General features: G+C 45.1%; 2 protein-coding genes across 2 annotated transcripts in view; one reads left to right on the top strand and one right to left on the bottom strand.

The window, feature by feature from the left end:
* Nucleotides 1–18207: 18207 nt before the first annotated feature.
* Nucleotides 18208–62077, top strand: LOC120038849 (zinc finger protein 513-like). The gene is made up of 5 exons (XM_038984437.1): nt 18208–18325; nt 19021–19158; nt 21274–21411; nt 56436–57197; nt 60370–62077. Exons 2-5 carry the CDS (start codon nt 19119–19121, stop codon nt 61302–61304), a joined length of 1875 nt encoding a protein of 624 aa, XP_038840365.1. The 5' UTR covers nt 18208–18325; nt 19021–19118; the 3' UTR covers nt 61305–62077.
* Nucleotides 62078–68915: 6838 nt separating this feature from the next.
* LOC120038847 (sorting nexin-17) overlaps nt 68916–72089 on the bottom strand; it is a 68144-nt gene continuing 64970 nt past the window's right edge. The window contains exons 14-15 of the mRNA XM_038984435.1: nt 71581–71622; nt 68916–71068 (exon numbers count right to left, since the gene is read on the bottom strand). Coding sequence (XP_038840363.1) covers nt 70949–71068; nt 71581–71622 — 162 coding nt within the window. The 3' untranslated portion in view covers nt 68916–70948. The remainder of the gene's footprint in view (nt 71069–71580; nt 71623–72089) is intronic.

The following is a 72089-nucleotide window of genomic DNA, read 5'->3' as shown; positions in this document are numbered from 1 at the left end:
TGACCCGCCCGGGGATAGGATTTGTGCGGCGTTCACATCCTAGTCGGAACTAGGAAACTCAGATAACTCAGAATTGCTGAATCGTTGAACGCAGCACGTGTATAACTACAAACATTTAGCATGTCAGAAATGTCCGTGTTTCCTAGTTCCGACCAACTCCGGTTGTCTGAAACAAGGCTCTAGTGAAACCATTTAACCCGTTGCTTTTCGGTAGGCTACTGCTGAACAGCGGAACATAGGGGGCGGTCACGAATTAAATGTGTGCCACACCCATTTCTGGAGGGATCCTACCCTTATCTTATGCGGGCGGGGTAAACCAATGCGCAAAATACATCGTGTACATCATCTAGCTCAGTGATGGGTAAATGCACGGCGCGTTTTGAAGGCCCTCGGATCATATCAAATCAGCCAGGTCTCAAACTCCTGCTAGAATAGAATAGTATAATACACAAGGTACAATTTCAAAATGTAGTTGTGCTTCAGCAGTTTCTCTTATTAGGTCAGCAGTGGTGTAAAGTACGTAAGTAAAAAATACTTTAAAGTACTACTTAAGTAGTTTTTGGGGGTATCTGTACTTTACTATTACATGTTTTTACTACTTTTACTTCACTGCATTCATAAAGAAAATAATGTACTTTTTATTCCATACATTTTCCCTGACACCCAAAAGTACAAGTTACAATTTAAAGGCTTAGCAGGACAGGAAAATAGTCAAATTCACGCACTTATCAAGAGAACATCCCTACTACCTCTGATCTGGCGGACTCACACACAGGCTTTAATTGTAAATTATGTCTGAGTGTTGGAGCGTGCCCCTGGCTATCGCTAAATAATAAAATAAAAAAACATTTTCTATTAAGGTATCTTGACTTTTACTCAAGTATGAAAGTGGAGTACTTTTTCCACCACTGTGTGTCCGTCACTGATAGTCAGTTAGGGTTAGTTACTGTTTGTTACTGTATGTCCATCACTGATACTCAGTTAGGGTTAGTTACTGTATGTCCATCACTGATAGTCAATCAATGAGCCCATGACAGCTAATACTCAATGAGCCCATGTTAGCTAATACTCAATTAGCCCATGTCAGGTAATACTCAATTAGCCCATGTCAGCTAATACACAATTAGCCCATGTCAGCTAATACTCAATTAGCCCATGTCAGCTAATACACAATTAGCCCATGTCAGCTAATACTCAATTAGCCCATGTTAGCTAATACTCAATGAGCCCATGTCAGCTAATACCCAATGAGCCCATGTCAGCTAATACTCAATTAGCCCATGTCAGCTAATACTCAATGAGCCCATGTCAGCTAATACTCAATGAGCCCATGTCAGCTAATACTCAATGAGCCCATGTCAGCTAATACTCAATGAGCCCATGTCAGCTAATACTCAATGAGCCCATGTCAGCTAATACTCAATGAGCCCATGTCAGCTAATACTCAATGAGCCCATGTCAGCTAATACTCAATTAGCCCATGTCAGCTAAAACACAATGAGCCCATGTTAGCTAATACTCAATGAGCCCATGTTAGCTAATACTCAATTAGCCCATGTCAGCTAATACTCAATGAGCCCATGTTAGCTAATACTCAATTAGCCCATGTTTGCTATTACTCAATTAGCCCATGTTAGCTAATACTCAATGAGCCCATGTTAGCTAATACTCAATGAGCCCATGTCAGCTAATACTCAATGAGCCCATGTTAGCTAATACACAATTAGCCCATGTTAGCTAATACTCAATTAGCCCATGTCAGCTAATACTCAATGAGCCCATGTTAGCTAATACTCAATTAGCCCATGTTAGCTATTACTCAATTAGCCCATGTTAGCTAATACTCAATGAGCCCATGTTAGTGCTTCTGCTCCCCTCATGAGGAGTTCAGATGTTGTGTGGCCCCATGCCCATTAGCGTTACCCAATACCTGATCTAGCTAGTTTGTTTTTAAAATAGTTTGAATTATGGCCATGTTGATGGACATAGCTTATATATGGAATTCCATTTCTAAATGGACAATGACAAACTATTGTGGATGAATAAAAGCATGGCTGCACAGGTAGGCTAAAAACAATCTTGTATGTTCTTGAACAGACTTTAAGGTACGTTTGCTCCGTTTTGGTGGGGTGTGCCGGGGAGTGGCTTGAAGCAATGAGTGACGTTTTTAAAAGGGCAGCGGTACATTTTGAATAGAACAAGAGTAGATAGCCTATAGCTAAAACTAAAACTTTAAATCTGATTAAAAATATATTGATATTATAAAAACTTGTGCATAGCCGGACTATGTAGCTTGGATTACTTAAAACATTAAGAAAATATAAACTGGAGGGTCTAAAATCTTCTTAAAATCTAAATCAAAGTCACAAACAGCAAAACAAACATTTGAAACAATCATCTCTTGACCAGAAATAATGTCAATCAAGTGACCAACTTGAAACAACATAACAGTTTGTGTAACAGTATAACGAACCAGGGACCCTCTGCACACATCAACAACATAACAGTTTGTGTAACAGTATAACGAACCAGGGACCCTCTGCACACATCAACAACAGTCACCCACGAAGCATCGTTACCCATCGCTCCACAAAGGCCGCGGCTCTTGCAGAGCAAAGGGAACCACTACTTCTAGGTTTCAGAGCAAGTGACGTAACCGACTGAAAGGCTGCTAGCTCGCACCACCGCTAACTAGCTAGCCATTTCACATCCGTTACATTTGCATGCAAAAGTCTGAGTAGGGGAACCTACCCTGTAACCGTTTCCCTTAAAAAGTTTTCATCTATCACTTGTCTGTGTTACCCATACAAGCACTGCCACCTCTTGAAATTATTACTAGGCTACATAACCTACTGAACCCAAACATAATTATTGATTTAACCTAGTAGGCCTATTGACTAAACAATTAACCCAATCTATATAATAGGATACTAATAGCATGGTCTCTATGATTAAAACTATACCCTGAATCAAATTATATTTAATGAAAAATAAGACTTCAAACTTGTGAAAACAGCCCGTTTAGAATAATGTGTATTAAATAATTGTTCGATCCAAATCAAGTTCTGTCCTTGGATGTAGATAATACAATTTGCCAAAGTCTACCGCTACTCTGAAGTGACTGGATCAGTATCAGTGCTCCAGCGCCCTCTGTTGAATATGAGCAGTCATTACACAAAGATCCCTGTACCCTCAACCTGACTCCTGTTCCCGTCCCTAATTCACTTTGTTCAGACTCCTGTTCCCGTCTCTAATTCACTTTGTTCAGACTCCTGTTCCCGTCCCTAATTCACTTTGTTCAGACTCCTGTTCCCGTCTCTAATTCACTTTGTTCAGACTCCTGTTCCCGTCTCTAATTCACTTTGTTCAGACTCCTGTTCCCGTCCCTAATTCACTTTGTTCAGACTCCTGTTCCCGTCTCTAATTCACTTTGTTCAGACTCCTGTTCGCGTCTCTAATTCACTTTGTTCAGACTCCTGTTCCCGTCTCTAATTCACTTTGTTCAGACTCCTGTTCCCGTCTCTAATTCACTTTGTTCAGACTCCTGTTCCCGTCTCTAATTCACTTTGTTCAGACTCCTGTTCCCGTCTCTAATTCACTTTGTTCAGACTCCTGTTCCCGTCCCTAATTCACTTTGTTCAGACTCCTGTTCCCGTCCCTAATTCACTTTGTTCAGACTCCTGTTGCCGTCCCTAATTCACTTTGTTCAGACTCCTGTTCCCGTCTCTAATTCACTTTGTTCAGACTCCTGTTCCCGTCTCTAATTCACTTTGTTCAGACTCCTGTTCCCGTCTCTAATTCACTTTGTTCAGACTCCTGTTCCCGTCCCTAATTCACTTTGTTCAGACTCCTGTTCCCGTCTCTAATTCACTTTGTTCAGACTCCTGTTCCCGTCCCTAATTCACTTTGTTCAGACTCCTGTTCCCGTCCCTAATTCACTTTGTTCAGACTCCTGTTCCCGTCCCTAATTCACTTTGTTCAGACTCCTGTTCCCGTCTCTAATTCACTTTGTTCAGACTCCTGTTCCCGTCCCTAATTCACTTTGTTCAGACTCCTGTTCCCGTCCCTAATTCACTTTGTTCAGACTCCTGTTCCCGTCCCTAATTCACTTTGTTCAGACTCCTGTTCCCGTCTCTAATTCACTTTGTTCAGACTCCTGTTCCCGTCCCTAATTCACTTTGTTCAGACTCCTGTTCCCGTCTCTAATTCACTTTGTTCAGACTCCTGTTCCCGTCCCTAATTCACTTTGTTCAGACTCCTGTTCCCGTCTCTAATTCACTTTGTTCAGACCAGTGGGAAATAACGTTGGTCACAACGTAACTAAATAACGATGTTCTAGTCTTTAGGTAAACAAATATGTTTCAATACATATGTTATTGAAGTCAAATGTTTCATGCTATATTTATAGTACAGGGCAGGGATACTCGACTCCACCTTACCAGGTCAGGAGCCTGTTGGCTTTCTGTTCTACCTGATAATTAATTGCACACACTTGGTGACCCAGGTCTAAATCAGTCCCTGATTAGAGAGGAACAATGATGAAATGCAGTGGAACTGGCTTGGAGGTCCAGACTGGAGCTGGAAGGGTATACGGCTATGTCCCAAATGGTACCCTATTCTCTAATAGTGCACTACGTTAGACCAGGACCCATAGGGCAACTTGGGACACAGTCTAGGACTAGCCTGAATGAGATTAGGTGACTGATAAAATACAAATAGTCACGACATTCAGTTTTGTCCTTCATGGTGAAACCTTTATTCATGTTTTTTTCCTCTTCAAATTCACAATGTATTAACACGTTATGCCACGGCTGTGTTAAGGCCCTTATAACACGTTATACCACGGCTGTGTTAAGGCCCTTATAACACGTTATACCACGGCTGTGTTAAGGCCCTTATAACACGTTATACCACGGCTGTGTTAACTTCTTGCCGCACAGATCCCTTTAGGATCCCTTTACAACCGCTGAATTGCAGAGCGCCAAATTCAAAAATAATACTAAAAATATAAAGGTGGTCCATGCTTCCTCTGTCTCTTCCTCCCTCTTCTTCTCCCTCTCCTTCAGGTTCAGAGGCACACAGGTATTCCTGGGAGTGGGCGGAGTCCAGGTGTTCCCTGGAGTGGGAGTGGCCAAGGTGATCTTGCGAGTGTGCATGGCCTATTGAGTGGGTGCGGTCCAGGGACTCGGCTGATAGGCTACGGATGGACAGGACACTACTCAGGCTGGACTGGCGGGCACCTCGCGGTTGGGCCTCGATCTCCACACGCACCTCAACGTTTGTTCCTTCCCTAAAACAGTGACATGAATAACATTAAGAATGGGTCTGCTACATTTCAGACATGTATTTATAAAACGGGGCAGATTGCATCAAATGAATAACTGAGAGAAGGATATTGAAATGATATCTACAGTGCATTCAGAAAGTATTCAGACCCCTTGATTTTTCCACATTTTGTTACGTTACAGCCTTATTCTAAAATTGCTGAAATTGTCCCCCCCCCCATCAATCTACACACAATACCCCATAATGATGAAGCAAAAACAGGTTTTTAGAAATGTTTGCATATTTATTAAAAATAAAAATAAACTTAAGATATCACATTTACATAAGTATTCAGACGCTTTACTCAGTACTTTGTTGAAGCATCTTTGGCAGCGATTACAGCCTCGATAGCTGCAAGAACTGGTCATAAGCAGGGTTGTAAAACTGCCAACTGGAAAATGATTGGTCATGGAGGGGCTCGAAGATGAGGAGGGAAAGCATACGGAACCACCTACTTCGACCTGGGTGACTCAGCTCTTTCACCCCAAACGGCCTGGTCACCGTGTTTTAGCGGATGAGGTCATGAGGTCTCCGCCTATCGGATCGTCACTTCTACCAGGATGCAGTAAGTCAGTCTTGATAAATGCGATTTTGATTGGTCATTCTGACAGTATGCAGTCTTTAGTGAACCCCATAAATGATACGTCGAAACAAGTATTTGAATTAGAAAATGGATTATAGTTAAGCAGTAAGGCCCGAGGAGGTGTGGTATAGGGCCAATATACCACGGCTAAGGGCTGTTCTTATGCAAGACGCAACACAGAGTGCCTGGACACAGCCTTTAGCCGTGGTATATTGGCTATATACCACAAACCCCCAAGCGGCCTTATTGCTATTATAAACTGGTTACCAACGTAATTAGAGCAGTAAAAATAAATGGTTTTGTCATACCCATGGCATACGGTCTGATATACCACAGCTGTCAGCCAATCAGCATTCAGGGCTTGAACCACCTAGTTTATAATTAGTAATAATATACAGTATATACCCTACATGACCAAAAGTATGTGGACACCTGCTCGCCGAACATCTCATTCCAAAATCATGGACATTAACATGGAGTTGGTTCCCCCTTTGCTGCTATAAAAGCCTCCACTCTTCTGCGAAGGCTTTCCACTAGATGTTGGGACATTGCTGCGGGGACTTGCTTCCATTCAGCCACAAGAGCATTAGTGAGGTCAGGCACTGATGTTGGGCGATTAGGCTCCGGACTAACAGTTATTGTGCTGACATTGCATCCAGAGGCAGTTCGGAGGTCGGTAGTGAGTTTTGCAACAGAGGACTTTTATGCGCTAAGCTCTTCAGCACTCAGCACTCCCGTTCTGTGAGCTTGTGTGGCCTACCACTTCGCGGCTGAGCCGTTGTTGCTCCTAGACATTTCCACTTCACAATAACAGCACTTACAGTTGACCGGGGCAGCAGGGACAGAAATTTGACAAACTGACTTGTTGGAAAGGTGGCATCCTATGACGGTGCCACGTTGAAAGTCACTGAGCTCTTCAGTAAGGCCATTCTACTGCCAATGTTTGTCTATGGAGATTGCATGGCTGTGTACTCGATTTTATACACCGGTCAGCAATGGGTGTGGCTGAAATAGCCGAATCCACTAATTTGAAGGGGTGTCCACATACTTTTGTATATACCGTATAGTGACCTATACAATATAGTAAGAACCCTTACAGCTGGCCTTCCAGGTGTATCTTGTGTGTTTCCGGAGGCTCATTACGCGGTCGGCACCATCCGTTCCGACAGAGCGACATGGGGACGGCACCGTAAACATACGTCAACATCAACGGGACGCCAACCCCTACAGGACACAGGAAGTAAGAGACAGATGATTGTGACATTCCTGATATTAAACATGTATGTATGTATGTATGTATGTATGTATGTGTGTGTGTGTGTATGTATGTATGTATGTGTGTGTATGTATGTGTGTGTGTGTGTGTGTGTATGTGATTGTTAGGCCATAATATGAAGAATTAACATTTAAAATCCCCTGTGTGGGATTTGTACCCTCTACCCCAGTACATCAAACTCTTCCTCACCTGCTATGAACCTAACCTGATGTACAAAGATCTCAGGGTAGAGAGCTGCATCACACAACATCAACCCAAGGTGTTGGTATCAGAAGCAAAAGGCCATCTCGTTAACACAACACTGGACATTTAGAACACACATCAATGACCCACAGACAGGGTGAAACCAGTGCATGGGGGCGGATGAGAGAGAGAGAGACCGTCGCCCTAGAGCACACACAAAAAAAACTATACATACCTCGGCCTAAACATCAGCGCCACAGGTAACTTCCACAAAGCTGTGGGCGATCTGAGAGACAAGACAAGAAGGGCCTTCTATGCCATCAAAAGGAACATAAAATTCGACATACCAATTAGGATCTGGCAAAAAATACTTGAATCATTTATAGAACCCATTGCCCTTTATGTTTGTGAGGTCTGGGGTCCGCTCACCAACGAAGAATTCACAGAATGGGACAAACACCAAATTGAAACTCTGCATGCAGAATTCTGCAAAAAATATCCTCTGTGTACAACTTAAAACACCAAATAATGCATGCAGAGCAGAATTAGGCCGATACCCGTTAGTTATCAAAATCCAGAAAAGAGATGTTAATTTCTACAATCACCTACAGAGAGATGAACCTGGAGAAGAGTCCCCTAAGCAAGCTGGTCCGGGAGCTCTGTTCACAAACACAAACAGACCCCACAGAGCCCCAGGACAGCAACACAATTAGACCCAACCAAATCATGAGGAAACTAAAAGATAATTACTTGACACATTGGAAAGAATTAACAAAAAAACAGAGCAAACTAGAATGCTATTTGGCCCTAAACAGAGAGTACACAGTGGCAGAATACCTGACCACTGTTACTGACCCAAACTTAAGGAAAGCTTTGACTATGTACAGACACAGTAAGCATAGCCTTGCTATTGAGAAAGGCCGCAGAAGGCAGACCTGGCTCTCAAGAGTAGACAGGCTATGTGCACACTGCCCACAAAATGAGGTGGAAACTGAGCTGCACTTCCTAACCTCCTGCCAAATGTATGACCATATTAGAGACACATATTTCCCTCAGATTACACAGACCCAAAGAATTAAAACAGATCAAATTTTGATAAACTCCAATATATATTGGGTGAAATACCAGTGTGCCATCACAGCAGCAAGATTTGTGACCTGTTGCCTCAAGAAAAGGGCAACCAGTGAAGAACCATTGTAAATACAAACTATATTTCTGTTTATTCATTTTCCCCTTTGTACATTAACCATTTGCACATCGTTAAAACACTGTATATATACACATAGTATGACATTTGTAATGTCTTTATTATTTTGGAACTTCTGTGAGTGTAATGTTTACTGTTCATTTTTATTGTTTATTTCACACAAACATATGTTTCCCATGCCAATAAAGCCCCTTGAATTGAATTTAGAGAGAGAGAGACAGAGACAGAGACAGAGAGACAGAGAGACAGAGAGACAGAGAGACAGAGAGACAGAGAGACAGATAGATAGATAGATAGATAGATAGATAGATAGATAGATAGATAGATAGATAGATAGATAGATAGATAGATAGATAGATAGATAGATAGATAGATAGATCCTTTCATGGGGAGAGAGAGAGGGATGTGTGGAGGAGGAGGAAAAAGGGGGAAGAGCAGAGAGGACTACAGAGCAGCTAATGTGCTAGCTGCACTGTAGTCCTCTGGTCCCCTTATCAACCCCCTTCCTCCTCCTCCTCCTCCTCTCTTCCTCCTCTTCCCCTCATCCTCTTCCTGCTCCTCTCATCCTCCTCCCCTCTCCCTCTCCACTGAAGGCTGGAATACTGGGTTCTTGTTCATGTCAGCTTTTCCTCAGATTGTGAGTGGAGCCATAAGAGGAGATAGCCAGCTGGCCAATGGAGTGTGAACAGTCAGCACAGCAGTGTGTGTGTGTGTGTGTGTGTGTGTGTGTGTGTGTGTGTGTGTGTGTGTGTGTGTGTGTGTGTGTGTGTGTGTGTGTGTGTGTGTGTGTGTGTGTGTGTGTGTGTGTGTGTGTGTGTGTGTTATTCCCAGATTCTGTGTGGTTTTTGAGCTGTTAGTTTTAACAGGACGTGCAACCTCATCTCCCTTCTGTCACACAAATGATTTCAACATGATATCGATGAGTGATGACAAATAAGTTGTTGTGTTTCGTTGTTTCGCGACCCCTACATTTAAAATCACAATAAAATCAATCATTCCTACCAAGCACAGGTTGGCTCATCGTGTGTGTACCAGGCCTCTCTCTCTCTTGCGGAGTCATCACTTTAGACCAGAAACATCCATCTCCCAGTAAGATGACCGAGTCACAAATAACACCTTATTCCCTACGTTGTGCACTACTTTTGATCAGGGCCCATAGGGTAGTAGTGCACTACTTTTGATCAGGGCCCATAGGGCCATTTGGGATGCAGCCAAGCTCTAAGGCCTGAATATCTCCACTATATTGAGTTCCATTACTATTTGTGACCTTTGGATTTTTTGGCAGAAATGCCTTCTGGAACTTGTGAATTTTAATTAATAATAAACTTGTATGCCATCTGTAAATACGAATACGATTGTTAAATTACGAGCCTAGTTGGTTTAGACACAGAAAAATACAGCAACCTTCCCGCTAGCCATGATTGGCTAAGATAATGAGCGGGCTGGACATGCAGAGAGATGTGTTCGGATTGGCCATGTAGCACACTTCTGTCTATATGAGCTGGTCAGTATGTGTAGGTAATCCTGTCTAACGCAGGGAGAAGCGTCCATTACCATATACGGGTAAGATAGTCTAGCTAGCTACATTTTCAGATATTACACATTTCTAATTTTGACAGAAAGTTCTTTGCGTTTCAAGTTAAAGTGTACTGTTAGCTAGTTAGATAACGATAGCTGGCTGGCTCACTAGCTAACATTACGTATATGATCTTATTATTCGTATCTCAGAGCCATTTGCTTGACTAGTTATAGCCTAATGTTAGCAAGCTAACATTGAACCTGGTTGGTTAGCTACCTGCAGATTCATGCACGGTAGTAACGTTATGAGTTGGGATTATTGTTCATTGTTTAGCTAGCTAGCTACGTCTTAACAAAAGACTCCACTATGAAAAAACCCTTTTAATAGAATGTCACTGTGACAACTGTTGATAGACGTAGCTGGTAAATTCGCTCTGGCTATCTACTCCGATTTCAGAGCACTCCCGTCTGAAAGTGACAGAGCGCAGAATAACTGACAAATTTACGAACGCTCAACACCCATTGAAGTGTCAGGAAACGTTGGCAAAAAAAAAGCATAAATTGTTGCCTGCAGCACAGTAGCAGTCACCAACGCTCTGGATAACATGAAAACAGCCCAGCCAGCTCTGCTAGGGGGAGTAAAATGGTCAGTTATTTTCTCTCTCATTTGTGTCTGGATGTAGCTAGCAAGCTAACCAACGTTAGCAAGTTAGCTTGGGTGCTTGACTGTTGTTGTTGTTGTTAGGACAGAACGCTCAGATCAACCCTTAAAGAGATGGGTGGGGCTAAAGCTCAAGAGGGTGTGAACAATGCTGAATGGGTGTAGACAAAGAAGAGCTCTCCAGTAGGTACCAAAAATTTCAAAGGTCATTTTCTCAAAAGTGAGGTTTACAAGTTTATCAACTTTCAAAGCAGAATTACTTTCCCATTGTCCCACTAATACAGTGTATTGTAATACCATTTTGTAGCTCTGTTTCTCTGCTTTTATCCTATGTAAAAAAAATAAAAAATAAAAATATTTTTTGCTACATAAGACCGAATGAAGGCGGTCTGTCATATTTTATTATTGTTCCACAGACTGTCCAGGTAGCAGTTTCCCCCCAGAAGACCGCAGGTAACATTTTATGGAAACAGTGTGGTAGCCAGTAGCAACACTATTCAACTGACAATAGACTCTGAACACAGTGTGGTAGTCAGTAGCAACACTATTCAACTGACAATAGACTCTGAACACAGTCTGGTAGTCAGTAGCAACACTATTCAACTGACAATAGACTCTGAACACAGTGTGGTAGTCAGTAGCAACACTATTCAACTGACAATAGACTCTGAACACAGTGTGGTAGTCAGTAGCAACACTATTCAACCGACAATAGACTCTGAACACAGTGTGGTAGCCAGTAGCAACACTATTCAACTGACAATAGACTCTGAACACAGTGTGGTAGTCAGTAGCAACACTATTCAACTGACAATAGACTCTGAACACAGTGTGGTAGTCAGTAGCAACACTATTCAACTGACAATAGACTCTGAACACAGTGTGGTAGCCAGTAGCAACACTATTCAACTGACAATAGACTCTGAACACAGTGTGGTAGTCAGTAGCAACACTATTCAACTGACAATAGACTCTGAACACAGTATGGTAGCCCAAACACAACTAAAAGGTGTAATTATAATGATACATACAAATAAAAATAAAAACTATAAAATCACCATTGTTGGTAAAAGGTGAAGACCAAGAAGGCAGAATCACTTTCTTTAAATGGATCCATAATGGAAAGAAAAGGTTTTATATTCATGTGTACGCTCCATATTCATATGATACTACAGTTTTTAAAAAATATTTTATGAACAGCATATTGTTAGCACATAATCCTGAAGTAAACGGGTAGACTTTCTACTCAAAACACGCATAAAACAATCCCCCCCGACTCAATTTCTATATTATTATCAACACCTCTATTTTCAAAAATGATTCAACATATGAGCTTTTCCGATCACTACTACTGCCACTTACACGTTTTAGAATATCCTAAAAAATAGAACCACAAGATGGCGTTTAAACTTTTCAACTGTGGAATTGTTGAAGATACTCTTTCAGATGCTTTCAGATGATGGGAAGGGATTCTGCTGTCCTAGCTTCAGGGGGAAGCTGGTTCCACCATTGGGGTGCCAGGACAAAGAGCTTGGACTGGGCTGAGCGGGAGCTGGCTACCCCAGTGGTGGGAGGGCCAAGTAACCTGAGCTGGCAGAACAGAGTGCCCCGGGTTGGTGTGTAGGGTTTGAGCATAGCCAGAAGGTAGGGGAGGCAGCAGGGAGCCCTGCCATCAGTGAGTTTCAGTAGACCAGAAAGGAGAAGACAAGTGCCAGGATTAGGACCTGTGCGAGGTAGGGTCGTACCCGAAGGATGTTGTAGAGCAGGGCTGCCCAACCCTCTTCCTGGAGATCTACCGTCCTGTGGATTTTCACTCCAACCCTCTTCCTGGAGATCTACCGTCCTGTGGGTTTTCACTCCAACCCTCTTCCTGGAGATCTACCGTCCTGTGGGTTTTCACTCCAACCCTCTTCCTGGAGATCTACCGTCCTGTGGGTTTTCACTCCAACCCTCTTCCTGGAGATCTACCGTCCTGTGGGTTTTCACTCCAACCCTCTTCCTGGAGATCTACCGTCCTGTGGGTTTTCACTCCAACCCTCTTCCTGGAGATCTACCGTCCTGTGGGTTTTCACTCCAACCCTCTTCCTGGAGATCTACCGTCCTGTGGGTTTTCACTCCAACCCTCTTCCTGGAGATCTACCGTCCTGTGGGTTTTCACTCCAACCCTCTTCCTGGAGATCTACCGTCCTGTGGGTTTTCAGTCCAACCCTCTTCCTGGAGATCTACTGTCCTGTAGGTTTTCAGTCCAACCCTCTTCCTGGAGATCTACCGTCCTGTGGGTTTTCACTCCAACCCTCTTCCTGGAGATCTACCGTCCTGTGGGTTTTCACTCCAACCCTCTTCCTGGAGATCTACCGTCCTGTGGGTTTTCACTCCAACCCTCTTCCTGGAGATCTACCGTCCTGTGGGTTTTCACTCCAACCCTCTTCCTGGAGATCTACCGTCCTGTGGGTTTTCACTCCAACCCTCTTCCTGGAGATCTACCGTCCTGTGGGTTTTCACTCCAACCCTCTTCCTGGAGATCTACCGTCCTGTGGGTTTTCACTCCAACCCTCTTCCTGGAGATCTACCGTCCTGTGGGTTTTCAGTCCAACCCTCTTCCTGGAGATCTACCGTCCTGTAGGTTTTCACTCCAACCCTCTTCCTGGAGATCTACTGTCCTGTAGGTTTTCAGTCCAACCCTCTTCCTGGAGATATACTGTCCTGTAGGTTTTCAGTCCAACCCTCTTCCTGGAGATCTACTGTCCTGTAGGTTTTCAGTCCAACCCTCTTCCTGGAGATCTACTGTCCTGTAGGTTATCAGCCCAACCCTCTTCCTGGAGATCTACCGTCCTGTAGGTTTTCAGTCCAACCCTCTTCCTGGAGATCTACTGTCCTGTAGGTTTTCAGTCCAACCCTCTTCCTGGAGATCTACTGTCCTCTAGCTTTACAGTCCAACCCTCTTCCTGGAGATCTACCGTCCTGTGGGTTCACTCCAACCCTCTTCCTGGAGATCTACCGTCATGTGGGTTTTCAGTCCGAGTGTGAGCACTCACGTCGGTAGCCATGAAATGCTTTGAAAGGCTGGTCGTGGTTCACATCAACAGCATCCTCCCGGATACCCTAGACCCACTCCAATTCGCATACCGCCCCAACAGATCCACAGATGACGCAATCTCAATCGTACTCCCCTTTCCCACCTGGACAAAAAGAACACTTATGTGAGAATGCTGTTCATTGATTACAGCTCAGCGTTCAACATCATAGTACCCACGAAGCTCATCACTAAGCTAAGGACCCTGGGACTAAACACATCCCTCTGCAAATGGATCCTGGACTTCCTCTCGGGCCGCCCCCAGGTGGTAAGGGTAGGCAACAACACGTCTGCCACGCTGATCCTCAACACTGGGGCCCCTCAGGGGTGTGTACTTAGTCCCCTTCTGTACTCCCTGTTCACCCACGACTGCGTGGCCAAACACGACTCCAACACCATCATTGAGTTTGCTAACGACACAACAGTGGTAGGCCTGATCACTAACAACGATGAGAAAGCCTATAGGGAGGAGGTCAGAGAACTAGCAGTGTGGTGCCAGGACAACAACCTCTCCCTCAATGTGAGCAAGACCAAGGAGCTGATCGTGGACTACAGGAAAAGGCGGGCCGATCAGGCCCCCATTAACATCAACGGGGCTGTAGTGGAGAGGGTCGATAGTTTCAAGTTCCTTGGTGTCCACATCACCAACAAACTATCATGGTCCAAACACACCAAGACAGTCGTGAAGAGGGCACGACAAAGCCTATTCCCCCTCAGGAGACTGAAAAGATTTGGCATGGGTCCCCAGATCCTCAAAAAGTTATACAGCTGCACCATCGAGAGCATCCTGACCGGTTGCATCACCGCCTGGTATGGCAGCTGCTCGGCATCTGACTGTAAGGCACTACAGAGGGTAGTGTGTACGGCCCAGTACATCACTGGGGCCAAGCTTACTGCAATCCAGGACCTACAGAATAGGCAGTGTCAGAGGAAAGCCCATAAAATTGTCAGAGACTCCAGTCACCCAAGTCATAGACTGTTTTTTCTGCTACCGCACGGCAAGCGGTACCAGAGCGCCATGTCTAGGACCAAAAGGCTCCTTAACAGCTTCTACCCCTAAGCCATAAGACTGCTTGGGGGTATTACTTATACATTGACCCCCCCAAATTTGTTTTGTAGCTACTCGCTGTTTGTCTATGCATAGTCACTTCACCCCTACCTACATGTACAAATTACCTGTACCCCCGCACATTACCAGTACCTCCTGCAAATAGCCCCATTATTGTGTTACTTTTTACTTTATTTGGTAAATATTTCTTAACTCTTCTTCTCTTCTTCTCTTTCTTAACTCTTCTTCTTGAACTGCACTGTTCGTATATATATATATATCCGTTTTAGAGACAATAATCCATTGCCTAGAAAACATATTATATTATTTCAGATTATATCCTGAACATTTTTGCGGGGAGAAAAGTCAAAACGTATTAAGAATCCCTTTGAGACGCATCGAAAGCGATACCATATGGCACCATTCAACACCTCGTTTTATAGGCTAAACACCATATCATCACACGGCCGGTCTATTATTAATTAGGGGGTCTGACCAAGGCAGCAGTGCAGGGAGTGGTGAGGTTATTACATATTCCACCTCATTCAGAATTTTAAAATAAACGTTCCATTCATCCGGTTATAAGCATGCATACATCATAACGGTTTCTGGTTCGTTCTACTCAAAACGAGTGATATTGACATTACGCACATCCCCAATATATTTCTAATGAGTAAAACGGCACCTTTACCTCTCTCTCCAGCGTGTTGTCTTCCTATTCGAGAATCAACAACTAACTCGTCTCCTCGAACAGCAGAGTAGCGCGAACCTCCCACTGTTCTAAAACATATCTGGACATCAAAGCTTAGCTACAAAATTAGTCAAGAGTGAATTTCGCAGGGTCCCACAGTCGGAGAAATTGTAGCGTATGACGCTGCGGAGGAGATCCCCCTACCCTTTGTAGAGCGAGCTTCCCCGTTATTTCACTCGCAGGCGCCTGTTGGTTCATATTGGGGAGGGAGGGTGGGTGCAACCGTCCGGCTGCCTGCGGGTGGCAGGCTGTAGTGACATAGACCGATTCAATAAGCATTTCTCTACGGCTGGCCATGCTTTCCACCCGGCTACCCCCTACCCTGGTCAACTGCCGGGCACCCTCCACAGCAACCTGCCAAAGCCCCCACCATTTCTCCTTCACCCAAATCCAGATAGCTGATGTTCTGAAAGAGCTTCAAAATCTGGACCCCTACAAATCAGCCGGGCTAGACAATCTGGAACATCTATTTCTGAAATTATCTGCCGAAATTGTTGCAACCCCTATTACTAGCCTGTTCAACCTCTCTTTCGTATCGTCTGAGATTCCCAAAGATTGGAAAGCTGCCGTGGTCATCCCCCTCTTCAAAGGGGGGGACACTCTAGACTCAAACTGCTACAGACCTATATCTATCCTACACTGTCTTTCTAAGGTCTTCGAAAGCCAAGTTAACAAACAGATTACCGACCATTTCGAATCCCACCGTACCTTCTCCGCTATGCAATCTGGTTTCAGAGCTGGTCATGGGTGCACCTCAGCCACGCTCAAGGTCCTAAACGACATCATAACCGCCATCGATAAGAGACATTACTGTGCAGCCGTATTCATCGACCTGGCCAAGGCTTTCGACTCTGTCAATCACCACATTCTTATTGGCAGACTCGACAGCCTTGGTTTCTCAAATGATTGCCTCGACTGGTTTACCAACTACTTCTCTGATAGAGTTCAGTGTGTCAAATCGGAGGGACTGTTGTCCGGGACCTCTGGCAGTCTCTATGGGGGTGCCACAGGGTTCAATACTCGGGCCGACTCTCTTCTCTGTATACATCAATGATGTTGCTCTTGCTGCTGGTGATTCTCTGATCCACCTCTACGCAGACGACACCATTCTGTATACTTCTGGCCCCTCTTTGGACACTCTGTTAACTAACCTCCAGACGAGCTTCAATGCCATACAACTCTCCTTCTGTGGCCTCCAACTGCTCTTAAACGCAAGTAAAACTAAATGCATGCTATTCAATCGATCACTGCCCGCACCTGCTCGCCCGTCCAGCATCACTACTCTGGACGGCTCTGACTTAGAATACGTGGACAACTACAAATACCTAGGTGTCTGGTTAGACTGTAAACTCTCCTTCCAGACTCACATTAAGCATCTCCAATCCAAAATTAAATCTAGAATCGGCTTCCTATATTGCAACAAAGCATCCTTCACTCACGCTGCCAAACATACCCTCGTAAAACTGACCATCCTACTGATCCTCGACTTCGGTGATGTCATCTATAAAATAGTCTCCAACACTCTACTCAACAAACTGGATGCAGTCTATCACAGTGCCATCCGTTTTGTCACCAAAACCCCATACACTACCCATCATTGCGACCTGTACGCTCTCGTTGGTTGGCCCTCGCTTCATACTCGTTGCCAAACCCACTGGCTACAGGTTATCTACAAGTCTCTGCTAGGTAAAGCCCCGCCTTATCTCAGCTCACTGGTCACCATAGCAGCACCCAATCGTAGCACGCGCTCCAGCAGGTATATCTCACTGGTTACCCCCAAAGCCAATTCCTCCTTTGGTCGTCTTTCCTTCCAGTTCTCTGCTGCCAATGACTGGAACGAACTGCAAAAATCTCTGAAGCTGGAGTCTCATATCTCCCTCACTAGCTTTAAGCACCAGCTGTCAGAGCAGCTCACAGATCACTGCACCTGTACATAGCTAATCTGTAAACAGCCCATCTATCTACCTCATCCCCATACTGTATTTATTTATTTATCTTGCTCCTTTGCACCCCAGTATCTCTACTTGCACATTCATCTTCTGCACATCTACCATTCCAGTGTTTAATTACTATATTGTAATTACTTCACCATCATGGCCTATTTATTGCCTTAACTTACCTCATTTGCACTCACTGTATATATACTTTTTGTTTTCTTTTGTTCTACTTTATTATTGATTGTATGTTTTGTTTATTCCATGTGTAACTCTGTGTTGTTGTATGTGTCGAATTGCTATGCTTTATCCAGGTCGCAGTTGCAAATGAGAACTTGTTCTCAAGTAGCCTACCTGGTTAAATAAAGGTTAAATAAAATGTATAAATAAAATTAAAAATAGGCTTAACCTCAAATTTCTCCATAAAATAGGTTAAAATGTGCGATCTTAATATATTCCGAAACAGACATTTTAAGAGATTGAATAAGAATGTATAAGAATATAATAACGTCTTCTTCTCCTGTCACAGCACATGAAATACACAAACATATACATTTCACATGGCTAAAATGATTAGAAACAGAAAATAACTACAAGTACCATGACACAGACGACCGGAAATTAATTTAGGAAGCGGAAACACGTGCAACAGCGGAAGCGAATGTATACAATGGAAATCAAAAAATCAATTAAGTTATGAAAAACAATATTAATTGCCTTTCTTTGTCGCCGCTGCAGATAAAGAAATGGCGGATATATAGACACGGTAATTTAGATCTCGTTTATGCACGGGTACATGGAGCTTTACTGGCTACAGTCGAGAGGTTTATTTACTATATGTAGCTTTGTAAATAAACGGTAGCTTGATAGCTAACTGGCTAATTTAGCACATACTGTACTTGCTGTTTAGCTAGCTAGCTACTAATGTTAACCTGCACGCTATCATTAACTATTAAGCTTTCAGAGTACTCCATATATAACAAACCGGATATGAATATCTAACATTAGCTAGCTATAATTCTTACGTTACTCTTTTGTTTGCTCTTTCAGACAAATTAGCCTGGTAACGTTGTGCAGTCGTTCATGTTAGCTAGCCAACATCATTAACTAGCTGGCTAGCTGTCCACAAAGGATCATTAAGGGCCAGGAGCAAGCTGCAACAACATCCGAACGATAGCCAGCGATTCGATCTGTCTGCATTATGATACTCTACTTAGCAAGCCATCCAACGTTAGCTCGCTAACTAGCGTTTGTTATTTAAAGTGGCATTTTAATCATTGGTGTGGAGCTGGCAGGTCCGTGTATCACACGTTTGGTTTGCTAGCTAGTTAGCTAACTAGTAAATGGCTATACCGGGGCAATAGAGATAGCTTGGGCCAATTATGCCTGAATTGCTTGAAAATGCATTGTCATATCTGGTTGATTGACAACGCTATTTATCTGTGTTTGTGTGACTATTAGAACCACTGGAGAAGCAGTTTCATGGATAAAAACAGAATGAGCTGATAGTTCCAGAGGTCTTTCAGAAGAGGTGGCAGAAGAGAGAGGCTGACCGGAAGATGCCAAGAAGAAAACAACAGAATCCTCAACCTGTCAAGTGTAAGGGCTCAAACTGTCACATTCCTATAACTGTAAGCCACTGTTCTATGCATTGGGCCAGTATAGAACAGAGAACGTTGATCCATTCTCTAGAGGGCAACATGCATGTTATGCTAATGACGTTCGTGATCTTTGTGCTCTGGTCTTAACGTTTCCTGTATGAGAGCAGATGGTCAAATATGAAATACAGGAACTGGACCAGTTTTAGGGTGGGAACTAATGGTGACCACTTTCTAACACGCTGAAGAGTGGGATCATCAAGTTCATGTAGCTAGAGACCAAACAATGCCAGAGACATAGAAATGGACACAAACAATCTGTCCTCACGTGGACATTTTACTGGAGATCCTGGCTATGCTTAAACATTTGTTTTCACTTTCTAATCTTTGAGGAACACATGTATAAGATTTTATTTATTTTTAATATAAAAAACTATCAGTCAGGAAATGACTTATTAGGTAAGATACCGGAAGTGGCTCTGTCCCAATTTGTCTTCCTGTGATTACTCACATCCAATCTCCTCGCCTCCTCAACCATATTGAAGAAAAAATGTCCGCTGTCCTTCCTTCCGATGTGTTTTGAGAAGGAGGTGAGGAGATGGGAATTGAGGAAAGGTGAATTAAGAAAGCCAGTGACTTGAATATGATTTAAGATACAGGAAATGTCCCCGGCTACGTCATAGAAACACTTTACCAGGCGTCTTCTTCTCATCGATGGCAGCAGATGGGATCTTGTCATTAACATTGGCTACTGCCTTAACTACAGTCCTCCTCTCCAATGGTCAAAGACCAATTAAGGTTACGTCTCAAATGGTACCCTATTCTAGCCTGACGACTCACACTAAATTATTTTTGCTGCTGTCGTTCGCTACATTACTTCAGTCTGAGCCTGATGTCATTGAAGTCGTTTGTGGTTTTCGAGGGGGCACGAGGGCCGTTTTGTACAAAACAAAGTCCTCAACGCTTTTGGTCGTCTCTAACCAATCGGAGTATCAAAGCCAATGACTGATTTTCAAAAACCGCAGCTTTACCCACCTGTGTGACTGGCTCTGGCCCAACCCATTGGTTTCTGGAGAAATCAGACGGCCTCGAATATGTTGGCATTCGGTGAAGGGTCGGGGAATGCACTCGGAAAGGGAGATACCTAGTCAGTTGTGCAACTGAAATGTGTCTTCTGCATCAGAGGAGTGCGGGGGGCTACCTTAGTCGACAATCCACTGTTACCTGCCGAAGACGTTGATAACTGCCTTGCTCAGGGTCAGAACGACAGATTTTTACCTTGTCAGCTCGGGTATTCACTCATTGTGGAGAAGAAACTAATGTCCATGAGCCCCATATGGCTCTGGTCAAAAGTAGTGAATTATACAGGGAGGCAGCCACTGACTCATGTACTGTCATGCATGACATTCTCCACTAGAGGGCAGCAGAGTATTAGCTCACTCAGAAGGCCTTTAAAGGGATACTTTGGGATTTTGGCACTACTTCCCCATAGTCAGATGAACTTGTGGATACAATTTTCATGTCTCTGTGTCCAGTATGAAGGAAGTTAGCGGTACCTTCCCGAGCAAATGCTAACTAGCGTTAGCACAATGACTGGAAGTCAATGGCTGGAAGTCTACATACCTAATACATAATGAATGACATCCGGCCGTGATTGAGAGTCCCATAGGGCGGCACACAATTGGCCCAGTGTCGTCCGGGTTTGGCCGGGGTAGGCCGTCATTGTAAATAAGAATTTGTTCTTAACTGACTTGCCTAGTTAAATAAAGGTATAAAAAATTTATAAATACCAGTAGACTTCCAGTCATTGCCAAAATCCCGAAGTATCGCTTTAATTGTGGCAGACTGTCTTGGAAATTACAGGCAGCTGGTGTCTTTGACTATTGAATATTCATAGCTGTGTGTCAAGGGTGTTTTTGTTTTTTACATTAACTTGGAGCAATGAACATTTCTGTCAGTAAGGCTAGAAAAACATGGCTTGATTAATATTCATACTTTCTCACATCCTTATGACTTCTAACCTTCATGTAAAGCGATTTTCTAGCAAACTATTTTATTTTTTACGAGATTTATTAATTCCCTGACGAATATAAATAAAGGTTGTTTTGTGTTTCAGTGGATTCTGAAGATGGTGTATTAACCATCGGAGCTCCAGGAAGCCTGACCTTGAAGGCAGATTTTCTTCTGGGACACGACCTTGAGTTTGGTGACCCCGGCCATGACAAGATCCTAGGCCTGGACGACAAGTACTCAGGTTGGTACTAAATGTATTAAAGCTTTATTCAGACAGGTTGGTACTAAATGTATTAAAGCTTTATTCAGACAGGTTGGTATTTAATTTATTAAAGCTTTATTCAGACAGGTTGGTACTAAATGTATTAAATCTTTATTCAGACAGGTTGGTACTAAATGTATTAAATCTTTATTAAGACAGGTTGGTATTTCATTTATTAATGTGTTATTCAGACAGGTTGGTACTAAATGTATTAAATCTTTATTCAGACAGGTTGGTACTAAATGTATTAAATCTTTATTCAGACAGGTTGGTATTTCATTTATTAAAGTGTTATTCAGACAGGTTGGTTTTGTTGGATGGAAATATAACTTGAGATGTGGCGCACTTAACTATACAATTGTTAGGCCTAAATCAAGACCTTAATCACTACAAAAAAAAGTATGAAAATGTATGCACTGACTACTGTAAATTGCTCTGAATAAGAGCGTCTGCTAAATTACTAAAATGTCATGTAAATGTCATGATGGGCGATTGAGATCAAATCTATTTTATAACCGAGACCTTTTCCATGATAGAAGCATGTCATGGAGGTCAAAAAGTTTACAGCTGAATTAATCTTGCAATGCCAGACACATTTGAGATATTCTGGAGACCACCAGACCTAGAACAGTCGGGGTCAAGGTATGGCTGGTGTGAATTTTTTTTACAATATCGTCTATAATGGTATTTTAATGCAGTGCTGAATTAAATGAAAAGTTCTACAAATTGGACTACTTCACTGTCAGTTCGGTCCTTGTTTGGTTGAGTATGTAACGATCAGATTGGAGAAAGCCCATTAAAACCACTTAGGATTAATTTGTTGCCATTCTAGGGTCATGCACAGCACTACTCATAAAACATATTTAGAACTTTCATTATTCAGATACTGTCAAATACTGCCAAAAATTATAAAAATATTGTAAAATTATATATATGGGGCGGCAGGTGGTTAGAGCGTTGGACTTGTAACTGAAAGGTTGCAAGATCGAATCCCCGAGCTGACAAGGTAAAAATCTGTCGTTCTGCCCCTGAACAAGGCAGTTCCTAGGCCGTCATTTAAAATAAGAATTAAGAATGAAAAAAATATTGGCCTGAGTTATCTGCATAACCTGCATACTAGCCTTGTTGGGTTTTAGATTTGTGCCTTGTTGGGTTTTAGATTGGTGCCTTGTTGGGCTTCAGCCTTGTTGGGTTTTAGACTGGTGCCTTGTTGGGCTTCAGCCTTGTTGGATTTTAGACTGGTGCCTTGTTGGGTTTTAGACTGGTGCCTTGTTGGGTTTTAGACTGGTGCCTTGTTGGGTTTTAGACTGGTGCCTTGTTGGGTTTTAGACTGGTGCCTTGTTGGGTTTTAGACTGGTGCCTTGTTGGGCTTCAGCCTTGTTGGGTTTTAGACTGGTGCCTTGTTGGGCTTTAGACTGGTGCCTTGTTGGGTTTTAGACTGGTGCCTTGTTGGGTTTTAGACTGGTGCCTTGTTGGGTTTTAGACTGGTGCCTTGTTGGGTTTTAGACTGGTGCCTTGTTGGGCTTCAGCCTTGTTGGGTTTTAGACTGGTGCCTTGTTGGGCTTCAGCCTTGTTGGGTTTTAGACTGGTGCCTTGTTGGGCTTCAGCCTTGTTGGGTTTTAGACTGGTGCCTTGTTGGGTTTTAGACTGGTGCCTTGTTGGGTTTTAGACTGGTGCCTTGTTGGGTTTTAGACTGGTGCCTTGTTGGGTTTTAGACTGGTGCCTTGTTGGGCTTCAGCCTTGTTGGGTTTTAGACTGGTGCCTTGTTGGGCTTCAGCCTTGTTGGGTTTTAGACTGGTGCCTTGTTGGGCTTTAGACTGGTGCCTTGTTGGGTTTTAGACTGGTGCCTTGTTGGGTTTTAGACTGGTGCCTTGTTGGGTTTTAGACTGGTGCCTTGTTGGGCTTTAGACTGGTGCCTTGTTGGGCTTTAGACTGGTGCCTTGTTGGGCTTTAGACTGGTGCCTTGTTGGGCTTCAGCCTGGTTGGGTTTTAGACTGGTGCCTTGTTGGGCTTCAGCCTTGTTGGGTTTTAGACTGGTGCCTTGTTGGGCTTCAGCCTTGTTGGGTTTTAGACTGGTGCCTTGTTGGGTTTTAGACTGGTGCCTTGTTGGGCTTCAGCCTTGTTGGGTTTTAGACTGGTGTCTTGTTGGGCTTCAGCCTTGTTGGGTTTTAGACTGCTGTCTTGTTGGGTTTTAGACTTGTTGGGTTTAATGACTGGTGCCTTGTTGGGTTTTAGACTGGTGCCTTGTTGGGCTTCAGCCTTGTTGGGTTTTAGACTGGTGCCTTGTTGGGCTTCACCCTTGTTGGGTTTTAGACTGGTGCCTTGTTGGGCTTCAGCCTTGTTGGGTTTTAGACTGGTGCCTTGTTGGGTTTTAGACTGGTGCCTTGTTGGGTTTTAGATTGGTGCCTTGTTGGGCTTCAGCCTTGTTGGGTTTTAGACTGGTGCCTTGTTGGGTTTTAGACTGGTGCCTTGTTGGGCTTCAGCCTTGTTGGGTTTTAGACTGGTGCCTTGTTGGGCTTCAGCCTTGTTGGGTTTTAGACTGGTGCCTTGTTGGGTTTTAGACTGGTGCCTTGTTGGGTTTTAGACTGGTGCCTTGTTGGGTTTTAGACTGGTGCCTTGTTGGGTTTTAGACTGGTGCCTTGTTGGGCTTCAGCCTTGTTGGGTTTTAGACTGGTGCCTTGTTGGGTTTTAGACTGGTGCCTTGTTGGGTTTTAGACTGGTGCCTTGTTGGGCTTCAGCCTTGTTGGGTTTTAGACTGGTGCCTTGTTGGGCTTCAGCCTTGTTGGGTTTTAGACTGGTGCCTTGTTGGGTTTTAGACTGGTGCCTTGTTGGGCTTCAGCCTTGTTGGGTTTTAGACTGGTGCCTTGTTGGGCTTTAGACTGGTGCCTTGTTGGGTTTTAGACTGGTGCCTTGTTGGGTTTTAGACTGGTGCCTTGTTGGGTTTTAGACTGGTGCCTTGTTGGGTTTTAGACTGGTGCCTTGTTGGGTTTTAGACTGGTGCCTTGTTGGGTTTTAGACTGGTGCCTTGTTGGGCTTCAGCCTTGTTGGGTTTTAGACTGGTGCCTTGTTGGGCTTCAGCCTTGTTGGGTTTTAGACTGGTGCCTTGTTGGGTTTTAGACTGGTGCCTTGTTGGGTTTTAGACTGGTGCCTTGTTGGGTTTTAGACTGGTGCCTTGTTGGGCTTCAGCCTTGTTGGGTTTTAGACTGGTGCCTTGTTGGGCTTCAGCCTTGTTGGGTTTTAGACTGGTGCCTTGTTGGGCTTTAGACTGGTGCCTTGTTGGGTTTTAGACTGGTGCCTTGTTGGGTTTTAGACTGGTGCCTTGTTGGGTTTTAGACTGGTGCCTTGTTGGGCTTTAGACTGGTGCCTTGTTGGGCTTTAGACTGGTGCCTTGTTGGGCTTCAGCCTTGTTGGGTTTTAGACTGGTGCCTTGTTGGGCTTCAGCCTTGTTGGGTTTTAGACTGGTGCCTTGTTGGGCTTCAGCCTTGTTGGGTTTTAGACTGGTGCCTTGTTGGGTTTTAGACTGGTGCCTTGTTGGGCTTCAGCCTTGTTGGGTTTTAGACTGGTGTCTTGTTGGGCTTCAGCCTTGTTGGGTTTTAGACTGCTGTCTTGTTGGGTTTTAGACTTGTTGGGTTTAATGACTGGTGCCTTGTTGGGTTTTAGACTGGTGCCTTGTTGGGCTTCAGCCTTGTTGGGTTTTAGACTGGTGCCTTGTTGGGCTTCACCCTTGTTGGGTTTTAGACTGGTGCCTTGTTGGGCTTCAGCCTTGTTGGGTTTTAGACTGGTGCCTTGTTGGGTTTTAGACTGGTGCCTTGTTGGGTTTTAGACTGGTGCCTTGTTGGGTTTTAGATTGGTGCCTTGTTGGGCTTCAGCCTTGTTGGGTTTTAGACTGGTGCCTTGTTGGGTTTTAGACTGGTGCCTTGTTGGGCTTCAGCCTTGTTGGGTTTTAGACTGGTGCCTTGTTGGGCTTCAGCCTTGTTGGGTTTTAGACTGGTGCCTTGTTGGGTTTTAGACTGGTGCCTTGTTGGGTTTTAGACTGGTGCCTTGTTGGGTTTTAGACTGGTGCCTTGTTGGGTTTTAGACTGGTGCCTTGTTGGGCTTCAGCCTTGTTGGGTTTTAGACTGGTGCCTTGTTGGGTTTTAGACTGGTGCCTTGTTGGGTTTTAGACTGGTGCCTTGTTGGGTTTTAGACTGGTGCCTTGTTGGGCTTCAGCCTTGTTGGGTTTTAGACTGGTGCCTTGTTGGGTTTTAGACTGGTGCCTTGTTGGGTTTTAGACTGGTGCCTTGTTGGGTTTTAGACTGGTGCCTTGTTGGGCTTCAGCCTTGTTGGGTTTTAGACTGGTGCCTTGTTGGGCTTCAGCCTTGTTGGGTTTTAGACTGGTGCCTTGTTGGGTTTTAGACTGGTGCCTTGTTGGGTTTTAGACTGCTGTCTTGTTGGGTTTCAGACTTGTTGGGTTTAATGACTGGTGCCTTGTTGGGTTTTAGACTGGTGCCTTGTTGGGCTTCAGCCTTGTTGGGTTTTAGACTGGTGCCTTGTTGGGTTTTAGACTGGTGCCTTGTTGGGTTTTAGACTGGTGCCTTGTTGGGTTTTAGACTGGTGCCTTGTTGGGCTTCAGCCTTGTTGGGTTTTAGACTGGTGCCTTGTTGGGTTTTAGACTGGTGCCTTGTTGGGCTTCAGCCTTGTTGGGTTTTAGACTGGTGCCTTGTTGGGCTTCAGCCTTGTTGGGTTTTATACTGGTGCCTTGTTGGGTTTTAGATTTGTGCCTTGTTGGGTTTTAGATTGGTGCCTTGTTGGGCTTCAGCCTTGTTGGGTTTTAGACTGGTGCCTTGTTGGGTTTTAGACTGGTGCCTTGTTGGGCTTCAGCCTTGTTGGGTTTTAGACTGGTGCCTTGTTGGGCTTCAGCCTTGTTGGGTTTTAGACTGGTGCCTTGTTGGGTTTTAGACTGGTGCCTTGTTGGGCTTTAGACTGGTGCCTTGTTGGGCTTCAGCCTTGTTGGGTTTTAGACTGGTGCCTTGTTGGGCTTCAGCCTTGTTGGGTTTTAGACTGGTGCCTTGTTGGGCTTCAGCCTTGTTGGGTTTTAGACTGGTGTCTTGTTGGGCTTCAGCCTTGTTGGGTTTTAGACTGCTGTCTTGTTGGGTTTTAGACTTGTTGGGTTTAATGACTGGTGCCTTGTTGGGTTTTAGACTGGTGCCTTGTTGGGCTTCACCCTTGTTGGGTTTTAGACTGGTGCCTTGTTGGGCTTCAGCCTTGTTGGGTTTTAGACTGGTGCCTTGTTGGGCTTCACCCTTGTTGGGTTTTAGACTGGTGCCTTTTTGGGCTTTAGACTGGTGCCTTGTTGGGTTTTAGACTGGTGCCTTGTTGGGTTTTAGACTGGTGCCTTGTTGGGCTTTAGACTGGTGCCTTGTTGGGCTTTAGACTGGTGCCTTGTTGGGCTTTAGACTGGTGCCTTGTTGGGCTTCAGCCTTGTTGGGTTTTAGACTGGTGCCTTGTTGGGCTTCAGCCTTGTTGGGTTTTAGACTGGTGCCTTGTTGGGTTTTAGACTGGTGCCTTGTTGGGTTTTAGACTGGTGCCTTGTTGGGTTTTAGATTGGTGCCTTGTTGGGCTTCAGCCTTGTTGGGTTTTAGACTGGTGCCTTGTTGGGTTTTAGACTGGTGCCTTGTTGGGCTTCAGCCTTGTTGGGTTTTAGACTGGTGCCTTGTTGGGCTTCAGCCTTGTTGGGTTTTAGACTGGTGCCTTGTTGGGTTTTAGACTGGTGCCTTGTTGGGTTTTAGACTGGTGCCTTGTTGGGTTTTAGACTGGTGCCTTGTTGGGCTTCAGCCTTGTTGGGTTTTAGACTGGTGCCTTGTTGGGTTTTAGACTGGTGCCTTGTTGGGTTTTAGACTGGTGCCTTGTTGGGCTTCAGCCTTGTTGGGTTTTAGACTGGTGCCTTGTTGGGCTTCAGCCTTGTTGGGTTTTAGACTGGTGCCTTGTTGGGTTTTAGACTGGTGCCTTGTTGGGCTTCAGCCTTGTTGGGTTTTAGACTGCTGTCTTGTTGGGTTTCAGACTTGTTGGGTTTAATGACTGGTGCCTTGTTGGGTTTTAGACTGGTGCCTTGTTGGGCTTCAGCCTTGTTGGGTTTTAGACTGGTGCCTTGTTGGGTTTTAGACTGGTGCCTTGTTGGGTTTTAGACTGGTGCCTTGTTGGGTTTTAGACTGGTGCCTTGTTGGGTTTTAGACTGGTGCCTTGTTGGGCTTCAGCCTTGTTGGGTTTTAGACTGGTGCCTTGTTGGGCTTCAGCCTTGTTGGGTTTTAGACTGGTGCCTTGTTGGGTTTTAGACTGGTGCCTTGTTGGGCTTCAGCCTTGTTGGGTTTTAGACTGGTGCCTTGTTGGGCTTCAGCCTTGTTGGGTTTTATACTGGTGCCTTGTTGGGTTTTAGATTTGTGCCTTGTTGGGTTTTCGATTGGTGCCTTGTTGGGCTTCAGCCTTGTTGGGTTTTAGACTGGTGCCTTGTTGGGTTTTAGACTGGTGCCTTGTTGGGCTTCAGCCTTGTTGGGTTTTAGACTGGTGCCTTGTTGGGCTTCAGCCTTGTTGGGTTTTAGACTGGTGCCTTGTTGGGTTTTAGACTGGTGCCTTGTTGGGCTTTAGACTGGTGCCTTGTTGGGCTTCAGCCTTGTTGGGTTTTAGACTGGTGCCTTGTTGGGCTTCAGCCTTGTTGGGTTTTAGACTGGTGCCTTGTTGGGCTTCAGCCTTGTTGGGTTTTAGACTGGTGTCTTGTTGGGCTTCAGCCTTGTTGGGTTTTAGACTGCTGTCTTGTTGGGTTTTAGACTTGTTGGGTTTAATGACTGGTGCCTTGTTGGGTTTTAGACTGGTGCCTTGTTGGGCTTCACCCTTGTTGGGTTTTAGACTGGTGCCTTGTTGGGCTTCAGCCTTGTTGGGTTTTAGACTGGTGCCTTGTTGGGCTTCACCCTTGTTGGGTTTTAGACTGGTGCCTTGTTGGGTTTTAGACTGGTGCCTTGTTGGGTTTTAGACTGGTGCCTTGTTGGGTTTTAGACTGGTGCCTTGTTGGGCTTTAGACTGGTGCCTTGTTGGGCTTTAGACTGGTGCCTTGTTGGGCTTCAGCCTTGTTGGGTTTTAGACTGGTGCCTTGTTGGGCTTCAGCCTTGTTGGGTTTTAGACTGGTGCCTTGTTGGGCTTCACCCTTGTTGGGTTTTAGACTGGTGCCTTGTTGGGCTTTAGACTGGTGCCTTGTTGGTTTTTAGACTGGTGCCTTGTTGGGTTTTAGACTGGTGCCTTGTTGGGTTTTAGACTGGTGCCTTGTTGGGTTTTAGACTGGTGCCTTGTTGGGCTTTAGACTGGTGCCTTGTTGGGCTTTAGACTGGTGCCTTGTTGGGCTTTAGACTGGTGCCTTGTTGGGCTTCAGCCTTGTTGGGTTTTAGACTGGTGCCTTGTTGGGCTTCAGCCTTGTTGGGTTTTAGACTGGTGCCTTGTTGGGTTTTAGACTGGTGCCTTGTTGGGTTTTAGACTGGTGCCTTGTTGGGCTTCAGCCTTGTTGGGTTTTAGACTGGTGTCTTGTTGGGCTTCAGCCTTGTTGGGTTTTAGACTGCTGTCTTGTTGGGTTTTAGACTTGTTGGGTTTTATGACTGGTGCCTTGTTGGGTTTTAGACTGGTGCCTTGTTGGGTTTTAGACTGGTGCCTTGTTGGGTTTTAGATTGGTGCCTTGTTGGGCTTCAGCCTTGTTGGGTTTTAGACTGGTGCCTTGTTGGGTTTTAGACTGGTGCCTTGTTGGGCTTCAGCCTTGTTGGGTTTTAGACTGGTGCCTTGTTGGGCTTCAGCCTTGTTGGGTTTTAGACTGGTGCCTTGTTGGGTTTTAGACTGGTGCCTTGTTGGGTTTTAGACTGGTGCCTTGTTGGGTTTTAGACTGGTGCCTTGTTGGGTTTTAGACTGGTGCCTTGTTGGGTTTTAGACTGGTGCCTTGTTGGGTTTTAGACTGGTGCCTTGTTGGGCTTCAGCCTTGTTGGGTTTTAGACTGGTGCCTTGTTGGGTTTTAGACTGGTGCCTTGTTGGGCTTCATCCTTGTTGGGTTTTAGACTGCTGTCTTGTTGGGTTTTAGACTTGTTGGGTTTAATGACTGGTGCCTTGTTGGGTTTTAGACTGGTGCCTTGTTGGGCTTCACCCTTGTTGGGTTTTAGACTGGTGCCTTGTTGGGTTTTAGACTGGTGCCTTGTTGGGTTTTAGACTGGTGCCTTGTTGGGCTTCAGCCTTGTTGGGTTTTATACTGGTGCCTTGTTGGGTTTTAGACTGGTGCCTTGTTGGGCTTCAGCCTTGTTGGGTTTTAGACTGGTGCCTTGTTGGGCTTCACCCTTGTTGGGTTTTAGACTGGTGCCTTGTTGGGCTTCAGCCTTGTTGGGTTTTAGACTGGTGCCTTGTTGGGTTTTAGACTGGTGCCTTGTTGGGTTTTAGACTGGTGCCTTGTTGGGCTTTAGACTGGTGCCTTGTTGGGCTTTAGACTGGTGCCTTGTTGGGCTTCAGCCTTGTTGGGTTTTAGACTGGTGCCTTGTTGGGCTTCAGCCTTGTTGGGTTTTAGACTGGTGCCTTGTTGGGCTTCATCCTTGTTGTGTTTTAGACTGGTGCCTTGTTGGGCTTCAGCCTTGTTGGGTTTTAGACTGGTGTCTTGTTGGGTTTTAGACTGCTGTCTTGTTGGGTTTTAGACTTGTTGGGTTTTAGACTGGTGCCTTGTTGGGTTTTAGACTGGTGCCTTGTTGGGTTTTAGACTGGTGCCTTGTTGGGTTTTAGACTGGTGCCTTGTTGGGTTTTAGACTGGTGCCTTGTTGGGCTTTAGACTGGTGCCTTGTTGGGCTTTAGACTGGTGCCTTGTTGGGCTTCAGCCTTGTTGGGTTTTAGACTGGTGCCTTGTTGGGCTTCACCCTTGTTGGGTTTTAGACTGGTGCCTTGTTGGGCTTTAGACTGGTGCCTTGTTGGTTTTTAGACTGGTGCCTTGTTGGGTTTTAGACTGGTGCCTTGTTGGGTTTTAGACTGGTGCCTTGTTGGGTTTTAGACTGGTGCCTTGTTGGGCTTTAGACTGGTGCCTTGTTGGGCTTTAGACTGGTGCCTTGTTGGGCTTTAGACTGGTGCCTTGTTGGGCTTCAGCCTTGTTGGGTTTTAGACTGGTGCCTTGTTGGGCTTCAGCCTTGTTGGGTTTTAGACTGGTGCCTTGTTGGGTTTTAGACTGGTGCCTTGTTGGGTTTTAGACTGGTGCCTTGTTGGGCTTCAGCCTTGTTGGGTTTTAGACTGGTGTCTTGTTGGGCTTCAGCCTTGTTGGGTTTTAGACTGCTGTCTTGTTGGGTTTTAGACTTGTTGGGTTTTATGACTGGTGCCTTGTTGGGTTTTAGACTGGTGCCTTGTTGGGTTTTAGACTGGTGCCTTGTTGGGTTTTAGATTGGTGCCTTGTTGGGCTTCAGCCTTGTTGGGTTTTAGACTGGTGCCTTGTTGGGTTTTAGACTGGTGCCTTGTTGGGCTTCAGCCTTGTTGGGTTTTAGACTGGTGCCTTGTTGGGCTTCAGCCTTGTTGGGTTTTAGACTGGTGCCTTGTTGGGTTTTAGACTGGTGCCTTGTTGGGTTTTAGACTGGTGCCTTGTTGGGTTTTAGACTGGTGCCTTGTTGGGTTTTAGACTGGTGCCTTGTTGGGTTTTAGACTGGTGCCTTGTTGGGCTTCAGCCTTGTTGGGTTTTAGACTGGTGCCTTGTTGGGTTTTAGACTGGTGCCTTGTTGGGCTTCATCCTTGTTGGGTTTTAGACTGCTGTCTTGTTGGGTTTTAGACTTGTTGGGTTTAATGACTGGTGCCTTGTTGGGTTTTAGACTGGTGCCTTGTTGGGCTTCACCCTTGTTGGGTTTTAGACTGGTGCCTTGTTGGGTTTTAGACTGGTGCCTTGTTGGGTTTTAGACTGGTGCCTTGTTGGGCTTCAGCCTTGTTGGGTTTTATACTGGTGCCTTGTTGGGTTTTAGACTGGTGCCTTGTTGGGCTTCAGCCTTGTTGGGTTTTAGACTGGTGCCTTGTTGGGCTTCACCCTTGTTGGGTTTTAGACTGGTGCCTTGTTGGGCTTCAGCCTTGTTGGGTTTTAGACTGGTGCCTTGTTGGGTTTTAGACTGGTGCCTTGTTGGGTTTTAGACTGGTGCCTTGTTGGGCTTTAGACTGGTGCCTTGTTGGGCTTTAGACTGGTGCCTTGTTGGGCTTCAGCCTTGTTGGGTTTTAGACTGGTGCCTTGTTGGGCTTCAGCCTTGTTGGGTTTTAGACTGGTGCCTTGTTGGGCTTCATCCTTGTTGTGTTTTAGACTGGTGCCTTGTTGGGCTTCAGCCTTGTTGGGTTTTAGACTGGTGTCTTGTTGGGTTTTAGACTGCTGTCTTGTTGGGTTTTAGACTTGTTGGGTTTTAGACTGGTGCCTTGTTGGGTTTTAGACTGGTGCCTTGTTGGGTTTTAGACTGGTGCCTTGTTGGGTTTTAGACTGGTGCCTTGTTGGGTTTTAGACTGGTGCCTTGTTGGGCTTCAGCCTTGTTGGGTTTTAGACTGGTGCCTTGTTGGGCTTCAGCCTTGTTGGGTTTTAGACTGGTGCCTTGTTGGGTTTTAGACTGGTGCCTTGTTGGGCTTCAGCCTTGTTGGGTTTTAGACTGGTGTCTTGTTGGGCTTCAGCCTTGTTGGGTTTTAGACTGCTGTCTTGTTGGGTTTTAGACTTGTTGGGTTTAATGACTGGTGCCTTGTTGGGTTTTAGACTGGTGCCTTGTTGGGTTTTAGACTGGTGCCTTGTTGGGTTTTAGACTGGTGCCTTGTTGGGCTTCAGCCTTGTTGGGTTTTAGACTGGTGCCTTGTTGGGCTTCAGCCTTGTTGGGTTTTAGACTGGTGCCTTGTTGGGTTTTAGACTGGTGCCTTGTTGGGCTTCAGCCTTGTTGGGTTTTAGACTGGTGCCTTGTTGGGCTTCAGCCTTGTTGGGTTTTAGACTGGTGTCTTGTTGGGTTTTAGACTTGTTGGGTTTAATGACTGGTGCCTTGTTGGGTTTTAGACTAGTTACAGTCTTGTCTCATCGCTGCAACTCCCGTACGGACTCGGGAGAAACACAGTACACCTGGCGACCGTGTCAACATGCACTGCGCCCGGCCTGCCACAGGAGTCGCTAGTGCGCGATGGGCCTGCCACAGGAGTCGCTAGTGCGCGATGGGACAAGGATATCCCTACCGGCTAAACCCTCCCCTAACCCAGACGACGCTGGGACAATTGTGCAGTCGCGGCCGGCTGTGACAGAGCCTGGACTCGAACCCAGAATCTCTAGTGGCACAGCTAGCACTGCGATGCAGTGCCTTAGACCACTGCGCCACTCGGGAGGCCCGTCTTTCTTTCCTTAATGCGTTTGAGCCAATCAGTTGTGTTGTGACAAGGTAGGGGTGGTGATATACAGAAGATAGCCCTATATGGTAAAAGACCAAGTCCATATTATGGCAAGAACAGCTCAAATAAGCAAAAAGAAACGACAGTCCATCATTACTTTAAGACATGAAGGTCTGTCAATCTGGAAAATGTAAAGAACTTTGAACGTTTCTTCAAGTGCAGTCGCATAAACCATGAAGTGCTATGATGAAACTGGCTCTCACAAGGACCGCCACAGGAAAGGAAGACCCAGAGTTACCTCTGCTGCAGAGGATAAGTTAATAGAGTTACCAGCCTCAGAAATTGCAGCTCAAATAAATGCTTCACAGAGTTCAAGTAACAGACACATCTCAACATCAACTGTTCAGAGGAGACTGTGTGAATCAGGCCTTCATGGTTGAATTGCTGCAAAGAAACCACTACTAAAGGACACCAATAACAAGAAGAGACTTGCCTGGGCCAAGAAACACAAGCAATGGACATTAGACTGATGGAAATTTGTCCTTTGGTCTGATGAGTCCACATTTGAGACATTTGGTTCCAACCGCCGTGTCTTTGTGTGACGCAGAGTAGATGAACGGATGATCTCTGCATGTGTGGTTCCCACCGTTGAAGCATGGAGGAGGACGTGTGATGGTGCTTTGCTGGTGACACTGTATGTGATTGATTTAGAATTCAAGGCACACTTAACCAGCATGGCTACCACAGCATTCTGCAGCGATACGCCATCCCATCTGGTTTGGGCTTAGTGGGACTATCATTTGTTTTACGACAGGACAATGACCCAACACACCTCCAGGCTGTGTAAGGGATATTTTACCAAGAAGGATAAGCTGGTTGAGAGAATGCCAAGGGTGTGGAAAGCTGTCAACTTTGAAGAATCTAAAATATATTTTGATTTGTTTAACACTTTTTTTGGTTACTACATGATTCCATGTGTTATTTCATAGTTTTGATGTCTTCACTATTATTCTACAATGTAGACAATAGTACACATTTAAAAAATAAAATAAAAACTTGAATGGGTAGGTGTGTCCAAACTTTTGACTGGTACTGTTGCTCCACATTGATCTGGTACTGGTACTCCCTGTATATAGCTCCACATTGATCTGGTACTGGTACTTCCTGTATATAGCTCCACATTGATCTGGTACTGGTACTCCCTGTATATAGCTCCACATTGATCTGGTACTCCCTGTATATAGCTCCACATTGATCTGGTACTGGTACTCCCTGTATATAGCTCCACATTGATCTGGTACTGGTACTTCCTGTATATAGCTCCACATTGATCTGGTACTTCCTGTATATAGCTCCACATTGATCTGGTACTTCCTGTATATAGCTCCACATTGATCTGGTACTGGTACTCCCTGTATATAGCTCCACATTGATCTGGTACTGGTACTCCCTGTATATAGCTCCACATTGATCTGGTACTCCCTGTATATAGCTCCACGTTGATCTGGTACTTCCTGTATATAGCTCCACGTTGATCTGGTACTGGTACTTCCTGTATATAGCTCTACATTGATCTGGTACTCCCTGTATATAGCTCCACATTGATCTAGTACTTCCTGTATATAGCTCCACGTTGATCTGGTACTGGTACTTCCTGTATATAGCTCTACATTGATCTGGTACTCCCTGTATATAGCTCCACATTGATCTGGTACTTCCTGTATATAGCTCCACGTTGATCTGGTACTGGTACTTCCTGTATATAGCTCCACATTGATCTGGTACTGGTACTCCCTGTATATAGCTCCACGTTGATCTGGTACTGGTACTTCCTGTATATAGCTCCACATTGATCTGGTACTCCCTGTATATAGCTCCACATTGATCTGGTACTGGTACTTCCTGTATATAGCTCCACATTGATCTGGTACTCCCTGTATATAGCTCTACATTGATCTGGTACTGGTACTTCCTGTATATAGTTTCGCATTGATCTGGTACTTCCTGTATATAGCTCCACATTGATCTGGTACTGGTACTTCCTGTATATAGTTTCGCATTGATCTGGTACTTCCTGTATATAGCTCCACATTGATCTGGTACTGGTACTTCCTGTATATAGTTTCGCATTGATCTGGTACTGGTACTCCCTGTATATAGCTTCACATTGATCTGGTACTTCCTGTATATAGCTCCACATTGATCTGGTACTCCCTGTATATAGCTAGTTGTATTTGGCACATGTGATAAATACGATTTGATTTGAGAGAGGGAGGGAGCTAGCAGCTGTAGGCTATTAGGGAGGGGAGGCTGTGTGTATGTGTGTGATGGATTTTATGGTCAATCCAGCATCTGAAGTGGCCATACAGCATTTACAGTAACGTGGCCTCCGCAAAAGTTAAGAGCAGTCATACCTATTGTGCTTCGGGGAGTGCACCTCTTAAAACGCACCACTCAGGGCTAATTTCTATAGCCAGCCAGCTAATTACAAGCAACTGGCTGAACGAAAGAATACCTTACTACTTTTGGGATGTTGGACTCCAATTCCTGTGTGCTTGACATAGGAGCTCAGCCAAGATGGCATCAAGTAAAAAGGCGATTTCCCACATGCATCTCCATTTCAACCTTTGATTATATCTTTTTTTGGTTTTACGAACTTGTCCCGCAACTGCCTCCACTTCTTGTGGCAAGCTTCCATTTCCATCGATGCGGTAACGAGGTCAACCAAAACCATGTTAACGCCATGGTGAAAAGATGCCGTGGTGGAAATATCCGAATCTCTTCATTGCCCCCCAGCAAAATTAGCCTACATTTGTATTTCCCACTATATTGAGGTAAAAATCGGAGTATACTGCTTGTATGGATGTCAACCCCAATACAAGTTCATGTCATTAATCAACTACATTACAAACAACTTACTACCTACCACCACCGATTTCTGTATGCTTGCTATGCTAACAGCTGATACAAACGGGAGTTAACATTTAGCAGTCACTTCTAAACCTGAAAAGGGTCAACTTCTAAATGTTATGCAGCAAAAACAGCCAAATATATCAAAATCGGACTTTAGTAACCCCATTGTGGGCCTTCATCAATCATGACGGATTTGACGAATATCCACATTGTTACAGCAGATTTATTGAATGTGCGCCAATCCAGCGTCGTCCTTCTATCCCCCACGGTCGGTGACCTCTACCGTATCTATCCCCGATCTCTTTCCAGGAGTTCAAACTCATTTTCATGTTTAAAAAAAAATCCCTACACGAGATATAGACATATGTTTATTTTTGGAAACTTGTTCTGATAGCCTTTCGTCAAAGTTCTCCCATGTTTGTTGTGAAGGAAATTGTCAAGGAAATGTGTTTGCACAGGATGAACTGGCCCTACCTACCGTCAAACCATCATGTTGATACGGAGCTATGCGGAGCCCTCCACATTGTTAGAACATTTGCGGGGCGCACGGCATCCCAGTATGTAGTTTTGATTTGGCAACAAGCATCTGAAGGCTCGGCAATTCCGTCACACACTCTGTATGGCGACTCCGCACCACATTACCAGATCAAGCATAACGCCACGTGGTTATTGCTGTACGGTACATTTGACTTATTCTACACAATCCATGCGCCGCATAACAACAAAAATTATCGCGTTACACATTAGTAACTTCTAAGGTGTTTTTTTACTGGTAGGCAAAGCTAAGGCATGCGACACTGCACACTAGTCCGGCTGATGATTTGCAGCAGTGCGGATTGCCTCCCAATGAAATGAATGGGCTTCTGCCGGAACACATACAGTTTGATGCAACCGTTGTGCACGAGGCGTAAATCACTAAATGCCTATTTTATGGTCATTGTGGGAATCTGCGGTGGCCGCACAGCATTTATGACTGATGCGGCCACCGCAGAAGTCAGGGCATTCATACTCCTTGCGCTTCGCAGAGTGGAGCAGAGCTGTTGTCAAGGAAGTGAGTTTGTGTTTCTACAGGAATTACCAGTACCAGATCAATGTGGAGCTATATACAGGAAGTACCAGATCAATGTGGAGCTATATACAGGGAGTACCAGATCAATGTGGAGCTATATACAGGAAGTACCAGATCAATGTGGAGCTATATACAGGAAGTACCAGATCAATGTGGAGCTATATACAGGGAGTACCAGATCAATGTGGAGCTATATACAGGAAGTACCAGTACCAGATCAATGTGGAGCTATATACAGGGAGTACCAGTACCAGATCAATGTGGAGCTATATACAGGAAGTACCAGATCAATGTGGAGCTATATACAGGGAGTACCAGATCAATGTGGAGCTATATACAGGGAGTACCAGATCAATGTGGAGCTATATACAGGAAGTACCAGTACCAGATCAATGTGGAGCTATATACAGGAAGTAGCAGATCAATGTGGAGCTATATACAGGAAGTACCAGATCAATGTGGAGCTATATACAGGAAGTACCAGATCAATGTGGAGCTATATACAGGAAGTACCAGATCAATGTGGAGCTATATACAGGAAGTACCCGATCAATGTGGAGCTATATACAGGAAGTACCAGATCAATGTGGAGCTATATACAGGAAGTACCAGATCAATGTGGAGCTATATACAGGAAGTACCCGATCAATGCGGAGCTTTATACAGGGAGTACCAGATCACTGTGCAGAGGTACAAGGTATTTGAGGTAGATATGTACATGGAAGGCAGGGTAAAGGGACTAGGTATTAGTAAAATAAAGAACAGTGTAGCAGCAGCAAATGATGTGTGTGTACAGTGCATTCGGAAAGTATTCAGACCCCTTGACTTCTCACATTTTGTTACTTTACAGCTTTATTCTAAGATGGATGAAATAAGATAAACATCTCATCAATCTACACACAATACCCCATAATGACATCACAATACCCCATAATGACATCACAATACTCCATAATGACATCACAATACCCCATAATGACAAAGCGATAAAAAATTTGAAATGTTTACAAATGTATTACAAATAAAAACCAAATACCTTATTTACATAAGTATTCAGACCCGTTGCTATGAGACTCGAAATTGAGCTCAGGGGCATCCTGTTTCCATTGATCATCCTTGAGATGTTTCTACAACTTGATTGGAGTCCACCTGTGGTAAATTCAATTGATTGGACATGATTTGGAAAGGTGCACACCTGTCTATATAAGGTCCAACAGTTGACAGTGCATGTCAGAGCAAAAACCAAGCCCTGAGGTTGAAGGAATTGTCTGTAGAGCTCAGAGACAGGATTGTGTCGAGGCACAGATCTGGGGAAGGGTACCAAATCATTTCTGCAGCATTGAAGGTCCCCAAGAACACAGTGGCCTCCATCATTCTTAAATGGAAGAAGTTTGGAACCACCAAGACTATTCCTAGAGCTGGCCGCCCGGCCAAACTGAGCAATTGGAGGAGAAGGGCCTTGGTCAGGGAGGTGACCAAGAACCCGATGGTCACTCTGACCGAGCTCTAGAGTTACTCTGTGGAGATGGGAGAAACTTCCAGAAGGACAACCATCTCTGTAGCACTCCACCAATCAGGCCTTTATGGTAGAGTGGCCAGATGGTTGGCAATCCTCAGTAAAAGGCACATGACAGCCCGCTTGGATTCGGCCAAAAGGCACCTAAAAGAAACTAGATTATCTGGTCTGATGAAACTAAGATTTAACTATTTTTCACAATGCCAAGTGTCATGTCTGGAGGAAACCTGGCACCATCCCTACGGTGAAGCATGGTGGTGGCAGCATCTTGCTGTGGGGATGTTTTTCAGCGGCAGGAACTGGGAGACTAATCAGGATTGAGGAAGAGATGAACGGAGCAAAGTACAGAGAGATCCTTGATGAAAACCTGCTCCAGAGTGCTCAGACCTCAGACTGGGGTGAAGGTTCACCTTCCAACAGGACAATGACCCTAAGCACACAGCCAAGACAACACAGGAGTGGCTTCAGGACAAGTCTCTGAATGTCCTTGAGTGGCCCAACCAGAGCCTGGACTTGAACCCGATCGAACATCTCTGGAGAAACCTGAAAATAGCTGTGCAGCGACGCTCCCGAGCCAACCTGACAGAGCTTGAGAGGATCTGCAGAGAAGAATGGGAGAAACTTCCCAAATACAGGTGTGCCGAGCTTGTAGCATCATACTGAAGAAGACTCGAGGCTGTAATCGCTGCCAAAGGTTCGTCAACAAAGTACTGAGTAAAGGGTCTGAATACATATGTAAATGTGATATTTCAATACATGTGCAAAATATTATAACAGTGTTTTTGCTTTGTCTTTATGGGATATTGTGTGTAGATTGAGGGGGGAAAAAAACCAAATGAATAATTTTAGAATAAGGCTGTAACGTAACAAAATGTGTAAAAAGTCAAGGGGTCCGAATACTTTCCGAATGCACCGTATATAGTCTGGTGAGTGTTTATAAGTCAGTGCAAGATAGTCCGGGTAACCATTAATTCGCTATTTAGCGGTCTTATGGCTATTTAGTAGTCTTATGGCTTCTGGGTAGACGCTGTCTCGGAGCCTGTTGGTCCAAAAGCCGATGCTACGGTACAGTTTGCCAGTTGGTAGGAGAGTCTATGGTTTGGGTGGCTGGAGTCTTGGATTTTTTGGGGGGCCTTCCTCTGACACTGCCTGACATAGAGGTTGTGTAACAGTGGTTGTGCCTGTGGGGGCCAATTTTATTTTTCCCATTATGAGTATGCCCCTTTCACACGCTGTAGTCTTTAGCGAGGTAGCGCTGTAGTCTTTAGCGAGGTAACGCTGTTGGTAGTTTGAGGTAACGCTGTTGGTAGTTTGAGGTAACGCTGTTGGTAGTTTGAGGTAACGCTGTTGGTAGTTTGAGGTAACGCTGTTGGTAGTTTGAGGTAACGCTGTTGGTAGTTTGAGGTAACGCTGTTGGTAGTTTGAGGTAACGCTGTAGTCTTTAGCGCAGTAACGCTGTAGTCTTTAGCGTGGTAACGCTGTAGTCCTTAGCGAGGTAACGCTGTAGTCCTTAGCGAGGTAACGCTGTAGGTGGTTCGTCAGGTAACGCTGTAGGCTTTCACGAGGTAACGCTGTAGGCTTTCACGAGGTGGGGAGTTTGCGAGGTAACCCTGTGGGGAGACCGCGAGGTAACCCTGTGGGGAGACCGCGAGGTAACCCTGTGGGGAGACCGCGAGGTAACCCTGTGGGGAGACCGCGAGGTAACCCTGTGGGGAGACCGCGAGGTAACGCTGTGGGGAGACCGCGAGGTAACGCTGTGGGGAGACCGCGAGGTAACGCTGTGGGGAGACCGCGAGGTAACGCTGTGGGGAGACCGAGAGGTAACCCTGTGGGGAGACCGCGAGGTAACCCTGTGGGGTTAGACCGAGAGTGGGGAGACCGAGAGGTAACCCTGTGGGGAGACCGAGAGGTAACCCTGTGGGGAGACCGAGAGGTAACCCTGTGGGGAGACCGAGAGGTAACCCTGTGGGGAGACCGAGAGGTAACCCTGTGGGGAGACCGAGAGGTAACCCTGTGGGGAGACCGAGAGGTAACCCTGTGGGGAGACCGAGAGGTAACCCTGTGGGGAGACCGAGAGGTAACCCTGTGGGGAGACCGAGAGGTAACCCTGTGGGGAGACCGAGAGGTAACGCTGTGGGGAGACCGAGAGGTAACGCTGTGGGGAGACCGAGAGGTAACGCTGTAGTAAGTGGTGTTTATCACTTATAAAATAGAGACAAAGAAAAATGCACTGTCTGTTGGAAAACTAAACGCTTGCCTACATTTTACCATTCATTTTTATATTTCTGCTTTTTCTATGACTATTAGGTCCGTGGCTATTTTGTGAGATTGTTTTTTCCACAAAGTTCATAACCAGCAGTAAATATCTTTCTGAAAATTCTTTGAGAATCCTTGATTAGGTTTACTAAAGCAATGTTCCATGAACAATATTTGCATAAAAGCATTTGACTACACATTGAGCTGTCTATCTCTGTGTTGGTGACAGCCTCTTTAGTATGACAGGCAGAGAGAGAGATGAACCCGCTGCTGGTTGGGTGCTGCTGAGGGACATTTCTCCCTCCCTTTCCCTCCCTCTCCCTCCCCTCCCTCTGTGGCCTCTTTGTCAGAAAGAACAATCTGAAAAATGGCAAAGGAAAATATGAAAAAAGAGCAGTGGCAAGCAGCCGCCATTATTATATAAGGGTCATAAAAAGACGCAGTGCCATTATCATCAAGGACACCATTATCATCAAGGACACCATTATCATCAAGGACTCCATTACCCTGGAAGCCATTTATTTATCATCATCATCATCATCATGTCCTGTCTGCCTCCCGCTCCCCCGCTGTCATCGTCATCATCATCATCATCATTATCATCACCATCAGCCACTGCCATTATAGTCATCATCATTAGGCTTGGTAATCATCCAGCAGGCAGAGTTTCTAGCAGAGCAGGGACAGACAAGCTCAATAAAAGGCTGTACCAGACTCCTACCCTGCTCACAGTCTCTCTCTCTGCCTGGCTGGGAGAAGGAGGTTCATCTCCCATTCCTCACTGCTGCTGGGTTTAGTTCAGAGAGAGAGATAAGGCCAGAAAGAAGGAGAGAGACTGAGGGAGAAGAAAAACACTAAAGAGGCCTAACCACGACTACGTCAGAGAAGGCTGCTTCACAGACCGAGATAAAGGGAGTGAAAAGGAGACGGAGAGCGAAGGATTTAGAGAGGGAGGAAGAAGAGGGAGAGAACAGAGGCCTAGCCAAACTGCCTGTTCTTTCTTCTTGTTTTTTTGGGGAGAGGCCTACTGCAACAGAGGCATCTTTCACCCCTTACTATTTGGGTAAATACTGCAAACAGCACAGCGGTAATACAAGCTGCCAGCACTGTGAGTATGAAACACTATCTACGTAGAGCTATGAATGATTATTTGCTAGAACAGAGATTGTATTTGCCTTTTGAATTGGTTCGATTCCAACTGAATGTATTCTAATCTAACCTCGGAGATGGAGCCAGATACCTTCCGAATGTAGTCTAGTCTAACCTCGGAGATGGAGCCAGATACCTTCTGAATGTAGTCTAGTCCAACCTCGGAGATGGAGCCAGATACCTTCTGAATGTAGTCTAGTCTAACCTCGGAGATGGAGCCAGATACCTTCTGAATGTAGTCTAGTCTAACCTCGGAGATGGAGCCAGATACCTTCTGAATGTAGTCTAGTCTAACCTCGGAGATGGAGCCAGATACCTTCTGAATGTAGTCTAGTCTAACCTCGGAGATGGAGCCAGATACCTTCTGAATGTAGTCTAGTCTAACCTCGGAGATGGAGCCAGATACCTTCTGAATGTAGTCTAGTCTGACCTCGGAGATGGAGCCAGATACCTTCTGAATGTAGTCTAGTCTAACCTCGGAGATGGAGCCAGATACCTTCTGAATGTAGTCTAGTCCGACCTCGGAGATGGAGCCAGATACCTTCTGAATGTAGTCTAGTCTAACCTCGGAGATGGAGCCAGATACCTTCTGAATGTAGTCTAGTCTAACCTCGGAGATGGAGCCAGATACCTTCTGAATGTAGTCTAGTCCGACCTCGGAGATGGAGCCAGATACCTTCTGAATGTAGTCTAGTCTAACCTCGGAGATGGAGCCAGATACCTTCTGAATGTAGTCTAGTCCGACCTCGGAGATGGAGCCAGATACCTTCTTGTGAACACTGAAATGTTCTTTGAAGTCTAGGGCATGCAGTCTTAGCCAGGATTTGAAAGACACTGTTTCACAGTAGGTCTTTTTAAATTGTTCTGTTGAGGGTTTAATCAAACGCAGGTCTGTCAGATTTGTCTCCGTCCCAAATGGCACCCTTTTCCCAATATAGTGCACTACTTTAACCAGAGCCCTATGGGCCCTCATCAAAAGTAGTGCACTATAAAGGGAATAGGGTGCCAGTTGGGATGCAGCCTTGTCTGTTTAGTCTGACCTATGTAACACTAAGTATTGTCAGCACATCTGCTATGGGTTATTGGGTTTGAAGGTTTGGCTATTGATAGGAGATAGGGATGTCAACGTTTAAATGAAATTGGGATCCTTAACGTTAAGAAAAAATCCCTAACCCCCCCAAAAAAACATGTTTTTTTTGTTTAGGTCGATGCAGAAAGTTAACTGCTTAGTGGGTCAATTTCCACAACTAAGAGCTTTGAAGCACGAGGCTCAACTTCTCTACTGTTTTGGTGCCCTGTTTCTACCACGGTTCTGGCCGGATGCAGTACAGCTACGACCGGAAGGTACTTTTTCGTAGCAGGTTAGGAGAATTTATGCAGCAGGTTAGAATAATTAAAGTGGAAGGTAGGAGACTTAGGTTAGGGTTAGCTAAAATGCTCTCCTAATCTGCTACGAAAGTTTTAAAGACCTGCCTATACTGTGCCTCTCTCGCCTCTCTCTCCGTCCCTCGCTAGCTCGCTATGAAAGATGTGATTGTTTGTGTTCTCGGAATTACTGCAACTAATCAGTCTCCTCCGTTCCAAAAATACTGAATCTTAAGAGTCGAATCTTGACACTCACCAATGGGAGTTGACGTGCAAGGAGTCAAGGAAACAATTATTTTTGGAGTTGACTCTCCCCCGCTACGTCATTGTCGTTAAGTTGGGAAAATGGCAGAGAGAGGCTAGCGACAGCAGTGAAGTCCTGTATGGCAATATTTTGATAAGTTTAATGAGAAGGAAATGCAAACTTTGCGAGGTGGGGTACAGTAAGGTACTGAGGTACAGTAAGGTACTGTAAGGTAGTGGGGTACAGTAAGGGAGTGGGGTACAGTAAGGGAGTGGGGTACAGTAAGGTACTGTAAGGTAGTGGGGTACAGTAAGGTACTGTAAGGTAGTGGGGTACTGTAAGGGAGTGGGGTACAGTAAGGGAGTGGGGTACAGTAAGGGAGTGGGGTACAGTAAGGGAGTGGGGTACAGTAAGGTACTGTAAGGTAGTGGGGTACAGTAAGGGAGTGGGGTACAGTAAGGGAGTGGGGTACAGTAAGGGAGTGGGGTACAGTGAGGTAGTGGGGTACAGTGAGGTAGTGGGGTACAGTAATGGTAGTGGGGTACTGAGGTGTAGTGAGGTACAGTAAGGTAGTGAGGTACAGTAAGGTAGTGAGGTACAGTAATGGTAGTGAGGTACAGTGGGGTACAGTGAGGTACAGTGAGGTAGTGGGGTACAGTGCTTTAACCATCTGACAGGGACGCACCGTGAGACCCAAAACGTTGCTTGCAGCTGCATTGGGAATTTTTCTTATTGACAGTTTAAAAATGATCCATTTGTCACATCCAATGATTTATACACTAGATGCCTGATACGGGGCACTGTTTTGCCTCCATCTTGTAGGGCGGCAGGTAGCCTAGTGGTTAGAGTGTTGGACTTGTAACTGAAAGGTTGTAAGATCGAATCCCCGAGCTGACAAGGTACAAATCTGGTGTTCTGCCCCTAAACAAGGCAGTTAACCCACTGTTCTTAGGCCATCATTGAAAATAAGAATTTGTTCTTAACTGACTTGCCTAGGTAAATAAATAAAGGTAAATTATCTTGGCTCTCCCACACCATTGTGGTGTAGCCACTGTGCCTCCATCTTGGCTCTCCCTCACCATTGTGTTGTAGCCACTGTGCCTCCATCTTGGCTCTCCCTCACCATTGTGTTGTAGCCACCGTGCCTCCATCTTGGCTCTCCCTCACCATTGTGTTGTAGCCACTGTGCCTCCATCTTGGCTCTCCCTCACCATTGTGTTGTAGCCACCGTGCCTCCATCTTGGCTCTCCCTCACCATTGTGTTGAAGCCCCCGTGCCTCCATCTTGGCTCTCCCTCACCATTGTGTTGTAACCACTGTGCCTCCATCTTGGCTCTCCCTCACCATTGTGTTGTAGCCACCGTGCCTCCATCTTGGCTCTCCCTCACCATTGTGTTGTAGCCACTGTGCCTCCATCTTGGCTCTCCCTTGCCACTGTGCCTCCCCCTCACCATTGTGTTGTAGCCACTGTGCCTCCATCTTGGCTCTCCCTCACCATTGTGTTGTAGCCACTGTGCCTCCATCTTGGCTCTCCGTCACCATTGTGTTGAGGCCACTGTGCCTCCATCTTGGCTCTCCCTCACCATTGTGTTGAGGCCACTGTGCCTCCATCTTGGCTCTCCCTTGCCACTGTGCCTCCATCTTGGCTCTCCCTCACCATTGTGTTGTAACCACTGTGCCTCCATCTTGGCTCTCCCTCACCATTGTGCCTCCATCTTGGCTCTCCCTCACCATTGTGTTGAAGCCACTGTGCCTCCATCTTGGCTCTCCGTCACCATTGTGTTGAGGCCACTGTGCCTCCATCTTGGCTCTCCCTCACCATTGTGTTGAGGCCACTGTGCCTCCATCTTGGCTCTCCCTTGCCACTGTGCCTCCATCTTGGCTCTCCCTCACCATTGTGTTGTAGCCACCGTGCCTCCATCTTGGCTCTCCCTCACCATTGTGTTGTAACCACTGTGCCTCCATCTTGGCTCTCCCTCACCATTGTGCCTCCATCTTGGTACTCCCTCACCATTGTGTTGAAGCCACTGTGCCTCCATCTTGGTACTCCCTCACCATTGTGTTGAAGCCACTGTGCCTCCATCTTGGTACTCCCTCACCATTGTGTTGAAGCCACTGTGCCTCCATCTTGGTACTCCCTCACCATTGTGTTGAAGCCACTGTGCCTCCATCTTGGCTCTCCCTCACCATTGTGTTGTAGCCACTGTGCCTCCATCTTGGCTCTCCCTCACCATTGTGTTGAGGCCACTGTGCCTCCATCTTGGCTCTCCCTCACCATTGTGTTGTAGCCACTGTGCCTCCATCTTGGCTCTCCCTCACCATTGTGTTCAGGCCACTGTGCCTCCATCTTGGCTCTCCCTCACCATTGCGTTGTAGCCACTGTGCCTCCATCTTGGCTCTCCCTTGCCACTGTGCCTCCATCTTGGCTCTCCCTCACCATTGTGTTGTAGCCACTGTGCCTCCATCTTGGCTCTCCCTCACCATTGTGTTGAAGCCACTGTGCCTCCATCTTGGCTCTCCCTTGCCACTGTGCCTCCATCTTGGCTCTCCCTCACCATTGTGTTGTAGCCACCGTGCCTCCATCTTGGCTCTCCCTCACCATTGTGTTGTAGCCACTGTGCCTCCATCTTGGCTCTCCCTTGCCACTGTGCCTCCATCTTGGCTCTCCCTCACCATTGTGTTGAAGCCACTGTGCCTCCATCTTGGCTCTCCCTCACCATTGTGTTGAAGCCACTGTGCCTCCATCTTGGCTCTCCCTCACCATTGTGTTGAAGCCACTGTGCCTCCATCTTGGCTCTCCGTCACCATTGTGTTGTAGCCACTGTGCCTCCATCTTGGCTCTCCCTCACCATTGTGTTGAGGCCACTGTGCCTCCATCTTGGCTCTCCCTCACCATTGTGTTGTAGCCACTGTGCCTCCATCTTGGCTCTCCCTCACCATTGTTGTAGCCACCGTGCCTCCATCTTGGCTCTCCCTCACCATTGTGTTGAAGCCACTGTGCCTCCATCTTGGCTCTCCCTCACCATTGTGTTGTAGCCACTGTGCCTCCATCTTGGCTCTCCCTCACCATTGTGTTGAGGCCACTGTGCCTCCATCTTGGCTCTCCCTCACCATTGTGTTGTAGCCATTGTGCCTCCATCTTGGCTCTCCCTCACCATTGTGATGAAGCCACTGTGCCTCCATCTTGGCTCTCCCTCACCATTGTGTTGTAGCCACTGTGCCTCCATCTTGGCTCTCCCTCACCATTATGATGAAGCCACTGTGCCTCCATCTTGGCTCTCCCTCACCATTGTGTTGTAGCCACCGTGCCTCCATCTTGGCTCTCCCTCACCATTGTGTTGTAGCCACTGTGCCTCCATCTTGGCTCTCCCTTGCCACTGTGCCTCCATCTTGGCTCTCCCTCACCATTGTGTTGTAGCCACTGTGCCTCCATCTTGGCTCTCCCTCACCATTGTGTTGTAGCCACTGTGCCTCCATCTTGGCTCTCCCTCACCATTGTGTTGAAGCCACTGTGCCTCCATCTTGGCTCTCCCTCACCATTATGATGAAGCCACTGTGCCTCCATCTTGGCTCTCCCTCACCATTGTGTTGAGGCCACTGTGCCTCCATCTTGGTTCTCCCTCACCATTGTGCCTCCATCTTGGCTCTCCCTTGCCACTGTGCCTCCATCTTGGCTCTCCCTCACCATTGTGTTGTAGCCACTGTGCCTCCATCTTGGCTCTCCCTCACCATTGTGTTGTAGCCACTGTGCCTCCATCTTGGCTCTCCCTCACCATTGTGTTGAAGCCACTGTGCCTCCATCTTGGCTCTCCCTCACCATTGTGTTGAGGCCACTGTGCCTCCATCTTGGCTCTCCCTCACCATTGTGTTGAGGCCACTGTGCCTCCATTTTGGCTCTCCCTCACCATTGTAAAAAAGATTTAGGAAGATATATAAATTCATTTAATGTCTACATTTTGTTTTTGCCGCATTTTATTCTATTACAGACATACATTATGTGAGCTAAACATTTTCCTTAAAGTATAATTTTTATAGATTACTAATGCTACTTGTCCCCACTACAATTATTATAATTTTTTAATTTTTAATGTTTGTCATTTTTAATTGAAACACAGCATAGTTCCGATGCAGGAGTGCTCCTACTGGGGAGTGCCAACATGGCCGACCGGTGGATTCAAAGCCTCTCAATGGCCAAAACATAGCCTCATCAATCCAGGGTTAATATCCATCATTGGTTACATCCCTAATAGGAGAAAGAGGATGTAGATGCCTACCGGAGAACCTTTATATGTATTGCTTTTTAAATCTTTTAAATTCTTATTAACACTTTGTTCTAGCTAGCTATTTGTGTAGGTAGCTATCAAGTAAATGTAACAGTATAACTTTAAACCGTCCCCTCGCCCCGACACGGGCGCGAACCAGGGACCCTCTGCACACATCAACAACTGACACCCACGAAGCGTCGTTACCCATCGCTCCACAAAAGCCGCGGCCCTTGCAGAGCAAGGGGCAACATTACTTCTAGGTTTCAGAGCAAGTGACGTAACTGATTGAAACGCTAGTAGCGCGTACCCGCTAACTAGCTAGCCATTTCACATCCGTTACATAAACACAATGATATAGTAACCTGTTGACTTAACTCGAGAATGCCTCCTTCAAGTGTTTTAGTACTAGTCTGTAATCTCAGGATTTAACCTATGCCTTCTTTTAAGGCTTGTTATTTTTGGCCTACAGAATAGAGAGGAGAGCTTTTTTTAAACGTGTGTTCTGTACAGTGTTCACATGGATGTCTTTTGATGGGAGATCCATTGTTGATCTAAAGAATATAACAATTGTTTAAATGTAGAATGTTTTTTTGGTAAATTTCTTTTAAGGCTCCCCCCACAAAAAATAAATATGAAGGGGGGGGGAAAGTATATCTGTCGCCCCTTACTGTGGAGACTCGTCGTTCTTGTCTCCCGTCTCCTCCACCTCTCCTGTTGTGTAGATGGGTTCTCAGTCTGTAACGTGTCTCCTCTCCTGTTGTGTAGATGGGTTCTCAGCCTGTAACGTGTCTCCTCTCCTGTTGTGTAGATGGGTTCTCAGTCTGTAACATGTCTCCTCTCCTGTTGTGTAGATGGGTTCTCAGTCTGTAACGTGTCTCCTCTCCTGTTGTGTAGATGGGTTCTCAGTCTGTAACGTGTCTCCTCTCCTGTTGTGTAGATGGGTTCTCAGTCTGTAACATGTCTCCTCTCCTGTTGTGTAGATGGGTTCTCAGTCTGTAACATGTCTCCTCTCCTGTTGTGTAGATGGGTTCTCAGTCTGTAACATGTCTCCACCTCTCCTGTTGTGTAGATGGGTTCTCAGTCTGTAACATGTCTCCTCTCCTGTTGTGTAGATGGGTTCTCAGCCTGTAACGTGTCTCCTCTCCTGTTGTGTAGATGGGTTCTCAGTCTGTAACGTGTCTCCTCTCCTGTTGTGTAGATGGGTTCTCAGTCTGTAACGTGTCTCCTCTCCTGTTGTGTAGATGGGTTCTCAGTCTGTAACGTGTCTCCTCTCCTGTTGTGTAGATGGGTTCTCAGTCTGTAACATGTCTCCTCTCCTGTTGTGTAGATGGGTTCTCAGTCTGTAACGTGTCTCCTCTCCTGTTGTGTAGATGGGTTCTCAGTCTGTAACGTGTCTCCTCTCCTGTTGTGTAGATGGGTTCTCAGCCTGTAACGTGTCTCCTCTCCTGTTGTGTAGATGGGTTCTCAGTCTGTAACATGTCTCCTCTCCTGTTGTGTAGATGGGTTCTCAGTCTGTAACATGTCTCCTCTCCTGTTGTGTAGATGGGTTCTCAGTCTGTAACATGTCTCCTCTCCTGTTGTGTAGATGGGTTCTCAGTCTGTAACATGTCTCCTCTCCTGTTGTGTAGATGGGTTCTCAGTCTGTAACGTGTCTCCTCTCCTGTTGTGTAGATGGGTTCTCAGTCTGTAACGTGTCTCCACCTCTCCTGTTGTGTAGATGGGTTCTCAGTCTGTAACATGTCTCCTCTCCTGTTGTGTAGATGGGTTCTCAGTCTGTAACATGTCTCCTCTCCTGTTGTGTAGATGGGTTCTCAGTCTGTAACATGTCTCCTCTCCTGTTGTGTAGATGGGTTCTCAGTCTGTAACATGTCTCCTCTCCTGTTGTGTAGATGGGTTCTCAGTCTGTAACATGTCTCCACCTCTCCTGTTGTGTAGATGGGTTCTCAGTCTGTAACGTGTCTCCTCTCCTGTTGTGTAGATGGGTTCTCAGTCTGTAACGTGTCTCCTCTCCTGTTGTGTAGATGGGTTCTCAGTCTGTAACGTGTCTCCTCTCCTGTTGTGTAGATGGGTTCTCAGTCTGTAACGTGTCTCCACCTCTCCTGTTGTGTAGATGGGTTCTCAGTCTGTAACGTGTCTCCACCTCTCCTGTTGTGTAGATGGGTTCTCAGTCTGTAACGTGTCTCCTCTCCTGTTGTGTAGATGGGTTCTCAGTCTGTAACGTGTCTCCACCTCTCCTGTTGTGTAGATGGGTTCTCAGTCTGTAACGTGTCTCCACCTCTCCTGTTGTGTAGATGGGTTCTCAGTCTGTAACGTGTCTCCTCTCCTGTTGTGTAGATGGGTTCTCAGTCTGTAACGTGTCTCCTCTCCTGTTGTGTAGATGGGTTCTCAGTCTGTAACGTGTCTCCTCTCCTGTTGTGTAGATGGGTTCTCAGTCTGTAACGTGTCTCCTCTCCTGTTGTGTAGATGGGTTCTCAGTCTGTAACATGTCTCCACCTCTCCTGTTGTGTAGATGGGTTCTCAGTCTGTAACGTGTCTCCTCTCCTGTTGTGTAGATGGGTTCTCAGTCTGTAACGTGTCTCCTCTCCTGTTGTGTAGATGGGTTCTCAGTCTGTAACGTGTCTCCTCTCCTGTTGTGTAGATGGGTTCTCAGTCTGTAACATGTCTCCTCCTCTCCTGTTGTGTAGATGGGTTCTCAGTCTGTAACGTGTCTCCACCTCTCCTGTTGTGTAGATGGGTTCTCAGTCTGTAACGTGTCTCTCCTCCTGTTGTGTAGATGGGTTCTCAGTCTGTAACGTGTCTCCTCTCCTGTTGTGTAGATGGGTTCTCAGTCTGTAACGTGTCTCCTCTCCTGTTGTGTAGATGGGTTCTCAGTCTGTAACGTGTCTCCTCTCCTGTTGTGTAGATGGGTTCTCAGTCTGTAACGTGTCTCCTCTCCTGTTGTGTAGATGGGTTCTCAGCCTGTAACATGTCTCCTCTCCTGTTGTGTAGATGGGTTCTCAGTCTGTAACATGTCTCCTCTCCTGTTGTGTAGATGGGTTCTCAGTCTGTAACGTGTCTCCTCTCCTGTTGTGTAGATGGGTTCTCAGTCTGTAACGTGTCTCCTCTCCTGTTGTGTAGATGGGTTCTCAGTCTGTAACATGTCTCCACCTCTCCTGTTGTGTAGATGGGTTCTCAGTCTGTAACATGTCTCCACCTCTCCTGTTGTGTAGATGGGTTCTCAGTCTGTAACATGTCTCCACCTCTCCTGTTGTGTAGATGGGTTCTCAGTCTGTAACGTGTCTCCTCTCCTGTTGTGTAGATGGGTTCTCAGTCTGTAACGTGTCTCCTCTCCTGTTGTGTAGATGGGTTCTCAGTCTGTAACGTGTCTCCTCTCCTGTTGTGTAGATGGGTTCTCAGTCTGTAACGTGTCTCCTCTCCTGTTGTGTAGATGGGTTCTCAGTCTGTAACATGTCTCCTCTCCTGTTGTGTAGATGGGTTCTCAGTCTGTAACGTGTCTCCTCTCCTGTTGTGTAGATGGGTTCTCAGTCTGTAACATGTCTCCACCTCTCCTGTTGTGTAGATGGGTTCTCAGTCTGTAACGTGTCTCCACCTCTCCTGTTGTGTAGATGGGTTCTCAGTCTGTAACGTGTCTCCTCTCCTGTTGTGTAGATGGGTTCTCAGTCTGTAACGTGTCTCCTCTCCTGTTGTGTAGATGGGTTCTCAGTCTGTAACGTGTCTCCTCTCCTGTTGTGTAGATGGGTTCTCAGTCTGTAACGTGTCTCCTCTCCTGTTGTGTAGATGGGTTCTCAGTCTGTAACGTGTCTCCTCTCCTGTTGTGTAGATGGGTTCTCAGTCTGTAACGTGTCTCCTCTCCTGTTGTGTAGATGGGTTCTCAGTCTGTAACGTGTCTCCTCTCCTGTTGTGTAGATGGGTTCTCAGTCTGTAACGTGTCTCCTCTCCTGTTGTGTAGATGGGTTCTCAGCCTGTAACGTGTCTCCTCTCCTGTTGTGTAGATGGGTTCTCAGTCTGTAACATGTCTCCTCTCCTGTTGTGTAGATGGGTTCTCAGTCTGTAACGTGTCTCCTCTCCTGTTGTGTAGATGGGTTCTCAGCCTGTAACGTGTCTCCTCTCCTGTTGTGTAGATGGGTTCTCAGTCTGTAACGTGTCTCCTCTCCTGTTGTGTAGATGGGTTCTCAGCCTGTAACGTGTCTCCTCTCCTGTTGTGTAGATGGGTTCTCAGTCTGTAACATGTCTCCTCTCCTGTTGTGTAGATGGGTTCTCAGTCTGTAACATGTCTCCACCTCTCCTGTTGTGTAGATGGGTTCTCAGTCTGTAACATGTCTCCTCTCCTGTTGTGTAGATGGGTTCTCAGTCTGTAACATGTCTCCTCTCCTGTTGTGTAGATGGGTTCTCAGTCTGTAACATGTCTCCTCTCCTGTTGTGTAGATGGGTTCTCAGCCTGTAACGTGTCTCCTCTCCTGTTGTGTAGATGGGTTCTCAGTCTGTAACGTGTCTCCTCTCCTGTTGTGTAGATGGGTTCTCAGTCTGTAACGTTTCTCCTCTCCTGTTGTGTAGATGGGTTCTCAGTCTGTAACATGTCTCCTCTCCTGTTGTGTAGATGGGTTCTCAGTCTGTAACATGTCTCCTCTCCTGTTGTGTAGATGGGTTCTCAGTCTGTAACATGTCTCCACCTCTCCTGTTGTGTAGATGGGTTCTCAGTCTGTAACGTGTCTCCTCTCCTGTTGTGTAGATGGGTTCTCAGTCTGTAACGTGTCTCCTCTCCTGTTGTGTAGATGGGTTCTCAGTCTGTAACGTGTCTCCACCTCTCCTGTTGTGTAGATGGGTTCTCAGTCTGTAACATGTCTCCTCTCCTGTTGTGTAGATGGGTTCTCAGTCTGTAACGTGTCTCCTCTCCTGTTGTGTAGATGGGTTCTCAGTCTGTAACGTGTCTCCTCTCCTGTTGTGTAGATGGGTTCTCAGTCTGTAACATGTCTCCTCTCCTGTTGTGTAGATGGGTTCTCAGTCTGTAACATGTCTCCTCTCCTGTTGTGTAGATGGGTTCTCAGTCTGTAACGTGTCTCCTCTCCTGTTGTGTAGATGGGTTCTCAGTCTGTAACGTGTCTCCTCTCCTGTTGTGTAGATGGGTTCTCAGTCTGTAACGTGTCTCCTCTCCTGTTGTGTAGATGGGTTCTCAGTCTGTAACATGTCTCCTCTCCTGTTGTGTAGATGGGTTCTCAGTCTGTAACGTGTCTCCTCTCCTGTTGTGTAGATGGGTTCTCAGTCTGTAACGTGTCTCCTCTCCTGTTGTGTAGATGGGTTCTCAGTCTGTAACGTGTCTCCTCTCCTGTTGTGTAGATGGGTTCTCAGTCTGTAACGTGTCTCCTCTCCTGTTGTGTAGATGGGTTCTCAGTCTGTAACGTGTCTCCTCTCCTGTTGTGTAGATGGGTTCTCAGTCTGTAACGTGTCTCCTCTCCTGTTGTGTAGATGGGTTCTCAGTCTGTAACGTGTCTCCTCTCCTGTTGTGTAGATGGGTTCTCAGTCTGTAACGTGTCTCCTCTCCTGTTGTGTAGATGGGTTCTCAGTCTGTAACATGTCTCCTCTCCTGTTGTGTAGATGGGTTCTCAGTCTGTAACATGTCTCCTCTCCTGTTGTGTAGATGGGTTCTCAGTCTGTAACGTGTCTCCTCTCCTGTTGTGTAGATGGGTTCTCAGTCTGTAACGTGTCTCCTCTCCTGTTGTGTAGATGGGTTCTCAGTCTGTAACGTGTCTCCTCTCCTGTTGTGTAGATGGGTTCTCAGTCTGTAACGTGTCTCCACCTCTCCTGTTGTGTAGATGGGTTCTCAGTCTGTAACATGTCTCCTCTCCTGTTGTGTAGATGGGTTCTCAGTCTGTAACGTGTCTCCTCTCCTGTTGTGTAGATGGGTTCTCAGTCTGTAACGTGTCTCCTCTCCTGTTGTGTAGATGGGTTCTCAGTCTGTAACATGTCTCCTCTCCTGTTGTGTAGATGGGTTCTCAGTCTGTAACGTGTCTCCTCTCCTGTTGTGTAGATGGGTTCTCAGTCTGTAACGTGTCTCCTCTCCTGTTGTGTAGATGGGTTCTCAGTCTGTAACGTGTCTCCTCTCCTGTTGTGTAGATGGGTTCTCAGTCTGTAACGTGTCTCCTCTCCTGTTGTGTAGATGGGTTCTCAGTCTGTAACGTGTCTCCTCTCCTGTTGTGTAGATGGGTTCTCAGTCTGTAACGTGTCTCCTCTCCTGTTGTGTAGATGGGTTCTCAGTCTGTAACGTGTCTCCTCTCCTGTTGTGTAGATGGGTTCTCAGTCTGTAACGTGTCTCCTCTCCTGTTGTGTAGATGGGTTCTCAGTCTGTAACGTGTCTCCTCTCCTGTTGTGTAGATGGGTTCTCAGTCTGTAACGTGTCTCCTCTCCTGTTGTGTAGATGGGTTCTCAGTCTGTAACGTGTCTCCTCTCCTGTTGTGTAGATGGGTTCTCAGTCTGTAACGTGTCTCCTCTCCTGTTGTGTAGATGGGTTCTCAGTCTGTAACGTGTCTCCTCTCCTGTTGTGTAGATGGGTTCTCAGTCTGTAACGTGTCTCCTCTCCTGTTGTGTAGATGGGTTCTCAGTCTGTAACGTGTCTCCTCCTGTTGTGTAGATGGGTTCTCAGCCTGTAACGTGTCTCCTCTCCTGTTGTGTAGATGGGTTCTCAGCCTGTAACGTGTCTCCTCTCCTGTTGTGTAGATGGGTTCTCAGTCTGTAACGTGTCTCCTCTCCTGTTGTGTAGATGGGTTCTCAGTCTGTAACATGTCTCCACCTCTCCTGTTGTGTAGATGGGTTCTCAGTCTGTAACGTGTCTCTCCTCCTGTTGTGTAGATGGGTTCTCAGTCTGTAACGTGTCTCCTGTTGTGTAGATGGGTTCTCAGTCTGTAACGTGTCTCCTCTCCTGTTGTGTAGATGGGTTCTCAGTCTGTAACATGTCTCCACCTCTCCTGTTGTGTAGATGGGTTCTCAGTCTGTAACATGTCTCCTCTCCTGTTGTGTAGATGGGTTCTCAGTCTGTAACGTGTCTCCTCTCCTGTTGTGTAGATGGGTTCTCAGTCTGTAACGTGTCTCCTCTCCTGTTGTGTAGATGGGTTCTCAGTCTGTAACGTGTCTCTCCTCCTGTTGTGTAGATGGGTTCTCAGTCTGTAACGTGTCTCCTCTCCTGTTGTGTAGATGGGTTCTCAGTCTGTAACATGTCTCCACCTCTCCTGTTGTGTAGATGGGTTCTCAGTCTGTAACGTGTCTCCTCTCCTGTTGTGTAGATGGGTTCTCAGTCTGTAACATGTCTCCTCTCCTGTTGTGTAGATGGGTTCTCAGTCTGTAACGTGTCTCCTCTCCTGTTGTGTAGATGGGTTCTCAGTCTGTAACGTGTCTCCTCTCCTGTTGTGTAGATGGGTTCTCAGTCTGTAACATGTCTCCACCTCTCCTGTTGTGTAGATGGGTTCTCAGTCTGTAACATGTCTCCTCTCCTGTTGTGTAGATGGGTTCTCAGTCTGTAACATGTCTCCTCTCCTGTTGTGTAGATGGGTTCTCAGTCTGTAACATGTCTCCTCTCCTGTTGTGTAGATGGGTTCTCAGTCTGTAACATGTCTCCACCTCTCCTGTTGTGTAGATGGGTTCTCAGTCTGTAACATGTCTCCTCTCCTGTTGTGTAGATGGGTTCTCAGTCTGTAACGTGTCTCTCCTCCTGTTGTGTAGATGGGTTCTCAGTCTGTAACGTGTCTCCTCTCCTGTTGTGTAGATGGGTTCTCAGTCTGTAACGTGTCTCTCCTCCTGTTGTGTAGATGGGTTCTCAGTCTGTAACATGTCTCCTCTCCTGTTGTGTAGATGGGTTCTCAGTCTGTAACATGTCTCCACCTCTCCTGTTGTGTAGATGGGTTCTCAGTCTGTAACATGTCTCCTCTCCTGTTGTGTAGATGGGTTCTCAGTCTGTAACGTGTCTCCTCTCCTGTTGTGTAGATGGGTTCTCAGTCTGTAACGTGTCTCCTCTCCTGTTGTGTAGATGGGTTCTCAGTCTGTAACGTGTCTCCTCTCCTGTTGTGTAGATGGGTTCTCAGTCTGTAACATGTCTCCTCTCCTGTTGTGTAGATGGGTTCTCAGTCTGTAACGTGTCTCCTCTCCTGTTGTGTAGATGGGTTCTCAGTCTGTAACGTGTCTCCTCTCCTGTTGTGTAGATGGGTTCTCAGTCTGTAACGTGTCTCCTCTCCTGTTGTGTAGATGGGTTCTCAGTCTGTAACATGTCTCCTCTCCTGTTGTGTAGATGGGTTCTCAGTCTGTAACATGTCTCCTCTCCTGTTGTGTAGATGGGTTCTCAGTCTGTAACGTGTCTCTCCTCCTGTTGTGTAGATGGGTTCTCAGTCTGTAACATGTCTCCTCTCCTGTTGTGTAGATGGGTTCTCAGTCTGTAACGTGTCTCCTCTCCTGTTGTGTAGATGGGTTCTCAGTCTGTAACGTGTCTCCTCTCCTGTTGTGTAGATGGGTTCTCAGTCTGTAACGTGTCTCCTCTCCTGTTGTGTAGATGGGTTCTCAGTCTGTAACGTGTCTCCTCTCCTGTTGTGTAGATGGGTTCTCAGTCTGTAACGTGTCTCCTCTCCTGTTGTGTAGATGGGTTCTCAGCCTGTAACATGTCTCCTCTCCTGTTGTGTAGATGGGTTCTCAGCCTGTAACATGTCTCCTCTCCTGTTGTGTAGATGGGTTCTCAGTCTGTAACATGTCTCCTCTCCTGTTGTGTAGATGGGTTCTCAGTCTGTAACATGTCTCCTCTCCTGTTGTGTAGATGGGTTCTCAGTCTGTACCGTTTCTATTGATAGTTTATTTAACCCTGTGACTAAGGATTCATCATAACAGCTTTTTATCTGCCTTTCAGACTCTGTAGCGGCTGAGATCGGCTTCTCTGTGTACCCTCTGGGGGATGAGGAAGAGAGTTGTGCCTTCAGCCGTCTCAGTATGGAGAGTGACGCAGATGAGCCCTGCACCGCCACCGAGAGCTGCAGGGACCAGGAGGATGATCCAACCTCCCAGCCCGACCTCGAGCCCCCCTTCCCCCCCTACCTGTCCTGCCGGGGCTGTGGCCTGGATCTGGTGGGACCCTACTGCCACCGTTGCTGCAAAGGAGGAGGAGGGGAATTCAGCGGCGCGTTCGGTGGCTTTCGCTCCAGTTCGCGGTCACAAGCGGACGACAGCGAGGAAGGAGGGGACGTAACGGACGACAACTCCATAATGGGTGACGACGGTCCCAACTCCAAGCTCCACTCCTGCCAGTTGTGTGGGTTCTCCTCACGCTATGCCAATCACGTCAAGAGGCACATGAAGACTCACAACGGGGAGAAGCCGTACCACTGTCCCCTGTGTACCTACGCCTCAGCCCAGCTGGTCAACCTGCAGAGACACCTGAGGATTCACACTGGGGAGAAACCATACAGGTGTGACCGCTGCTCCTTCGCCTGCAGTTCCCTAGGCAACCTGAAGAGGCATCAGAGGATGCATGTGGCTGGACAGCCGGGACAGGAAGCAGTCAGACCTGATCCCTCTGCCGTTGGCCCTCCTGCTGTTGGCCCTCCTCCTATTGGTCCTCCTGCTAGTGGGCATGGTCTTAAGAGGAAGGAGGAGCCCAGTGCTTCAGCTGAAGGTATTTTTCAATTACACAGAAAAAATATAAACGCAACAGTTTAAAGGATTTCACTGAGTTACAGTTTATATAAGGAAATCAGTCAATTGAAATGAATTCATTAGGCCCTAATCTATGGATTTCACACGACTGGGAATACAGATATGCATCTATTGGTCACAGATACTGTTGGTCACAGATACAGATAAAAAGTAGAGCTATGGATCAGAGAACCAGTCAGTATCTGGTGTGACCACCATTTGCCTCATGCAGGGACACATCTTCACATAGAGTTGATCAGGCTCTTGATTGTGGAATGTTGTCCCAATCCTCTTCAATGGCTTTACAAAGTTGCTGGATTTTGGCGGGAACTGGAACAGGCTTTCGTACATGTAGATCCAGAGCATCCCAAACATGCTCAATGGGTGACATGTCTGGTGAGTTTGCAAGCCATGGAAGAACTGGGATATTTCCAGCTTCCAGGAAGTGTGTACATGTCTTTGCGAAATGGGGCCGTGCATTATCATGCTGAAACATGAGGTGATGGCGGCGGATGAATGGCACGGCAATGGACCTCAGGATCTCGTCACGGTATCTCTGTGCATTCAAATTGCCATCGATAAAATGCAATTGTGTTCGTTGTCCGTAGCTTTATGCCTGCTGCTCATACCATAACCCCACCATGGGGCAGTCTTTTCACAACGCTAACATCAGCAAACCGCTCGCCCACACGACGCCGTACTCGCCATCTGCCCGGTACAGTTGAAACGTGGATTCATCCATCAAGAGCAGACTGTTCCAGCATGCCAGTGGCCATCGAAGGTGAGCATTTGCCTCATTGAAGTCGGTTACGAAGCCGAACTGCAGTCAGATCAAAACCCTGGTGAGGAGAACGAGCACGCAGATGAGATTCCCTGAGACGGTTTCTGACAGTTTGTGCAGAAATTCTTTGGTTGTGCAAACCCACAGTTTCATCAGCTGTCCAGGTGGCTGGTCTCAGACGATCCCGCAGGTGAAGAAGCTGGCATGGTTACACGTGGTTCTGAGGCCGGTTGGACGTACTGCCAAATCCTCTAAAACAACATTGGAGGCGGCTTATGGTAGAGAAAAGAACATTCAATTCTCTAGCGGGCATTCCTGCAATTAGTATGACAATTGCACACTGCCTCAACTTGAGACATCTGTGGTATTATGCCAAAACTGCACATTTTACAGTGGGCTTTTATTGTCCCCAGCACAAGGTTCAATGATCATGCTGTTTAATAATAAACATCTTCTTGATATGCCACACCTGTCAAGTGGATGGATTATTATATAGTATCTTGGGAAAGGCTCACTAACAGGGATGTAAACAAATGTGTGCACAACATTTGAGAGAAATAAGCTTTTTGTTTTTGTTTGTAACATTTCTGGGATCTTTCATGTCATGAAACATGTTAACTAAAGATTTAGGCCTGTATCAGTACTTCAGTTACACCATTTGGAATACTTTAAAGTATCAGTACTTCAGTTACACCATTTGGAATACTTTAAAGTATCAGTACTTCAGTTACACCATTTGGAATACTTTAAAGATGTGTTCATGTATATTTTCATACAATTACACTACCGTTCAAACGTTTGGGGTTACTTAGAAATTTCCTTTGTTTTTGAAAGAAAAGCAAATGTTTTTTGTCCATTTTAAAATAACATTAAATTGATCAGAAATACGGTGTAAATGACTATTGTAGCTGGAAACGGCTGATTTAAAAAAATAAAAAAATAAAAAATTATATCTACATAGGCGTACAGAGGACCATTATCAGCAACCATCACTCCTGTGTTTCAATGGCACGTTGTGTTAGCTAATCCAAGTTTATCATTTTAAAAGGCTAATTGATCATTAGAAAACCGTTTTGCAATTATGTTAGCACAGCTGAAAACTGTCTTTCTGATTAAAGAAGCAATACAACTGGCCTTTAGACTAGTTGAGTATCTGGAGCATCAGCATTTGTGGGTTCGATTACAGGCTCAAAATGGCCAGAAACAAAGACCTTTCTTCTGAAACTCGTCAGTCTATTCTTGTTCTGAGAAATGAACGCTGTTCCATGCGAGACATTGCCAAAACTGAAGATCTCGTACAACGCTTTGTACTACTCCCTTCACAGAACAGCACAAACTGGCTCTAACCAGAATAGAAAGAGGAGTGGGAGGCCCCGGTGCACAACTGAGCAAGAGGACAAGTACATTAGTCTCTAGTTTGAGAAACAGACGCCTCACAAGTCCTCAACTGGCAGCTTCATTAAATAGTACCCGCAAAACACCAGTCTCAACGTCAACAGTGAAGAGGCGACTCCGGGATGCTGGCCTTCTAGGCAGAGATCCTCTGTCCAGTGTCTGTGTTCTTTTGCCCATCTTAATCTTGATTTTTATTGCCCAGTCTGAGATATGGCTTTTTCTTTGCAACTCTGCCTAGAAGGCCAGCATCCCGGAGTCGCCTCTTCACTGTTGACGTTGAGACTGGTGTTTTGCGGGTACTATTTTATGAAGCTGCCAGTCTGAGGTGCAGTTAATTGCAGATTTCTGAGGCTGGAAACTCTAATGAACTATTCCTCTGCAGCAGATGTAACTCTGGGTCTTCCTTCCTGTGGTGGTCCTCATGAGAGCCAGTTTCATCATAGCACTTGATGGTTTTTGCGACTGCACTTGAAGAAACGTTCAAAGTTCTTTGTCTTCCGCATTGACTGACCTTCATTTCTTAAAGTAATGATGGACTGTTGTTTCTCTTTGCTTGTTTGAGCTGTTCTTGCCATAATATGGACTTGGTCTTTTACCAAATAGGGCTATGATCTGTATACCAACCCTACCTTGTCACAACACAACTTAATGCGTTTGAGCCAATCAGAAGGAAAGAAATTCCACAAATGAACTTTTAACAAGGCACACCTGTTAATTAAAATGCATTCCAGGTGACTACCTCATTTAGCTGGTTGAGAGAATGCAAAGCTGTCAAGGCAAAGGGTGGCTACTTTGAAGAATCTCAAATATATTGTAATTTTGTTTAACACTTTTTTTGGTTACGACATGATTCCATGTGTGTTATTTCATAATTTTGATGTCTTCACTATTATTCTACAATGTAGAAAATAGTGAAAATAAACAAAAACCCTGTGTATGTGATGACTAATTTGGCCCACCTCTGCTCTGATTTCAGAAGTGATGAGGTCTGATCTAAACCTCCACAACAGAGACTACCTGCCACGCTACAGCAGACAAAGGTTACCACCACCACTGGAGCAACAGCCCCCAAGACTTATTGAGGGGCCTGGACTTGGGGCTAGGGTCGGGGCTGGGACTTTAGGAAGGTGTTTGACTGGGACTAGGTCTGGAGTCAGAGCTGTGGTGGGAGTGAAGTCAGAGGACACACATAGAGACTCTCTCCTTCCTCTGCTCTTCCCCTTTACCTGTCGTCTCTGTGGTATCCCCCTGGAGGATGAGGATGGTTCCACTGCGCAGATCTGTGCCAAATGCACCCTGGACATGCTGACCAAGGAGTCATCTGGCCCCAACAGCCCCGGGGAGCGTGGGGATAAGGTCTACACTTGCAGTGCCTGTCCCTTCCTCACCCACTACCCTAACCACCTGGCGCGACACATGAAGACACACAGCGGAGAGAAGCCGTACAAGTGCCCTCAGTGCGACTACGCCTCCGCCCACTTCGACAACCTGAAACGCCACCACCGCGTGCACACGGGCGAGAAGCCGTACAAGTGCCACCTGTGTGACTACGCCTGTGGGAACCTGGCTAACTTAAAACGCCACCAGCGGGTCCACTCAGGCGCCAAGCCGTTCCAGTGTGCAGTGTGTAGCTACAGCTGTAACCAGAGTATGAATCTGAAGAGACACATGCTGAGACACACGGGCGAGAAGCCTTATAAGTGCCAGCAGTGTGGATACACCACGGGACACTGGGACAACTACAAACGACACCAGAAGAAACATGGCCTCGCCACCGACGGATGGGTCAAAGTTCAGATGTCCGGCGCCCACGAGGAAGAGGGGGGTGAGGAAGAGGAAGAGGAAGAAAGGGTGGCGGGACAGCCGCAGAGGAAAGAGGAAGAGGCGGTGATGCAGTATATGTCCAGATAGGAACAGAGCTGTACCACAGAACATGAGATTGGGAAATGACAGCTAAGCTACCAGCAAAATCCTAGATTTTTCGTTTTGTTTTTGTCAATGATTTTTCTGCAGCTGCTATGTAAAATCCTAGAACATGGTGATTGTTATTGGATATGTTTGATGCCTTTTGGACAGAAAGTAAGGAGGGTTGCTGCTGTGTTGCCAGACGAATGGACTGGAAAGAGGTTTCTACTTTAACGTCCGCAACTAAATACTGCCTGCATTGTCCACCATATGCTGTTCTCCCCCCAACACATACCAACAGTGCCGTACATATCCTAACTTCATTTACGCCTTACAACCCACAATTCAGTTGTCCTATTAACTAGGTATCCCCCTTTCCCTCTATAGTCGCCATTTACCAGTCTGCTATTCCAACTCCTCTATAGTCGCCATTTACCAGTCTGCTATTCCAACTCCTCTATAGTCGCCATTTACCAGTCTGCTATTCCAACTCCTCTAGTCTCCATTTACCAGTCTGCTATTCCAACTCCTCTATAGTCTCCATTTACCAGTCTGCTATTCCAACTCCTCTAGTCTCCATTTACCAGTCTGCTATTCCAACTCCTCTATAGTCGCCATTTACCAGTCTGCTATTCCAACTCCTCTATAGTCTCCACTCCATCCCCCATAGCTTCTATATTCCTCAACCCCCCCCTTTCCCCATAATAACCCACCTCAACCCCCCCTCTCCCCATAATAACCCACCTCAACCCCCCCTCTCTCCCCATAACCCACCTCAATCCCCCCTCTCCCCGTAATAACCCACCTCAATCCCCCCTCTCTCCCTGTAATAACCCACCTCAATCCCCCCTCTCTCCCTGTAATAACCCACCTCAATCCCCCCCTCTCCCCGTAATAACCCACCTCAATCCCCCCTCTCTCCCCGTAATAACCCACCTCAATCCCCCCTCTCCCTGTAATAACCCACCTCAATCCCCCTTCTCTCCCCGTAATAACCCACCTCAATCCCCCTTCTCTCCCCGTAATAACCCACCTCAATCCCCTCTCTCTCCCCGTAATAACCCACCTCAATCCCCTCTCTCCCCGTAATAACCCACCTCAATCCCCCCTCTCTCCCCGTAATAACCCACCTCAATCCCCTCTCTCTCCCCGTAATAACCCACCTCAATCCCCTCTCTCTCCCCGTAATAACCCACCTCAATCCCCTCTCTCTCCCCGTAATAACCCACCTCAATCCACTCTCTCTCCCCGTAATAACCCACCTCAATCCCCTCTCTCTCCCCGTAATAACCCACCTCAATCCCCTCTCTCCCCGTAATAACCCACCTCAATCCCCTCTCTCCCCGTAATAACCCACCTCAATCCCCCTTCTCTCCCTGTAATAACCCACCTCAATCCCCCTTCTCTCCCCGTAATAACCCACCTCAATCCCCCTTCTCTCCCCGTAATAACCCACCTCAATCCCCCTTCTCTCCCTGTAATAACCCACCTCAATCCCCGTAATAACCCACCTCCTCATAATATCCCACCTACTGTTACTTCGTGGGGCACGTTCAGCAGGACACAATGTCTTGGAACGTCCAGGTAGGAATGTAGAATAAGGAATCATGTCGGCTCTATTCATGGTATTTCTATCTGCAATGTTTGGCTACTGAACCTGGCCCCGTTAAGGCGCTCTAACAGTGTGGATTTAGCCTAATCCCAGATCTGTTTGTGCTTTTCTTCATAACCAACTACTACAGTCAATGACCATAGGAGTTGTCAAGACAGCACAAACAGATCTGGGACCAGGCTAGTGTGTTGCTTTGGAAACGCTCGCTGTGATCATATTAACTGTGAAGTTAGCCCGTTGTTACGTCCTTCTGTCTGTTTTTACTTGAAGCAAGAAAACATCCCAAATGGGCCCTGTTTAAACAGTGCACTATAAAGGAAATGGCTCCCTATGGGCCCTGTTTAAACAGTGCACTATATTGGAAATGGCTCCTTATGGCCCTGTTTAAACAGTGCACTATAATGGGAATGGCTCCCTATGGGCCCTGTTCAAACAGTGCACTATAAAGGAAATGGCTCCCTATGGGCCCTGTTTAAACAGTGCACTATAATGGGAATGGCTCCTTATGGCCCTGTTCAAACAGTGCACTATAAAGGGAAGCGGGTGCCATTTGAGACGGAACCCAAGACGACGTGTAAAGTTGAAGCATGATCTGATTAGTGTGAACTAAGTATATATAGCTTTTTAATTTCATGTGATTGTATTTCCTCATTAGAAGTGCATATTTTTTTATGATATATAAACTTTGTTTTTCCCCCCCCATCTCGAAGAATGTGACGTTTTCAGTGGCATTAAGTTTGTTATAAATGGGACAAATATACGAGGACCATGAACTTTACAAATCTTATCAAGTGAATTACTACTACTATATGCAGTAAAAAATAAATGTAGTTTTAAAACGAAATGATGGAAAATAGTTTGAAGCACCATGTCTAGTGTAGGGAACTGTTCTGTGTATGTAGGAAACAGGTGTATTCATTCTGTTGATTCTGTTGCAAAACGTTTCCACCTACCTGAATTTGTCCAATAGAAACTGTTTGTTTTTAGTCCCATTTCAATTCAGGCAGTAAGTAAAATGAAATTCCAAATTTTCTCTTCATTTAAAAAGTTCAATCCCAACCCTGGCAGAATTACAGCCATGTCTCGTGTGTAGCGATTTAAAAGGAAAGATTCACTAATTTTTGAATGTCATTGTTCTTGTGCGTATCGGAGTTATTCAAGCAGCAGAAATACGACAAGTTGAGTCATAGAACATCGCTCAGATGCAACAAAAAGTCAAAATGGGTGAATCTCTCCTTTAAGTGTGTTATATGGGACAAATATACGAGGACCGTGAATTACTATTGTTCTTATGCAGTGGCTTCATAATTGCCTTAAGTATTTTGAAATAAACATGGACTCTGTTCACTCAGTGTGAGATTAGACTGCTCTTGTACTTTCTTTATGCTCCTTGGTCCTTCTGACTGAAGTAACCAGAGACATTTCCCCATGACTGACACAGGAGGGCATCATTCTCTCAAGTCAGAACTAGCCCGTGATTCATATCAAAAGGCCTATATTGTTGACAAGCTCATTGTACTTGCCGCGGCGGGGATTGCGTTCGTGTTAAAAGTAATTGGCCCCAATATTCCAGGCTAATAACACTGACACTTGTTGTTAGAATTTGGCAACTATACATTTTATTTGTTCTTTAACAGTATAATACAGCAATGACAACAGACACTCGTCCTGATAGGCCTCATATTGATACTCTGAATGGTTTATTATAATAGAGCTCTGGTCAAAAGTAGTGCACTATATAGGGCTCCATTTGGGACTCAGTATCTTAGCCTCTGACACACAAGAGAACATTGAAGAGAAACATTTAAATGTTTGTGTCCCAAATGGCATCATATCCCCTATCTAGTGCACTACTTTTTACCAAGCCCCATTGCAAATGGCATCATATCCCCTATCTAGTGCACTACTTTCTACCAGGCCCCATAGGTCTCTGGTCAAAAGTAGTGCACTAGATAGGGGATACTTTAGGGTGCCATTTAGGAAATGATCGAACATCATTCTTTACATTAGAACATACATCCATTCTAGCTGACCTATAAGAGCACAGTCAATAGGTTTGCATTCATTTACTTGCCATTGTGGTACAGCTGGTTGAGATGCCATTTAATTCAGCATTCTCCTCTTAGCCTGGTCCTCCCAGATCTGTTTGTGCTGTATAGCTCAATGACCATAGGGTTTGGACCAGGCTATCTTCCTGTAGCTTCCACTAGTTGGTTGTTTATTCTGGTCTGTTACCACAAGTCAACAAGAGGAAAAAGCCTGGTGGTTATGTGGAACCTTACAAATGGGAATCACTTCAGAGAACTCCTGTGGGATGGTTAACAAAATGGTGGAAATACATGTTTTTAGTCCTACAGACTAATCTCAGTTTTAACTATGTACCTTCATCACAATCTTCTCTGAGATGATTGCCACATTCTTTATTTCCAAATAATACATTGAAATGTTCCACGCCCCCCCCCCCCAAAAAAACTTTGTTCTTCAAATTAAGACAACAAATCAGACGTGGGATTTGTAAACACTTCATTTAACTAATTCCCCCCAAAAAGTCTGTAAACAATGATTAATGTACTTTTTAATCTAATCTTTTATAGGTTTGATTACAATAAATCAGAGCCATGTGTTTAGAAAGTTGGGACACTACAACATTCTATAGCAGCCATGTTAGAACCCCATTAACATGACACTACAACATTCTATAGCAGCCATGTTAGAACCCCATTAACATGACACTACAACATTCTATAACAGCCATGTTAGAACCCCATTAACATGACACTACAACATTCTATAGCAGCCATGTTAGAACCCCATTAACATGACACTACAACAATCTATATCAGCCATGTTAGAACCCCATTAACATGACACTACAACATTGTATATCAGCCATGTTAGAACCCCATTAACATGACAATACAACATTCTATATCAGCCATGTTAGAACCCCATTAACATGACACTACAACATTCTATAACAGCCATGTTAGAACCCCATTAACATGACACTACAACATTCTATAACAGACATGATAGAACCCCATTAACATGACACTACAACATTCTATAGCAGCCATGTTAGAACCCCATTAACATGACACTACAACATTGTATATCAGACATGTTAGAACCCCATTAACATGACACTACAACATTCTATATCAGCCATGTTAGAACCCCATTAACATGACACTACAACATTCTATATCAGACATGTTAGAACCCCATTAACATGACACTACAACATTCTATAGCAGCCATGTTAGAACCCCATTAACATGACACTACAACATTCTATAGCAGCCATGTTAGAACCCCATTAACATGGCACTACAACATTCTATAACAGCCATGTTAGAACCCCATTAACATGACACTACAACATTCTATAGCAGCCATGTTAGAACCCCATTAACATGACACTACAACATTCTATAGCAGCCATGTTAGAACCCCATTAACATGACACTACAACATTCTATAGCAGCCATGTTAGAACCCCATTAACATGACACTACAACATTCTATAGCAGCCATGTTAGAACCCCATTAACATGACACTACAACATTCTATAACAGCCATGTTAGAACCCCATTAACATGACACTACAACATTCTATAGCAGCCATGTTAGAACCCCATTAACATGACACTACAACATTCTATAACAGCCATGTTAGAACCCCATTAACATGACACTACAACATTCTATAACATCCATGTTAGAAACCCATTAACATGACACTACAACATTCTATAACAGCCATGTTAGAACCCCATTAACATGACACTACAACATTCTATAACAGCCATGTTAGAACCCCATTAACATGACACTACAACATTCTATAGCAGCCATGTTAGAACCCCATTAACATGACACTACAACATTCTATAGCAGCCATGTTAGAACCCCATTAACATGACACTACAACATTCTATAACAGCCATGTTGGAACCCCATTAACATGACACTACAACATTCTATAGCAGCCATGTTAGAACCCCATTAACATGACACTACAACATCCATGTTAGAACCCCATTAACATGACACTACAACATTCTATAACAGCCATGTTAGAACCCCATTAACATGACACTATAACATCCATGTTAGAACCCCATTAACATGACACTACAACATTCTATAACAGCCATGTTAGAACCCCATTAACATGACACTATAACATCCATGTTAGAACCCCATTAACATGACACTACAACATTCTATAACAGCCATGTTAGAACCCCATTAACATGACACTATAACATCCATGTTAGAACCCCATTAACATGACACTACAACATTCTATAACAGCCATGTTGGAACCCCATTAACATGACACTACAACATTCTATAGCAGCCATGTTAGAACCCCATTAACATGACACTACAACATTCTATAACAGCCATGTTAGAACCCCATTAACATGACACTACAACATTCTATAACAGTCATGTTAGAGCCTCATTAACATGACACTACAACATTCTATAACATCCATGTTAGAACCCCATTAACATGACACTACAACATTCTATAACAGCCATGTTAGAACCCCATTAACATGACACTACAACATTCTATAACAGCCATGTTAGAACCCCATTAACATGACACTACAACATTCTATAACAGCCATGTTAGAACCCCATTAACATGACACTACAACATTCTATAGCAGCCATGTTAGAACCCCATTAACATGACACTACAACATTCTATAGCAGCCATGTTAGAACCCCATTAACATGACACTACAACATTCTATAGCAGCCATGTTAGAACCCCATTAACATGACACTACAACATTCTATAGCAGCCATGTTAGAACCCCATTAACATGACACTACAACATTCTATAACATCCATGTTAGAACCCCATTAACATGACACTACAACATTCTATAACAGCCATGTTAGAACCCCATTAACATGACACTACAACATTCTATAACAGCCATGTTAGAACCCCATTAACATGACACTACAACATTCTACAACATCCATGTTAGAAACCCATTAACATGACACTACAACATTCTATAACAGCCATGTTAGAACCCCATTAACATGACACTACAACATTCTATAGCAGCCATGTTAGAACCCCATTAACATGACACTACAACATTCTATAGCAGCCATGTTAGAACCCCATTAACATGACGTTACAACATTCTATAGCAGCCATGTTAGAACCCCATTAACATGATGTTACAACATTCTATAACAGCCATGTTAGAACCCCATTAACATGACACCACAACATTCTATAACAGCCATGTTAGAACCCCATTAACATGACACTACAACATTATATAAGACATGTTAGAACCCCATTAACATGACACTACAACATTCTATAACAGCCATGTTAGAACCCCATTAACATGACACTACAACATTCTATAACAGCCATGTTAGAACCCCATTAACATGACACTACAACATTCTATAACAGCCATGTTAGAACCCCATTAACATGACACCACAAAATTCTATAACAGCCATGTTAGAACCCCATTAACATGACACCACAACATTCTATAACAGACATGTTAGAACCCCATTAACATGACACTACAACATTCTATAGCAGCCATGTTAGAACCCCATTAACATGACACTACAACATTCTATAGCAGCCATGTTAGAACCCCATTAACATGACACTACAACATTCTATAGCAGCCATGTTAGAACCCCATTAACATGACACTACAACAATCTATAACAGCCATGTTAGAACCCCATTAACGTTACATGGGGAATATTTATACAATGCTTTGTACCTGAATGTCTAGAATTATAACAATATATAACATTATAGTATTTGGCCTAAGTCTCTAAATATATGGCTCTGTAATAAACTATGGATGATACAGATATTATTAGTAAATGTTCACAATGATTTTTCTTATACAAAGTGACTTCATACCATGTTTTTTTTATGTTTATTTTGTGCAAAATGCTTTAGTAAACTATAATTTTGGCTTTTATGAGACACCTTAAAAAATTGGCTGAAAAAAAAAAAAAAAAATCAGATGGAGTTTCACAACCCCTTGGAAATGTTCTATGGCTACGTCCCAAAAGGCATCATATTCCCTATACCGCTGGTCAAAAGTAGTGCCCTATATAGGGAATAGGGTGGTTATGGGCCCTGGTCAAAAGTAGTGCCCTATATAGGGAATAGGGTGCCTTTTGAGACTAAGACCATGATGTTTTCGTGCTCCACATTACTTGATAAATATCCGTCGTCCAGCTGTATTGCCACATTCAAGTTCTAGTCAGAACTAGGAAACTCTGAAAGGTCCGACTTGCTAACTGGTTGAACGCAACACGTGTATAACTACAACCAAGTCAGACATTTCAGAGTTTCCTAATTCCCAGTAGTACGTGAACGCGGCATAATACTGTGCAAAAATTATTGGTTCGGGAAGTGCAAGCCGAACCGACCGACCAATCAAACGTCTCCTTCTGCAAGAATCTATCTGGCGAGCTCCCATTAGCTAAGGCTGAAACATGGTTGGTAAATTGACCAATGGCAACCCAACACTGGATTTTGGTGGACTAGAGGCAACAGGCAAAATGAAGGCGTTAAATTATAATCTTACAGGAAATATGCATGAGCATTGTAGTCACCACCCTTCACTACAACAGCGCTGGTGTGAATAACAGGGGAGATCAATAACACTAATACACCCTTCAAAATAAGTTCCTGAAAAACTATTTTTGGCAAATTTGAACAGTTATATTGTGTGTATACGTAATATCACTAAGCAGTAACTCCAAATGAATAACACAACTTATTTTACACACTTCTAAACAGATACGGCTCATTGGTTAACCAGCTTTCATTATCACTGTGTTAAAAGCCTTTCTGCCTGACTTCTGTCTCGTCTTGGTTGTCAAAAATAAAGAAGACCCAGCTCTGAGAGCGAGAGATCTGACACCCTTTTTACAAAATCAGTTATCTGGTTTGTACCTTTGATTTCTGATGTGACAGAATCAACACACTTAAAGAAAACATTAGAATGACACTTTGTGATGAAGACGAGGCTCCTTTTAGAATTACGGAATGTCCTCATTTTTTACAGAACAACGTAAATCTATATAGACTGCTACATGGTCCAGAATATGGTCAAGAAGTGCAAAACATCCATTGTCCATTATTATGCTAATAATAACACGTTCAAAATGACAGTTGCAATGTCCTCGTTTAAACCACTTCCAGCTTAAGACTGCGAGTTTGAGATTTTCTTCCCTAAATATTATTGACATTTATTAAGAACAACGAGTTGATTGATGAATGAGAGAATGGGCCGTGAAAACCATTAGTACAGGCAAGTCTGATTTGGCTTAGCCAAAGTCAGTCATTTCTTATGGAGCATGGCTTGGTGTCTGTGTTTGCACTTCTACAATGCAGAAAACCACTAGCCTGTAGCTTAAACCTTTAACAATTAAAGACCTATTTAACCAGCAAGAAATACTACAAAATATAGTGCAGAGTCATGGGTTCTCTTAAAGGGGTACACACAAATTAACCATCATGAGTAAGGAACTATGAAAACAGTTCAAATTAACCCTATTTAATCTATTAAAACACATTTGTCACAGAAAATATATGATTTGCAGTTTCAGATCAGATGGAGGGTCATTACCACTAAAAACTAATTAATAGGGATATTTTAGGCGTGCCAAATATTTTTATTTTTATTTATTTATTATTATTATTTTTTTTTTAAATCTCCCATTAAAGTGTGCCACGGTTCAAAAAAGGTCAGAGAAACCACTGCGATAGAAGAACAGGACTCTGCTTAAAAAGTGCCGCGCTGCGTAAGTAAACAGGGTGTCATTTAGGATGCAGCCTTTTAGGAAGAGGATGGAACAAGAAGATATGGTTGGTAGCAGACCCTCGGGAAGGGCTACAATCAGGAACCAGACAAACTCATTTCTGCCTGGCTCAGCTCGGCTTGGAATCTTTGCGGGTCCGCGTTAGTCAGGGGGAGGATGAGGAGGAGGGTTGAATATTACAGGTCATCGTCCCCGATCCCCTCAAAGGCGTAGTTGCCATGGAAATCGTTGCCGCTGACGTCGTTGGCCGAGTTGGAGGCGCTGATCCCTCTGAGTGACACAGAGCTCAGCTTGGTCTGAGAGGAGATATGGAGAGAGAAGACCAACAGACACCTAAAGCAGACTCTATACATATCCTCTGATTCACTGTTTATGAACGGTTCTGATTCACTGTTTATGAACGGTTCTGATTCACTGATAATGACGATTCTGATTCACTGTTAATGATTATTCTGATTCACTGTTAATGACGATTCTAATTCACTGATAATGAACGGTTCTGATTCACTGTTAATGATGATTCTGATTCACTGTTAATGAACGGTTCTGATTTATTGTTAATGACGATTCTGATTCACTGTTAATGATGATTCTGATTCACTGTTAATGACGATTCTGATTCACTGTTAATGATGATTCTGATTCACTGTTAATGAACGGTTCTGATTTATTGTTAATGACGATTCTGATTCACTTAATGATGATTCTGATAATGAACGATTCATTGTTAATGATGATTCTATATGTAATTTTTGGCCTCAACATTCAACCCAAGGCTTTTGGAGATCAAAGCAGAAGCGTTACTCACTGAGAGTTTGACTATCTGTTCTCGGTCTGGGTCAGGGGAGTCCTGCAGAGGACAAGACGGAAAAACAATGTCAAACATCTCAAAACGTGTTTTATTTTAACAGGGAAGACATATTGCACCCTTACAAATGCACCCTACATACTACACACACCAGAAATATACACATAATACCCAAACCTTTCCTATCTACATCTATAGATATGGGTTATTTGTGATGTTTTATTTGTGCTTCCCATGACTGTGTTTTTGTATTTTTACACACACACACACACACACACACACACACACACACATATATATATATATATATAAAAAATGGTAATCTATATAGATAGATATCTACATTAAAATATAAAAACAGTCGTCATTGGAAGCACAAATCACCCAGAAAAACAGTTACATTCCTCCACAAATACGTCCCCAATCAAAACTCTAAACTGCCTGAGTGACACCAGAATATCGAGATGAAATGTATTGTGAACGTTCCAATAGGGAACATTAAAACTAAA

The sequence above is a fragment of the Salvelinus namaycush genome, unplaced genomic scaffold (assembly GCF_016432855.1).
Source record: "Salvelinus namaycush isolate Seneca unplaced genomic scaffold, SaNama_1.0 Scaffold240, whole genome shotgun sequence".
NCBI classification, from domain to species: Eukaryota; Metazoa; Chordata; class Actinopteri; order Salmoniformes; family Salmonidae; genus Salvelinus; species Salvelinus namaycush.
Note: the sequence above shows the minus strand (reverse complement) of the source record. Positions and strands in the feature narration are given on the sequence as shown.

Excerpts from the sequence above, each read along its gene's own strand:
- LOC120038849 (XM_038984437.1), top strand. The coding sequence starts at position 19,119 with ATGCCAAGAAGAAAACAACAGAATCCTCAACCTGTCAAGT. Across the intron at positions 21,412-56,435 it reads CCTGGACGACAAGTACTCAG|ACTCTGTAGCGGCTGAGATC; the intron begins GTTGGTACTAAA and ends TCTGCCTTTCAG. Across the intron at positions 57,198-60,369 it reads GCCCAGTGCTTCAGCTGAAG|AAGTGATGAGGTCTGATCTA; the intron begins GTATTTTTCAAT and ends CTCTGATTTCAG.